The sequence below is a fragment of the Xiphias gladius genome, chromosome 24 (genome assembly GCF_016859285.1).
Source record: "Xiphias gladius isolate SHS-SW01 ecotype Sanya breed wild chromosome 24, ASM1685928v1, whole genome shotgun sequence".
Lineage (NCBI taxonomy): Eukaryota > Metazoa > Chordata > Actinopteri > Istiophoriformes > Xiphiidae > Xiphias > Xiphias gladius.
In genome coordinates this window covers 23,332,665-23,404,187 of record NC_053423.1, presented here as the reverse complement: position 1 = coordinate 23,404,187, position 71,523 = coordinate 23,332,665, and the positions used below count along the sequence as shown (strand labels likewise).

The window sequence follows — 71,523 nt, the reverse complement described above, 5'->3', positions numbered from 1 at the left end:
CTGTAAGTTTCTGTCTCCCAGTGGTTGAAAGCACATGGCGACGAAGGCTCACAGCAGCCCTCCAAGGTGCAGTGCATCAGGTTGATGTGAACATCCTATTTGCTCATGTTTCCCTCCAGGGCGGACCGCAGGAACCGCCTCCCCGCCTCCCCTCCTCTCCTCCACCTCCTCTTAAGGGCGACAGACTAATAGGATTGGTCGGATTTGATGCTATTTAACGAGGGGCTTGGCCGCCGGCTCCTGGTTCTGTGTGAGAAACTCATCACCCCGCCCACAAAGTAAAGCCATTGTTGTCACACGTGTTACTGCAGAAGAAGAACATGTGCGTGAGATGCAGCCAGGGATCAACAGCCGTCAACGGCCAATATGAACAAAAATCACATATTCTAATATGAGGGTTGCATTTTTTCCCCCTCAGGATTGCGTTATGTTTAAATGTACTGCTCAAATTCATTATTACGACGAGTATTTTCCAGTTTCAGGATTTGATTTTGCATGAGAATCATTTGCAGATGAAAAAGTTTGGGCTGGATCCACAGAGCTCATATTTCCCATTCTGTTGATACTGTTGATTTTTGCTCTTAATTTCAATGAGCCCTTATGGCTTGGATGCGTTCTTACTATGATGCACGCTCTAAATGCTCTAAATAAGGAAAATAAACCTTATGGGTTGTAAAAAATACCCACTTTAAGATGTGTATGTACAGTGTACATTCGGTATGTGTGGCATATGTTTCGCTTCTCAAGCCAATTCCAACCCCTCGGTTGGTTCAGTTAACCAGGTTCAGCTGATGCACGTCCCACCGAGTGGCCTTGCCCCCCCCGACCCCTGCAGCTTAAGGACGCTCCTCCCTCTCTCCATGTGCGCTCCCTGGGCTCAACCTCCCTGCCTCACGCAGCACATCGCACGAGCCAACCGTCTCTCCCGCCCTCTCTGTCAGGTGCTCCGGCCGGACGGTGAACTCGTTGCGGAGGTGAGTCGTGTCATGTCTGTCTGAGCATGACCGGCCGCACCACTCTGAGGACTGATGGTGCGCTGGCTGTTCTGACATCGTGTGTCAAGAGAGCTGCGTCGGAGCTAAAAGTCTTCTGCTCTTTAAACACAGTTAGGTGACAGGCTGCGGCAGAGTGTGTACATCGAAACTCGTGGGAGAAAACTCAGAGTCCCGAAGGGCACTGCAGCGCAAAACATCCACTCCCAGAGCTTAAAATTCTGTTTCCCGAGCCACTGATGAAAGAGCCACATTTTGCAGAGCCTGTCGAAGGACATTTTGAATCACATTTCTATCAATCGATTCCGCAGGTAAAACGTCATGATTTATCCCTTGTTGTATCAATCGGGAAACGCCAGGACGTTAAAGTGAACTTTAAAATGAAGATTCCGAGTGGGAATTGTTTAGAAACAACTGCTCCTCCGGTATTTCTTCCACATGGAAAAATGTAAAAGATACAGAATTTTCAGAAAAAAAAGTCAAATATTCCGTTCTTACGAAGTAACTACTCTATGTCTCCTTCTTGTTATCTGGCATTTCACACATCACTTAGTTACTGAGTTTGTTTTTGGTGCCTAAAACATAAAAAAAGACACAAAAGGGATCATCTGCAGTAACGTTTTGAGAAGCGCGGCCAAAACAGACAAAAAGAAAAGAGTTTTGTCCTCAGAAACGACATCTTCATCGGTTGAGTAACTATCTGTTATTCAAGAGTGTGCTGGCCAAGGGAAATAGGTAGGCGATAACTGACTGCCCTAAGTTAAATAACAAATTACTTCAAATTTACTTAAAGTAATTAGAGACACCAAAACAACCACAATGTGTAGCCGCTATTAGCATAAAACCTTTGCCCAAAGTGTGATTTTCATCTAAAGTGCCTTCTTATTAATATCCAGACTTTTTTTCCCAGTGTGCATCAGTGTGCATTAAGGAGCAGGTCTGAGACACGAAAGCAACAGAAAGCCTCCTGTCAGTCTGTCTGTATGTCCTGATAAAAAGCTGCCATCATGAGCGAGCTCTCTGAGTGCTGAAGCCCTTGTTAATTCAAACAAAGTCTGAGCCCTTTTCCTCACAGTGACGTCTACACTTAGAAACGTTTGCATTCTAGTTTTTGTATCTCCAGAGAGGCTGAGGACAAAAAGGGCTCAGCGTCTGGTGTAGTCGTCACTTTTGTCAACACGTTGCGTTGCGAGGACTTTCAGTGGCGAAAGTCTTCACAGTGGGAGAACGTGAGGACCTTTCACTGGGAGGACCGTTTTTTGGAGGGACTTTTTAGCAGTAGGGACGTTTAGTCGTTGGGACTTTTAAATTGTAAGAACTTTGATCACAAAGTACTTTTTGCGAGGGCTTTTCTCAGAGAACCGGCGTTGCTGCGTGAGAACGTCTCGTTGTGAGGGCAATTAACTGGGAGAACTTTTTGTGATGTGAAGTTGTAGCCATGAGGACGTTATAAAACTTTGAGTTTTATAATGAGGACTTTTAGTTGTGAGGACTACGTTTTGTTGTGACTTCTACGGCGACTTTTCTGTTTCGGGATGCTCTAAGCCCCACTGTCAGCTTTGTTAATTTGACGTTTTCATGCATACTGCGTTAGAAATAATGTGTTATCTTTGGCCAGGCCTTTGCTCATGTAGAAAAATGACCCATCAAAAATTCTCATTCCCTTGTCCCCTTGATTCCCATAATTACTCCCAGGCCCTCTGCAGTCAATCAACCATGGGCGGGTGATGAAATATGGCCTCATTTAAAAAGTCTCTATGCACCAATTCGGTGTGCAGATTTATGTCCCGGTGTCAGAGTTCTGGTTCTACGTGGGTGTCCTCGACATTTCTGTAATATAGCAAGAGCTAAAAGAAATGTTCATAATTTATTAATGTGACAAAGCTACTTTTCATTTGCTTTAATCATATTCTTACAGTGGATCCGACGCTGTAATCAAGGATATTGTCACAGCAGATAATACCCCTGCTTTTTAAACTTTGACCTAATTTCTCAATCTATGTCATCGTCCCATCATTAATCACTATCGCCCAATAAACCGTACTGCTGGTTATAGTCACTGATAAAATCTGAAAAGTTGGTAAAACTCACTCCTTTTGTAGAAATATCCAAACTAAAATGTGGAAAAATAATTCTAAAATAACCCTGGATTTAACCTGGCTATCACACCAGATATGTCCACCACTGCTACTGCTCTGTCGGTTCAAGTTGGAGTTAAACTGACCTCTGGACCCTGCAAACATACTGTAACATGTCTACATGATATATCCGCGTCCGGGAGAGTATATCCAGCTGACAGACGGATGAGACACAAAAAACAAAAACAAACCACTCACACAATGACACTGTGGATGGGAAACAAAGACCTGCCTTCCTGTCGCTGCAGAACAGGCGCCGGTCCGACTAAAACCACCTGAAAAAGGGCTCAAGACGAGTTCCACAGCTACATGTAATTACAGTTTAGAGCTGCCAGGGTCAACGGGCTTCTACTGTGGAGCCACTAAGTTCGACGTGTGCGGAGTGGCTTTGCTGCAGCCTTGCACTTTTTTATTTTAGTTCATTTTTCTATGTCAGTATTTTACGCTTTGATAATTTTCACAAAAAGCTGGTCCTTTGCTACAGGCTAAGCTGTAGCACAGATGCATTAGGCAGCAGCCATACATCCACAACATGAAATTTGTGAACGCATCCTCTAATCTGCTCTGTGCACCGTGTTTTCATTGGCCTAAACGTAGACGTCACCAAAACAATTTTATGGGATAAACCAAAGAAAATAAAGTGCCCTGTTCGTGTCACACTGACAGTGGAGGAACCTGTTTGAATAATTCATTTCCACAGGTCAGAATCAGCATTTCTGAGACCGTGCTCAAGAAAAATAATCGGCAATGTGGTCATTTTAAATGAGACAGTTACACGTTTATTCAATTTTGGTCAATTAAGTTACTTAAGGTGATTTTTACAACAACACTTTAACTTATTCTTAAGAAATACTTAATTAAAATAGCCAGTGCCACCTCGTGTTTTGAAAAACTGGCTGCACGACGAGAAAAGTGGCTTTTCACAAAGCGATACGGCCAGAAGACTTCTGAGGAGAACAGAACGTTATAAACCTTAAGCGTTCAACATTAGGAGGCGTCCAGATTTCCCGAGAAGCGTGTTTTCCTCAGCCAAGCAACCACAAAGACTGATGCGGCGGGATTAAGGATACAACGACAAGTAAGCTGGGAAAAAGCCGCTGGAAAACCCCGGGGTCAAAATAACTTTACACCCATGATGGCGGCTCTAAAGTAAATGTCGCCCCTAAATGAACTGTACTAGTTCCCTCTCCCCGTTTGGGTGAGTCAGAGGTCGGCGCCCTGCCCTCACCCCCACCTCAGGTCAACGCGCCGCCTGAGTTCACACAGGGACAGCTTCATCAGAGACCTCGCCTCCTGGGGTTGCCCTCGCCGGGCCTGCTGGGAATACCCGCGATGCTGCGAAAAGCTCTCGGGCTCGAGTGTCAAGAGAGAACACCCCAACCAACTAATGCGACAATACGCTGGCTTAGTGGAAGAGCTCAGGTTTCTAACCAGAGGTCTGGACTGTCCGGTGTCACACACTGGCTTTGAATCACAAGCTACCACCAAGTCCAAAGTAACAACAGCTTGGTAACAGAGATTTTTCTGTTGGACTCTGTCCAATAACCAGGGACCAGCTTGTCCTCGGACTTTCCAGCGTATCATTCCGTGAAGCACCCCGTAACTTTGGTTTAACGGGCCCTTCATGTTAGGTTGAGACCGATTCTGTGCCATTTTATTTTGGTTTTGCTTCATCTGTGAATCACTCTCCCAGAGCGTCCCCTCAAAAACAGTGCAGTTATAAAAACTGCCTAATGTGAAGACCACGACTGAACCGGTTTCCTCTGCAGAACCAGACTGAGAAAAAAAAAAAAAAAAAAAAACTTACTGCGAAGGCAAAATGTTTCCAGCGTTATGACCAACACATCTGTAACTTCTCTCTAAAAGTGAAGACAGACACATTGAATAATGAACTTCAGGTAATAATTCTTCCAGTTTAAGGTTTATGTGATTTCCAGGATCCGCTCTGTAAAGTTGGACTATCTTCTGATCGCTAGAAGGTTTCAGTGGCAGTCCAGTCTTTAGAGTAATACCCTCATTTATCTTCATTCTCGGCCGTCAGTCTTTTAGCGAGAGCAGGCGTCACGCTTGTCTAGAGGTGGATTTCTGATCTGAAGGGTGATGGATCACCTCACATTTTGCCTGGCCTCTGTGAGCTCTCTCTGGCCTCGCTGCGGCTAATACAGAGGAGTCAAACCAAGGTCTCAGTGCCGCACGTGGCCTCAAGCCCATCAGTGCTGCTCTGATCGGGCCAAAGGGTCAGAGGGAGACGCTGAGAGGGGCCTGGAAAAGATGCTAAAGCTAATGCGACGACAGACCCCCGTCGTAATTCTATTAGACGCATATTTCTGATGTTAAAAACCAAACTGGCTTTGAAACAACAATTTATGAACAAAATGTTACAACATTTCGTTTGCTGCACAGATACAATATCAACTATAAGACAAATCTGACATGCTGAACAAAAGCTGTGCTAATGGAATGAAATTACAACACAGTTACAGCTACTGCAGTAAATCCGAGGGCCTTTACTGATACAATAAAAATAAAAACATTAATTAATGTGCCCGTGTGAGCTCCAGCACTTCAAACAGACAAGGCTGAAGACGAGGTCTCAAACACATCAGGATCTTAGCCGCACGTGATCTAAAGCTCTGAATATTAGATGAGGCTGAAGTTGTGGCGCCTGCAGAGGTGGAGACGGGGGGGGCAAAGCATTTCTGGTATACAAAGAAGTGTGTGTTAACAAAATCTCTAATGGGTCGATTTAAAACAACTGTCTCCCATCTGGGTACTACAAAAGGGACAAAACAAGCACTTAAAAAAAAAACAACCTTAAAACAAATCACATTTCAGTCCTACACTTTATACGCTGCCTTTTACTGAGGCTGCCACATTTCAAATCGGCGCCCAGTTCTTTCAAGACTTCAGTCGATCCAACACAAACCAACTCAAGTGCAGTCGACCAAACTCATGTCAACCACACATTCTCTCCGTTCCCCTCAGCACAACTTGACCAAAAAGAAAAGAATAAAATAAACGAGCCGTGGGAACTCAGCAACGCTTCACGTGATTCTGCTCGGCTCAAGTTGTGTTTTCGATTTAGCTAAACCAGCTGCTTCTTATCGACTGACACCAAAGGCCGTTATTTTAATGGCCAGCCTTTTAGTTTCATGACAAAAATACTCGCAGACTTTTACAGAGGACCGTAGAGATAAACGGGGTTCCTCCTTTTTCCAGTGCTCGTGACGACGTGGCGGTCCCTTGGTTAAATCTGTGTTGTCATTAATGACAGTGACTTTAAGAGCAAGCTTTTAGTAAGTTCAGATTTATATTTTCAGGAGAAGTGTTACTGCTGCAGTGCTGTTCTGTGTTCGCAGAACGGACAATACAGCCCATAAGCTGTAAGCTTAAGGTAGCTGGTCAGTATACTTATATTTGCAGCATGAAACAAATATCTAAAAAAAAAAAGTGAATATAAATAATAATAAGGATAAAAATAATATAATCATCTCCTTCAGTCTGCAGCAGCATTATTCACATCATCTGCATCACTGTAAACGAACGACCTGAGAAGTTCAGCTCTACCTTTGGGGTCCAGCAACACTCGATCGAGTAGCTCACACGAGGGGATGTTCAGCAGTTCCTAGCAGAACGTTTAATGTCCCGCTGCTTTGACTTAGAGAAAACGACTGGAATCATTTTGTGAGAAGGAAACTGAAGTTTTCTTACCTGCCCGCAAGTTTGGAGTCCTCGAGCTGGTTAGTCCATTCAGCTCACTGATCAGCTTGAGGAGGATTGGCTTTAGGTGGATAATTTTAACTCTCTCTCTCTCTCTCTCGCTCTCTCTCTCTCTCTCTCTCTCAGACACACACACACACCTCTCTATTGTATGCTCAGTCAGACAAGCTAATAACTGTGGTTTTGTTTCAGGCTTACTCCGGACTCGTAGGAGACGTTTGGAGACGGTACTTGGGCGACAAATTAAGTTTTACTCAACCAATTCGGAGAAAAGCCGAAGATGTCTGCCTTCTCAGCAGAACGGTGATGCAACAGTGATTTACATTCATCTCACGAGTGAATTCGAAAACCCAGAGATGCAAGAAAACCAACAAAATGAACCAAGAAATTACTATAACTAGACCGTTACTTTCGATTACCAGGCCATCGTCGGTTTTCTTCATCATACAATAGCTGCTATGCATAATGTACCGACATAGATCACCTTATTTTAAAAAAATCATTTTATCTTTCTTTTTTCTTTAACTATCCTTTAAAACCGTACTTTTCTAAACTGTAAACACATTTCTGTGTCTTAGATCGACTGTAATCGCTCGCTGTGAAACGCCAGAGCTGGGTCAAACCGCATTTGAGTTCGCTCCAATCACTTTGGCATCCGAAGTATTTTTAATTGAGGATTTGGTTGAGCCTTTAGTCTTGATCCAGCCCCCGTGGATCTCGACCACACCCACCTGTTAGCAATATTTAGCGCTCCGCAGGAGCCGGACCTGCCCTCCCTCCTGGCCGAGGATTCAGACAGGTAAAGCCCCACATTCCTCTTTGGCTGGTTGACAGACCTACTAATGAAGCCACCAGAGCACAAAGCAACAAGCAACAGAATGTGATCTTTCTTTGGGTTTTTCAGCAATGTAATGACATAATGTCAGGACAGATAAGTTGGAAATGTAGAAGGATATTTGTACCTACGTCTCCTTCCAGAATTCAATGGCACATACTCCGAGTTAAACACATGAGAGCGGTCCGATACGATCCCGTTGTCCTGCCAAATAGCAGACTGCTCAACAATGTCCTGGGGGGGAGGGGTGAGGCCGCTCCCATAATCTCCCCTCCCGACTTGACCAGATTAAAGATTTGAGCCTTAAGTGTAACCGCCAGGTTTTCCAAAACAACTAGTAACGTAAAATCGTCTCTATGGTAACTCTATAAAAGAATGAACACATTATTCCTGAGGACGTGAAAGAACAGGAAGACGTGATCTGTCTTATGTCGTAACCATGTATGGCAACAGAGCTATGATCTCCAATTGATCAGTCGTCAGGGGGCTGGTCGTAGTAAAGGAGGCTGGCAGGGCGGAGCTAATCAGGTGGGCAGCCTAGACAGCGGAGACTGGTAGGTTAGAACGGCTCGGACAGGAAGCGTGGGTACGCCGAAAGCAAACCGCACTGCTCCAGAAGGCTGCAGGTACTCAGAAGAGACCGTCTGGAAGGTGGCTGAGATGCTGGGGAAACAGGAGAGGCTGCCGCAGATGATGACCAGGAGGGAGTAGAGGTGGCCTGGAATGACGGCACAGGGAAAACAGCACCGCTGTCAGCAAAGCGACCACAGAGCTGCACCAAAACCACTGGGAGAAACTGGATGCTGCACAACTGGGCTCAGAGAGGCTGGAAGAAGCACGGAAAACTGGGCGTGGGGATGAGAAGAGCTGACTTTGACTGAAGACCACAGGCTTTGTGCTGCATTCAGTTATAGGTTTTACAGTTCATGTAGGTGGAGAGTGACAGGGGCAGAAAGAACAAATGTGTGAAGGTTTAGTGAGTTTCAAACGTGACCAAAACAGGTCTTGTACCTGCACTGAATTCTGGTTTGCTTTCTGCTATTGAGTGTGGGTGTATAAAATGCTTTCTTTGTTTTCCTCTTCTCCCTGTACGTTAACATTGGCCGTAGAAGGAAGCCGTCGTTTTGTCTTTGAGCTCGAGAAACTTTCTCCAACACCTGTCACCTGACACCTGACAGTGTACTTTTGATTTACGTCACAAAAGTAGTGAGTTTCACATTGAAATTAAACTCCGTTGTAACAAACTGGAAATACGGATGCATCAACAGTAACATCAATTTTTCAGCTTTCAGGCAGAAACCGTGTGAGTCCATGCTGGAAACGTTCAGCCCCAATTTATCAGCATTTCTACACAAAGTATAACTCACTGTCTTTTTTTTAAACTGGTAAATGTACACAGCTCTGCTTGAGATCTTTATATACTCCATGAGTCATGAATAGGTGACACAGTGGTCAGCAGTAAATGTTACAGCTTATATGCAGGTCTTGTCCTCAGCCTAAGCATGTTTCATAAGCCTGTTGCTGACTGACCTCCTAACCCCGGAGCAGGCTAAATCAGGGTCTTTTTGCAGCGCAGTGACGGCCAGCCATCCCCTTAACTGATATTATTGTAACCGTCAGATTAGGTAAACATTGACAATTATTTAACAGAAATTAATCCCTCAAAATACAAAACAGTAGTTGCTGAAATATTTGAAATATTTATCCTGCAATAAATGTGGGCACCTTAATAGAAGCTTCAACACGTTTTATTTTTTAGTTTGAAAGTTTTTCTTACACACTTACTCCTGGTTACCTTTCCTAAAACACTGTAAAAAGTTGCTGGATTACATTGCTCAGGTGAACTTTTTTTTTTTTTTTTGATAGCGGAAATAATCTTCTAAGTCTCTTAGACCTGAAAGTCATCAACCCTTACCCCCAACAAACCCGCTGCAAATTACCATCTTAGCAGGCTTTAAATGAAGCAAACCGTAAGTCGGGGTCTGGAAAGCCTCTTAGAAGTGATAATGTACTTACTGGAAAAAGGCAAAATTGTGTAGTTTCTTTATATAACCTTCTAAAAGGATTTGAGAGGGCTCGCAGTTTCCTTGTAGTTCAGCATCCTGGCTGCCGCAGTAATCAAATCTAGGACCAAATCCAATGACACGTCACCAGTGATGTGTCCTTGGGTGTTTTGGATCTTTCAACATCATACATGTTCCACCAGGTGGAACGTCCATGTCCAAATTGCTGAAGGCTCCGCCTAAAGAACGGGCTGCAAATACCCTACAACCGACCTCCACTGGTAGTCACCTCGTCCTCCATCCATCCATCCTGTTGACAGTTGTTGACCAGCTTCTGACAGCTGTTGACTTGCATGGTGGACTCAGACACAAGGACAATGTTTGGTCGCAGGGTGGTGGCTGCAATATGGCTGGGGAACTTCAGTTGTGTCCGAGGTCCACCAACAGCTGCCAGTCCCTTGCTGAGGTCAGGATGCCTGCAGATGTTCTTTTGGCAGGTTTTGCCTGCTGCCCAGTTCTGACAAAGGCAATATCTTCTGCTTCCTGAACAGCTTCCTCTGTCCTCCACTTCCTGCCAGTCCTCACTTGGACCCCTGTACTGTACCACTCATCTGGCTCTTGTTACCTTGGATTGCTCCTCCAAGGATTTTGCATGGCAGTTGCTGTTTGTTGTGTCGTCCATAGAGTGCGATGCTGCTCAGACTCCTTGGCCGGCCCAGCCATCTGCTGGGGCGGTTGCTGACCCTCCTCTCTAAGGTCCCGTCTGTTGATATTGTGAGAAGAATGCCATGCTGATACACCCAGGCTTTGAACTTCCCAGGTAGGCCAGACTTGTCAACGGATTTCAGCCAGCCATCCGACTCATTGAAGGTTGACTGGATGGATGTGGTGTCCTCCAGAGAGCTGTCAAACACCTTCCCTAAGATCTTGTGTTACCAACCCGGTGTGCACCGAACAGCGTGGCATCCCTGAAATGCCACCCTCCTGGACTGATGCATCGATGTAGCTGTCTTCCCTCTGCTCCAGAAGACTCACTGGATCTTCCACAGACGCAGCAGGAGTTTGGGACAGTTCTTGTACACTTTACAGGTTGTTGCTTGGTCCTGGAGCAGAGCCACCTCTCTGACTTCCTTTTGCTGCATGTCGAAGTACACATCTGGTTCTGGGGCGTCTACTACGATGTTGAACTCACCCAACTCGTGCTGTCTTTTAGGGTCACCGTATGTCTTCCTCAGAACTTATCTCTAGCCACTGGAGGCTTTGGGACTAATACAGTCAGACAGTCCAAAATAAGATAATAGATGCAAAGCCTTGACATAGCTGAAGAAGAAGTCATAGAAGAAAAAAAAGTCTACTCACACATCCAACAGACATGCAACATGATCAAGCCCTTCAGGCTTGTCTCCCTTCAAATTTGTTTTGATAGTTACATTTTGGGGGAAAAGAAATCGCTGCCTGGATTATGTTCATGGGAGTTTATTTTCAGGGAATGAAGTGCTCCGTTCTGTTACTGTGTGGAAGTAATGGGGAGGTAGTTGGGGGGTTAATGGTCCCTGTACAAACCACAGGACTTGGCACCAGGATATTGTATCGCAAGAGTGTTAAAAAAAAAAAGAAAAAAGAAAAAACTCCATAGAGATGAACAGTGAAAATTCATTGTGTGATGGTCATTATGCAGGGCCCCTTTCAAGTTACACGCACACACTGCGTTTGATTCAGTGGTAATCTAAAAATATTCATTAATAAAACCGAAAGGAAATGAATGAAGCCATACATTTAACATAAATACATATACATTAAATAACTTCACCATGATAGTCTCACTTTTCTGTAGCTATATGCAAATTGAGTTAATCTTGAGGACGATAGATTCTCCGTGTAGAATTTTAGTCCTAATAATTTTACCAGTTTTCCATTAGACGACAGGTATGTTGAGAGCCTGTCTGAAAAACTATGCTATTTTTTTACAGACTGGCTGCCTCTTTCTAGCGCCACAGAATGATACATGTCAGGAAATTAATATATCCCCAAATGTATTCATGCCAGAATGAAACAAAGCTCCTCATGTGGCAAAAGCATTTCAATCACTGAAGGACTGACTGATACATAATAGAGATAAGCACACATTAAACACAACCACACCGGAATGAAGGTCTGAATAAATGAGGACGTCTCTGTTCCAACTGTGGGTTAGAAAACTTTGTCTGATAAAACATGTGATTGACAGCTCAGGAGGTGCAGTGCCGTTACTAACGGCCTTATGCAACCTCTAAAAGTTGTGCCTTTAGAGGTGAGAGAGAGAGGGTGTGTGAGCGAGGACAAGACTGAGAGTTTTTGAATACAGATGTGACTGAATTTAGCTGTTTGATGGCAAACGAAAACGTGTTGTTACCACATACGAAGGATTTCACCAAGTTGCTGCTCTTCGCAATTTTTGCGTCTGCTTTACAAAGCGGACCGAACCTCACACGTTCAGATCATTTACTGAGTTAATAAGATATATTCTAAAACCGGGCTGAACTCAGCAGGCGTCCATTTGTAACTGCTCATGATATTACAGTAATTACTTTAACTATTAAATGACCTCTCTAGCTGCGTCTTGTTAATATTCATTTTAAATAAGAACAATTTTATTTGCTGCATTCTGCTGGAGCAGCAGCATCAGAGCCAGTGGCACCACCAAACCGAACAAACAGATCAGGAAGGCTGGCTCTTTGCTGGGGACTTCTCTGGAGCTGGTCGTGGGCAGGAGGAGGCTGCAAAACCCCGTTGAACACCTGGCATCCCCTCGACGACCCGCCGGTGAAACAGCTGGAGCGCTTTCGGCCGGAGACTGCTTCAGCTCTGCTACAGGGATGAAGAAGCCCTGTGGCGTGATTCAAGTTTAATCGGGAACGGTCAGAAGAAATTTGATTGAAAATCAAAAGTACAAAGACCAACAAGAGAACGGTGGATGGTACGTTTGTCCAATCGGAAACACCACGGATTCGATCGGGACAGGAACATGTGAAGACAAACAATAAAAGTAGAATAAAATAAAACAAACCACGAACAGCCCGCAAGACATACAAGGTGTTATACATAAAACTGATCCAGGACAGGAAAAGGTACCCTGTGGTGTTTTGGACCACAAGTAGCCCTGGGGAGCAATGTTTTCACAAGCGGGTCCCCGTTTTGTTTGTATCATGCACGTGTGAGAGGACGCAGGTGACACGAAACGCAGTTTTCATGCTGGTTTCATACGAGCTGGTGGCGGTGACACGCAAAGACACCGCGCAATCTGCCGACAGGGGCACTGAAGAAGAAGCCTGCTAGCTGGTAAACACGCATGTAAACAATGAATTTGAAATAGTTACAAACAATCTGCTTTGCAAATGTTTATGAGGAAGGAAACATGTCGCACATTTTGGGTTTTACCCTGCGTTTTGGTGAGTAACGATGAATGTAAACATCACTTTTGTTTGCTTTACGAGAAAACTACATTCTGCTTAATGAATTTCCGCTCATGGAGAGAACTGTTATCATCTTTTGAAAAAAGATGTCTGCTCTAAACACATGCCTGCTGAAAAACAACAAAATTTTGCTACGCTAATGTTTTGACGGACACCATAAATGCATTGCATCCAACTGGACTTATTTCCTTAAATAAAGCAGCAATGAAATGTCATCATTCCTGTTCTGTTAACACGAAATGTGGACTATATCACAAAAGACTCTGAGCCTCAGACGTTCAGCATGACAATGACAACGCCATGTCCTCTGCTCTGGTTCGTGCAGGAGCTGCTGCTGCTTTTCGCTCCATCGTTCGTGCTGTGGCCAGCAGACCAGAAATCAGCTGGGGAGTCAACGCGCAGTCGGGTTTACCTGCGGATTCCTTTGTAGAATCCTGATCATTTGATGCCGTAAAAAAAATAAAAATAAAATACAGTAAGGCTTTGAAGAGCTGGTATTCACAATAAAAGCGGGTATGGCGAGGCTCTGTGTTCCCCAAGCTGTAGCAATAATTCGAGGATGTAACACACGTTCAAAACTTTATCTCTGGTTTGTGTTTAGCGAGACTTCAGTTGAGGAAAAAACAGAAAAAAAAAAAAGGATGGCACTCACAGAAAAACACGACGATCCCATTGTTCTGAGCTTCGTTCTGCCATAATTACCATAACACATCATCGCGGAGCTGCGACAGGATTTTGCATATGATGATTTGGTCTGTGACCCGCAGGTCAGCGCTGACGCAGATGGATGATTATGTGTAATTGTCTATTACGCAATAACGGCTGGAGATGGAAGGGAGCTGCTGATGGATGGCGTGAGCGGACGGATAACGAGGTCACAAAGGGAGAACTAGGAACAAAAGGAACGCAGCTTGTTCACAAACGTTTGTCTCTGCGCTTGTGTGCATCTACCTACATCAGTACATTATGAGTCACACACTGAGAGGAGGACTTAGGAAGAGGAGTCGGGCTTGTCTAGACACACCGACAGGCTGCCGCCACCTCTGTTTCTTCAAAACCCCTCTCCTCTGCTTCCAAAACTTTTTTTTCATAGCTTTCCTCTTTTCTCCCACTCTGTCTTTTGACGGTCATCTCCTCTTCTCTCTCTGCACCGGCCACTGCCGTCACTCAGTCGTAGAGACGTACATACATCCCTGCATGACACATTTGTGTCCCGCCTACACCAAACTAACCGAGCTGAGCTGACCTGGCTTTTGACAGCGGTGCAAACTTTTCTAGGTGAAGCACCGGTGCTAGAACTATGATAGTTATGGTTAGATTTGAGTCACAGTGTCAAGCGAGAGAAATTCCCGGTCATACCCAGAAGGTTTTAAAACACTCAACCACTTTCATATTTCTTTGTTGGGCCATCACACACTTTTCTCTGCCTATGAACATTTTTTCATTGTAAGAATTTCAGTACGATCTTTAGTAGCAGTGCCTCCAGTCGGGACCAGATACACTGAGGCTGCATTTAGCTACACTGCTGCACATTGCACTGCAGGTTGAACCAGCCTCTTGCAAGCAGCCATCTTTAGCCATTTTCAAATCTAAAATAAACCCCCCCCCTTTTTTTTTTACCTTGCTTTTGACAGGTTGATTTTACTTCCGCACTTTTATCAGATTTGGAGAAACCGATTACTGCAGAGGAACTGCACTGAAACTCTTTAGTCTGTAACTTTAGCTGATGTATTTTCCTCTCCGTTGTGTTTTGAAATGTTATTCTAATGCGTTTCTTCGCCTTATGTAAAACACTTTGAATCGCAAGCTTTGTGCCAAACTCCCTTCCCGGCCTGACCTTTGCAGCACTGCTGATCTGACTGTGCATCTTCCGCGCTGTGTGTTTGACAAGATGTGACAGGAATTGCAACGGTGTAGTTTTGCAGTCTGTAAACATGAACCTGGTCGTGTTCATCGGCCTCAGCAGGCCGTGCATCCTAATGAATCCTATTACCCCTTTGTGTTGTTGTAATCTCATCAGACCTCACTGCAACACACAAGTTCAGAGTTCAGGGACCTAACTCTCTGCGTGGCTGAGGGATCAGAGGGGCCCGGTATCACACCCCCTACCCCTCCCTCCCTGCATGCCTCCCTGCCAGGTAGTGCCATCTTATGGTCAGGGCTCACTACTGCACCGGGGACAGATACTGCAGCTTTCCATTGAAGATACATGACTGCATTTACTTAACACCTACGTTTATTGGAAACTAAGATCATGCTGATAAGGAGTCGGCGCACCAGAAGGTCGCTGGTACGTATCCCCCCGATTGGCTGGCTGAACTGGGAGCAGGAAGGGATCGAGTAATACTCTCGTTTCCCTGAGCGCTTAACCTCAAAGTGTCCTCGAACAAAGCACCCAACCCTGGAGTCGCTCCGGGCGGCCAGTAGCAGAGCACTGGGAAGTCTGGTGTGGAGTCACCTTTTCCTGTATAAACGGAGGCTCCAATGCAAAAGTGAGGCAACTGAAGCCTTTTTGGTTTAAACGTTAGGAGGTGAAGTGAAGTAGCAAAATAACACCACTCTAGCAGGGAAACGCCAATAAATGAATAGATCTGTACCTTTTTCTTGCTTTCACATCACAGAAACTTTTTTTAAAAATTGCTTCATTGCTGTTTAGTGCATTAAAATAGATCTCAGCATCGATAAAATCATCAAATTGATACATATAAGTAATTTATATTAAAAATCTGCTGTATTGCTTTATACAGAAGGAAGAAGGTACAAAATGCCAAAGAATAACTAACTTCCATCATGTAAAACCTCTTAAGTAAAGACAAAGAGAAACCATCCAGCTTTGGATTCACCAGTCTCAATCAAACACCTGTTGAGTGAGTGTAAACGTGCGTCAAAGCAGTTTTTTCCGGTGGCTCCAGGGCTCACTTCTGCCAACAAGCCTCATGTGATCAGCTGATAACTCTGAACCGTCCCCCTCGGCACGCTGCGCATTTTAATTTGGCCGCTCTGGCTCAGCGGTGAGGTAACCGTCTGCGGCCGTCCTGTCTCCCCCCCCCCGTCCATCATTCATCCACCCGCTCCTCTCTTTCCTCTCGGTTCTCCTCGCCTTTTACTTAATCTTTCGCTCCCTTGCATCCGGTCCCCCGTCCCTGTCCGCCTGACCTTGCTTGCACACGCACCGTTTATCACAATGCAAGGCACATCTGACTGCAGTATTCTCCCCCTCTCTCTCAGGCAGCAGGAGGACCAGACAGTAGCTGACCCTCTGATAAGGTGGATGGAAAAATTATTGAATCGATATAATTTTACTGATGCGGTCCCTCCAGCGAAACGGAAAGGATCTGGTTGTTGGACATGACTGTTAAGAGCAGTAGTGCATCAGTTCAGCTCTTAAACGTGAACACAGACGGTGTTAAATTGGACAGTTTAATGGTGTTTTGTTTGTGGATAGAGTCACTGAATTACTAGAGCCAAACTAACGCTAGACCTGACCGTCACTAATACGGGTATTTGAGAGCTGGAGAAAAAAAATAAAAAAATCTGCAGACAAACATAAGCAAATATTTGTATCTTAACATAAAACCATGGCGTAAACAAAATATTCGAAAGAGGTCCCTTGAAATCCTTTATGAAAGAACTGCGACCCAGATGAGCACCAAGCAGGACACTTTGAAGTTGTCACTGGTCTCTGATGAACAAACTACAGTATTTAATGCTGACATTGTTTATAAAAAGCACACAGCATTAAAACCACCTGCCTAATATTGTGTAGTTCCCCCCTTGGTCTGCACTGATGTTTGGGTAGGTGGTAATCCCCAAGCCTGACAGGACCCAAGCTTTCCAAGCAGAGCATGGCCCAGCGCCTCACACTGCCTCCGCTGGCCTCCGCTGGCCTCCCTTCTTCCCATAGTGCATCCTGCTGCCGTCATTGTCCCTTTCCATCCGATCCTCCTCTGACGGGCAGCTCACATTGACGTATTCAACAAGAACCTGCTTTGTTTTTTGTACCATCCAGCCCAATTTTTGTTTTTTTGCAATGCAGCATCTTTGAGTGTTGATTACTGTTTGTCCAATGTCCAGGGGCCGAAACACTTTCATTTATTTTGAATCGGAGTCATTTCAAGACTTTTAACAGCCTTTGAAGAGCTAAAGATGTGTCGGCAGGCAGTGGGGTGTCGCGTTTTCGCCGTCCGCTTGGAATCGACCTCGCGGCCCCCACGTCTGACCACGTGAGCTGAACGACAGCCAGCCGGCAGCGCTGCTTGTTTTCGAGGTGTCGAATCTACAATTCCCTCTTCAATCAGCAGACATGAGCCTCGCAGCCAGGGCGGAGCTGACACGAGCCCCCCCCCCCCCCGCACGGCAGCCCTTTTCCCCGGCTCAGCTTTAATGTCATTAACAGGTGGGGGGCAAAAATAGACAGAGGAGGCGCGACGTGCACATACGCACACACAGTCAAGGAGACGGGGGGGGGGGTGTACGTGCGTGTGCTGTGTGTTACACTTCCACCCAGGAACATTTTGAAGCTGAGACACTCGTCCAGCACAACTGTCCATGCTATCGTAAACAAACAGATTCACTTACAGAGGCTACAGTGTAACTGGATACCTCTCTCTCTCTCTCTCTCTCACACACACACACAATTTAGGCATTTGGCCCATGAAGCACACACATACACAGGGGCCTGCAAGCTAACACGCAGGCCTGTATATGCATTATCACAAGCAAACACACACTCTCACACACAGCTATGTAACCTGCAACCCTCTGTGCACAGGTACACACACGCAGACGTGGGCATTTAGCTGATGCTCTTTTTCGCCCCCCCACCTCCAGACACACGCCCTCAAAACCGCCATCCTCCCTCAGACGGAGCACTGAGCCGCTGCGGCCTCCACCCCCCCCTCTCCTCCCTCCCTCCCTCCCTCACCCACCCACCCACCCACCCACCCATCCACCTCTCTCTCCCTCGCTCGCTCCCTCTCCTCGCCTCGCCTCGCCCTCCGTCACTCCGAGCAGAACCACACACACAAAAACCAGGTCAGCAACTTGTTAATACCATTGTTGTGATATTTGTGAAGCGGCGGCGAAGCGCTGTGAAGCAGGCGTGCAGCACGTGCTCAGGAGTGGAACAATAAAACTAATGCGTCTAATTTCAGCAGGACATTTTTTGGCCGCTGAGCTGTTTTGGGGGAGGTCGGCCTGGTGGTGGTGGTGGGGTAAATCTGGACCGGCCTCTTCTTCAAACGTTGCCTGTACAGAGTGTTTATGGAGTCGCGTATGCTGCGTGTGTGTGTGATATAACAGGAGCTTTCTTCTCGGCGCTGGTTCCACGACGGCTTATTTTTGGAGACAGTAGAAAGGGTATTTTAAGAGAGTGAACTTGTCACTGGTCACAGCTGCTGTAATGAGTTTCTTCCTCGTGCTTCGGTGCCACTTTTCCAGCGTGTCCAATTGGATGCCTTATAAGGAGAGCCGTGATCGGTTCCGATGAGTAAGAACTGCAGACTTTCCTTTATTTATTGCTCTTGAAAGTTACCCTGACACTTTATAATCGCTGATTTTTCTTGACCGCTAATATGCTATTTTAAACCAGCTAATTTCTTCTGGTATAACAGGTTTGGTTGTTGTAGTTTTTTTTTCTGCTGCCGTTGGATCTGTGCAAGCCCAGTTTTCCATTACTGCCGTTTTGACAGATTGCATGGCCTCTACATTTAGGTTCAAATATACTTTTTTGCTCGACGTTGTTTAATCACAGGAGTGTTACTAACAACAAGCTACACGACAATAAAAGCATAACAGTGAAAAATGCGCTCAGTATTAATACGTGATTACTATAGCATCTGCATTGCACTTGTCTGATTTCACTTTCCCTGGAATGTAACAGAAAGGCTGCAGGTTTGATGCCGACATCTGATGCGCGCACCTGCCAAAGAGCCTTCGAGCAAGACACGGCATGCCTGCCCGCCCTTCCGTTACGCGTCTGTCTGGATCAGAGCACTACTGCTATTGTAACCACGACCGACTAAAATAACTATCGGCAACTATCCGAAGCGTCGGTCTCGGCAAAGGCCAAGTGCTCACGCCTTTGATGACACTCGGACTTTTGCCGTGCTCGGTATCTGAAGCGACATGTGCTCCGAGGCACCTCCAGAAAGACGGATGTGGTGCGATGAGTCAATACCGGTCGATCAGGGACGGATACAGTATGTCGTCAATTGTTAAAATGGGAAATCTTTCCTCAAACCTCATCCATTTGAAACATGATCTTTCTTCATATTTGTTCAGATATTTTGAAATCATAAACCTTAGCGGTTCGAGAAACCGCCGAGCGGAGACACTGTCTCCCTCCAAACATGATTTTGTTCTCAAGAATTGACTAGTTCAAAAGCAAATATATCTAAAAATGACAGATCCATCAGAAAATACAGACTGTGCTGGGCCTAATTCACAACTGTTCATAAAATTGATGACTGAAGTTCCATCTTTTACACTTGCTGCGTTTGGGAACCATTGGGAACCAGTTTGCTTCTCTACACGTGTACTGCCGCAGCAAAATAATGTACCGTTGAATAGGTTCTTGCATTAGAGCTTTTCTCTTCGATCCCAATGAGGTACTCGACAATGCTTTTAGATTCAGGTACCGAGTGTTTAAATTTACCAATGAGATGTGAATTGATAACATGTGAGGTGAATGTACGTGTAAAAGTTCATGTGTGTGCTAAAATGTGTTGTGCATGTAACTCACTTATACAGTGCCGTTTCCCATTGTTAAGGCCCCTGAAAGAAGGCCCCAAGCCTGCGCTCTCTAGCGGGTCAGCCTGTTCCCCCCGGGGGATGGGTTTTCGTTTTTGCTAACCATGGGGAGGGCTCCGTGTCACGTCTGTTGTCACCACATCCCGGTGGAACGTGGCCGGACAGCTGCCTCATTCACCCTGCAGACACAAAGGGTCCGAGATTCAATTCGTCGGCAGCGTATCGGCGCTGCCCCCCCCCCCTTTGACAGAGCTTCTAGGAATAGATAATTGGTTAAGGCTTGAACATGATGAGTGTTTTTGTGCCACTGACGTACCACAGAGCGTCTCAGAATAGATAGCAGGTTAGGATTTCAGCATGCTGGCTGTTTGCTGTCACACAACACCTCAAAATAGATAACTGATTGTGATTCTACTATGCTAAGTGCTTTTGTGTTTCTCCTCTGTCCCGATGACGGGAGTAGAACAGACAGCACAAGTCATTATTTGCGATGGGAGGAAGTTCTCTCCATTTCTGTGCTTTTCTTATATCCTACACTAAGCTCACACCGACGAAGGTTCTGAACGCTGGATGAAAAATACGCTTAATTTTCTGATTCGATTTGTTTTTTGTTCACGCTGCATAATGACAGAGGAACTACTGCTTTTAATCTAAAGTGACTGGGAGTTGTGGTAACCTGTCATTCTTTTACATTGAGGATTCTGGCAGGTCCCATTTATAGCCGGTATTTACATGCTTTATACTGCATTTATTTGGCAGATGCTTTTGTCTGAAGACATGTATGATAAGTGTATTTAACCTCCGCTGAAACAAGACATAGATATCATCAAACATATACGATATTCCTCCCAAACAGAAAAACTAAAGGGCCTTTGAGGGGTTTTTGGAATCTGTATCCGGTTACGTTATCTGGATATGAATAACTGCTGTTGCTCAATCCAGATTTTTGCCCACGTTGTGATCATATCTCATTACGCTAATTATGTAGTGGGGCTGGCCGGCTTGTCCACGAACATGACAGGTCCTGGCTCAAGGAGACAATGATGCCGTGTGGGATGTACTTATTTTTCCTTTTGCAGAGGACAGGGGTCATCTCTGTTTTGCTTTTTTGAAAAACGAGGCCAGTTCTTTACAGACTGCAACCGGCTGAGATCGGATCGCACTGCGAGCCGGATCCCCTCCAGACATCGCGTGGCCGGTTTGAGAGCGATGCGTTCTGCAGCACACTTGCATGAACATGCCTTCCCTTACCGAGATAAGATGTCCAGATGCATCTTGCACGTTACCACCAGGTGTAAATGCGATTTAAATCCCTGGTGCTGGATCCGGTAACTTTAGCTTGTCTGTAATATGTTCAGTGACTGACCCTCGCTGGCGTTGGCATCAGTAGAAAAAGCCGAGTAAAGCATCAGTGCAGACTTCGGTTTATTCTCTTTGGCTTTCTAAGCATGAAGAACTGCATCTGCAACTAACTGTGTGTTTTGGTTGTTTTGTTTTTTTTTTCTCCTCACGCTCAATACTCTCTGGGATCTTGACACTTTAACTTTATTTAAATTGTCATGCATGATGTTCAGAAATGAATATTACATCTCTCACCTAACCAAACAAAATGCTGCACTAATAAATATTCTTTTAAATTATATATCGTATCTTATACTGAATAGCTCAGAGTGATGAGTCCACGTGAAATTGTCACCCATGTCTGTTGGCTCCATTAGCTCTGCTGAACCTTTCAGCCTATTTGGGCTCGTTGTTTTGTTTTTCTGGCCCAGAAACTACTCTCTCATCCACAAAGTTTCCAGAAGTAGAAAGCCGTTTTCAATGAAAAAGCTCCGATATCCAACTGAACGCCACCTTTCCGGCACCAAAGGGCAAACAGCGAAAGTTAGTGACTAGTTCTCAAACACCGTGGAGCATTTGACAGCTAAGATAGCCAACAATTTTTCTCAAAAGACCTTTTCTGTGACTGAATTTAGGTAAAGTTATGCAAGACCAGAACCTTTTTTTCAAAACATTATCAGTAATACACAATACTAATTACTTGTACTTTCTCTTCCTTCCTTTCCTCTCTCTACTCTCATCTCTAGGAAACATCCCTTCTTTCACTCCTGACCTCTACCTCTACTGACCTTCAGCGGATACACTTTTCTAAACATCTACTTTTCTCTGTGATTTTCTTTTTTTCACGATGATTCATTTATCCGTTTCGCAGCTTTCGTCATCCAAGCCACCATTTTTATCAAGCTTTTTCTCGAGAGGAGGCTGACTCCTGCCGTTTCCCGATAAAGTTTTCAGAGACATTGTATGTTTAGTTGCTGGAACCGAGGAGACTGCTTGGGCTTCCATTTTTTCCGCTATTTTTCTATCGCGCTTTTTTCTGTTAGTTCTTATTATACAGTCGTTTTCTTTTCTCAGTTTCTATCTTTCTACCTCTTTGCTGCGCTCCTTCCTTTCTGTCAGATACACCGGTGCAACATTATTTTACTTCAGCTGCTTTTCATTGTTTTCTTTTTGGGCACCAACTGAGAATACACAGCAATTTCCCTGCTTTTGTTCCCATCTTTAATTTTTTATTGCTGGAGTTTTACCATCCCCGTAGAAGGCAGAGCTCATAGCAAGCTTGGTTACCAAAGTGAATCCCAATTGGCTGTCTTAGTTGTTTTCCGTTTTGGACAAAATGTGGTCTACTTTTTTTGTGACCGATGAGGAGGGCCACACGGTGGCCCCGGTGGCACCGGGAGCAGTGGTAGGGGCTTCACCAGGAGCAGCGGCCCAGGGTGCGGGGGGCCTGGCCAGCCTGATGAGCGGACGCAGTACGTTTGGGGGGAACAAGCGCCGCAGGACAACGACAGCGGGACACACCATGAGTGAGGCCCAGGAAGGAAAGGTGACTGGTTTCTTATTGTGTGAGTGCGTGTTCTCCCTCAGGCTGTACGAAAGTACTCCGGAGCTAATGGAACCAATCAGTCATACAGCTGCCTTTCGGCTGAAATCTGGTCCACATGGCAGGCAACAAGCCGCTAGGGCAGACGAAGGACTCCTAATGTTAGAAAATGTTGCTTTTTGACATTAAAAAGACAAAATTTAAGCTTAAGAGGATTCTGCAGGTGTTCGGTAGGGTTGTAAAGACTTTTTTTCAGCCGGCTGAGACTTCAGACTCCTGAATTTTAACACCTTCTCACATGAAACTGCACATACAAAGATTTTACTTCTATACATCAGAGGACTGCCACAATTCATGCCCTGTCGTCACACTCTAACCGTAATTCTCTTCTTAAAACCAAGTCTGTCAAGCAACCCTATCAGGGGGTGAGGACCAGACAAATGTCCTCAACCTCATCATCTAAAAACTGGTCCGCACAAAGCTAGAAGTACAAGCGCCCACCCACACATCTCAACTGCTCGTTGAAGGGTTAATATTTTTATCTGTCGAGGACTTGTCACTGTTACTTCCTCACTGCACATCACCGTAGGATATCTGCTCTCAGCTCATCTTAATCACAGCTCTCTTGTTCTCTTTGAGACCGTGCATATCACGACACATTGTGGCCCACTTCCAGTGCTCAGCCCCTAAGCAATGAACCCCCAGAGACGTCACAGGCATGATTAGTATAAGTGCCCGGAAAGAAGAGGTTTCCAGGGCACCGAGGACTTGGACATAACTTTGTTTAATCATTTTATCTGGGACGGAGGCGTTTCTATGGCTGGTAAAGTGCAAAGTAAATTCACGTGGGCAGGATTGCAGACTTACAGAAAAACACGCAGAAAGCGCTCAAGCACCTGCCTACGTAACTTCATGCAACTGAGCTCAGCAGGACAGGCTAGTGATGCCAAGCGACCCCCTTGACTCTGCCTTGTGTTGTGTTGGGTAAATGATGGACGGGAGGCTTGGGTCTGTCGCTACGCTGCCATTTCTTTGTCTCGACAGGAACAGATTTTATTCTGTCCTGGTCCGTCCCACAGATATACGAGGCATCTTAGCACCACTGCTAGCTTGTTACCCGCGTGCACTGTTTCAAGTTGTATAACAAAATTAGCACAGTGCAGTGCGTCACATCCACTCGTTACACTTTGTCGTAGCGTTTCACAGCACTAACATCTTCATACGGAGGATCTGAGTTTGCTATCCAGTTGTGTGGCAACGCTGGGCTAAACAACATAACATGAGAATATCTGTCATGAACTGGCAAAGCTACGCAGCTGCCAGCGGCGTTCACCTACCGAGAGAGGAAACCCGTGAGCCACTAATCCTGCACCGCTGGAATCATGAGCTGTACAGATTTTCATGAGTCCGGGCGGACTCACTGGGACTGCATCCTCAGGCCGATGAGGTTATGGCCAAAGTGAGTAAGGGAGGAGGTTGTAACTGGGTTCACACCTGAAAGGGCTGAATGCAGGACAAAACAGGCTGCTGATAGAAGCAAAAGTTTTTATATAACTCTTTAATTCAGTATTGCAAACTTTTAAAAAGCTTTTCAAGTCACGATTTGATACTGAAATATCTTTGCATTGTGTTCCGTCACCAGATCAAGTTGGCGTTCTTTGTGGCCATCGTGGGTGTAGTCCTGACAGTGCTCGGGGTGGGGACAGAGTTCTGGGTGGAGCTGGCCCCCCCGAAGAGTTTCTATAACAATCAGGTGAAACATCAACTTTAGCCAAAACCAGAAACGTCTGTTCATGACAAAACCCACCTGAAGAGTAATTTCCTGTTAGAAATGAAATCCCTGGTGTCTAAAGCTAAACCTCGTGATGGATGGAAGAAGAATATTACTGCTGATCTCGCCTCTTTGTAATCTTGGTTTTGCAGACATGCCTGACAGCTCACTACGGCCTGTGGAAGGGCTGCACCAAGACCCTATGGGTGGCTGATATCGACCCAGAGAGAGCGAGCTGTGGCCCCGCCGAACTGCCCGGAGGTGACTCAAAAGATTTACTGGCCGGTTTGTGGCGGATGGACGGATGAACTTTCATGCTGTATCGTGTTTCATATCATATCATGTCGTATTTTTCCGAGCACGCTGTGGGTAACCGTGCCCGTCCTGCTGTCAGCACATTCAGTTTGCAAACACGGCAGAGTAGTCGACGTCGCTGAATGCAGCCATGCACCAGAAGTCACGCTTATGAGCAACAGTGAGCTTAGGACGCCGTCGGCCGTCGTCTGACGAAAACCGAAACTACAAAGCCATCGCAGAATGATAAGGGGTTTTATGAAACCTTTCTATTTAGGCACAGTTCAAACATGCAACAGTACTGCTAGCCTCAGAATAAACACCAGCTAATCTATAAATATTAATGCCGAGTCAAATGAAATGTCACCCAAAATCTGAAAATCCCAATGAGCCCGCTGGCAATTTTTAGTAACTGACAAAGTGTCAGGGTAGATTTATTTCTGAAGCACATTCTGAAACACCACGAGTTGATTGAAGTGCCAAGTCTTAAGCATGGTGACATAAAAGTAAACAAAAAGGTAAAAATAGGTTTTAAATGCCAGCTTCTGTGCACAGATCCAAGATCTACAAAGTGGTGGTCCTGTTCAGGGTCTTGAAAATAAACCCTGACTTTTTCAGTGCACACACGCAATCACTGAACTTATGACGATTGTAGCGCAGCCTGGTGGTCGAGTGCGACACCCGCGCGTAAGGAGTAAATTATTATCCGCAACAGGTTGTTGACGCATGGACACATGTTCTTTGGTCAGTGAGAGTAAAGTCCAATTACGTCTGACCCCCCCCCCCACCCACACACACTTGTAGATTGATTGGTTTTGAATTTCGTCGATGGGATTTGAGCGCAGCAGCCTCTGCCATGACGCTGGTAACTGCTGTTTGGGGGGGGGGACAACCCAGAACTCCGAGCGTGCAGCTTTGATCACACTGATTGAGAGTGATGCTAGCGCCGGCTCTGCTTGCTCGTGTGCTCCGGCGTGCGAGGGAACAGATAGAGGTGTCTCATTCGATTTGACGGCCGAACTCTAATTACCGTAGCACATGGTCAGGGAGGCAGAATACTAATTGTGCAGGAAGCACTGGATTGTCACCTTGAGCTTGTCACTGACGATCGCGGCCGATTGCGTTTGATGGAGAATAATTGAAACTCAAGCGTACGGGGGCTGAGAGAGAAGCGGCCGCTTGAATTTCAATATGACGTTCATCGAGATCGTCTGCAGCCAGAGCAGATTACCTGTCAGTGTTTGCGTCATTTACAGCAGCTGTCTCTCTCCGTCCATCTTTCTTCCTCTTTGCAGAATCAAACTGCACCTACTTCAAGTTCTTCACCACGGGGGAAAATGCTGTGATGTTTCAGAAGACAACGCAGAAGAGTGAGTCATGCACCTGGCTGGTCTCTCTTGGCCTCCCTCAGCCGCTGTCCTGCCTCATCCACCCACTCCCTCCTTTCTTTCTTTGCCCCCTCACCTTCTCCTGCTCTCTCTCTCTTTACTCTGCAGTCATCTCTCCCACCTCTCCTCCTCTCACCCATGTCTCCCACGATCCGCCCTGGTCTTTTTCTGTCCCGTCTCCCTTCACCTCCTCGCCGTGCTCTGTCGGGTTGGCCACTGTCTGCTCTGTGGGTGTCTGGGAGAAAAAAAAAAAAGCTATCCCGCCTACGCTACGTTCAGGCGTACCCGCGCAGCCGTCTAACCTCGCATCCCACTGGCGGCTCCATAACGTGCGACGACCACGCAGTGCCGCACGTTGAATGAAGAAAGCCAGACGTACATTAAACTGCCACTGCTCGCCGATGCCACGTTTTCGTCTCGCTGCAGGCGCCAGTGTGGCGATTTCATAAATACAGTCATGATTCTATTAAATAATGGTATTGGGATTGCTTGCTTTTGCACAGTTGAGATCACATACTTTATGTCTTGCATTAATAATTAATCTTCTTTACTGACTGAAGATAATTTTATCATTGGAATAAAACACTCCAAACAACTTTTAACACAGAAACGGGGGAATGACCTTCTCACAAAACCTTAAGTTGCGGCCAGCAATCTATGCACTGAACCTTGTGTGTGTGTGTGTGTGTGTGTGCCACATTCAAAGCGGCTGCGAATCTGTGACTCCACATTTTTTGAATTTTATGGGCCCGTTTCATGAAAGCTGTGATGCTCAGCATGAGACCGTTTGCCCTCGCTCGCTTTGACACGACACTGATCAAAACGATCGGCGTATGAAAACTCCTGCGTCGTTCCTGCTGGAATTTATCTGCATTTTATTTTATTTGAGAACCGTGTCACTGCCACCGTTTGGGATCTGCATGTGATCAGTGCTCGCAAATCACTTTTGTTAAACGCATGAATAATCAAAAAAAAAATGGATGAAACAGCACTGTCCTCCTTACCTATGCAGATCTGAATGTAGCGGCTGCCATGTTGGCCATGTTCAGCCTGTTCCTCATGGTGATGGGGGCCATATGCATCACCATGTCTCTCAGTAAAGAAATCCTGTTCTTCCTCAAGCCGGCATCAGTCTGCTTCATTCTGTCAGGTGGGTAGAGGCGGCAACTCGGCGACAAACTTTTCTCCCAATCTCGAGATAAATGTGGAAACACAAAAGCGCCGTTAACCTCTGTGACCTGTCCCCGCTGTCTCCTTCCCAGGCGTCCTGGTGCTTCTCTCTCTCCTGGTTTTCCACCAGTCAGTCCTGGCCTTCCTGGCCAGCGACCACACGGTTCCCCTCCACCACGAGCTCTCCTGGTCAGTGTCGTGCATCGGCTGTGCGGGGGCCGTCCTCATCGTGGGCGGGATCCTCTTCCTGCTGCTAGTGCTGCCCTACAGCCTCTGGCAGAGGTGTCTCCCTCAGAAGGACAGCAGCAGCTAGTGGCCCGGCGGTGGTGTTGCACTTTATGTTTCCCAAAGACGTCTTAGCAAACGGATTTTTCTGAATATCTATGGGCATGTGCAAAATTTGCAATCGACTTACCCACCAATGAGAACTGTCACGAGAAGGATCAAATATCTACTTCTTAAATGGGTCACTGTTAAAGGATTCACTCATAGATCCCATGATCCAAATCTGTTCTTTTCACAACAATATTATTGGTTAGAGTAAAAAAAACCCTCTATATTTTGTTAAATTTGCAACCAAGCAGGTGATTTCGATCCCTGAGCTGCACAGTATATACGGGTAAAAGTCAATATCAGATCTTCTTTGTTCTGTGATTCCTGACCCCACAATCGTAACACAAACTTGTTGAAGTTCATCCTGTTAGCCAAGGGGAGCTAACTTGGTGCTAAAAGCTGTAATGCCACATTAAAGCGAAATGCCCCTTTTTAGTTTTACCAACTACGCTAATCTTAATGCTCAGGCATGTTTGGGAAACTGTCCTGTATTGTCTTACTAATCATCCTGCAGGGTTTGGAGGCAATTTACTGTTTACTGTTCGTTCAATAAAGTCACAAGTCCTTTGCATAATGCTAACTTTTTTTTTTTTTAATATACTAGCAATTCCACCCCTTTGATATGAAGTCATTGTCAGCTTACTTAACAAAAAAAAAAATCACTGTGTAGAAGCTAGAAAAAGCGACTAAAGTCAAAAGTTTTAATGTTACATCATTGGTCTAGTCTAGATAGCATGTTAGCATATTAAAATGTTATCTAGTCGATGTTTCTACCCTTACTGAAAGAGTACATTCGTTATTTAGGCAGGAAATTTAAACCATTAGCTAATTAACCTCTCTTTTCCTTGGATGTCTGTGGGCTGAATGTGCAAACAGTAGTAGGTTAAAGAACCATTAAAAGTTTTACATTTTCAGATGAGATATTTGATGTGTCTGTTCATTGTGGGAAAATTTCCAGCTCGCACACGGTCGACGTCACCGGCGAATATATTTGAATTGAGCGCATTGTCGAATTGTCGTCTTGCCCAAAGACGGCCGCGCGCCCCGCTCACGTAACAAGACGACCGTCAACACCTTCAGGGACAAAAAAGAAAAAAACTACAGCGAATGAACTGATCACTTTATTGATCTCTAATCTGAGAGCCACATTTAAAAAAAACAAAACCCAAAAAAACTGTTCATTCTCAGTGATGTGTGAAAAGAAGCAATATTATGTCTGTCCGCTGCCTTTTTGCCGCGTTTGGTGGATGTTTTGTTGTTGTTTTGTTGTTCAGTTAACATTGAGGTAGACGTTAATCAGCAACACTTGAAAAATACATTAAAAATGATTTTTCGTCTGTCATCTATTCCCATTTATTTCTCGCTATATATGTACTATCTGTGTCTGCTCACAGGCATAACTGTGAGGACAACCTGTCGTTGTATTGTACGACCTACACACGTCGCTGGCCAATCCAGAGCAGAACTGTTATCGCTCTTGGCTTGTCAGGATCCTGATCTCTTCTGAGGGGTTCTGAAATCTTTGGACGGTCCTGTCACAATGTCAGAATTGGCCAAAGTGATAAGGAACCCGCTTTAAAACTTTCTGATTTGTGCTCTAGTTTCTACAAAATAGGCAAATGTTGTTGCAGCGCTATTTCGATTTTAAAATGCAGCGCTTCCGGATAGAATTGACACGTTCGCACTACTTCTTCTAAACCAGATGCCGTCTTAAGCGCAGTTATAAAACCCACCTCTCAGCCCGTATTCATGTTGCCGCTTGTTAAGGGGCTATTAAACAGAGGGCAGGTGGCAGGTGTGACATTTATCCGCGGATAAAGATTCAACAACAGCAGCAGGTGGTGGAGATGCTGAGATAAACTCTGATGTCGTCTTTACGACGACATTTTACGTGTTGGCACGGACCGGACAAGCGCCTTCTCCATTCGGATGTAGCCCCTACAAGCTGTGTAAAATAAGTCCTAGTTTTTATGAAGAAAATGAAACGGGTGTGAGCACACTCTATGTTCTATACCAGACTGGTGTAAGACTAGATCTAATATACTACTACCGCTGCTTATTGTATAGAAATAGATCATGAATTTCATGTAGCAACATATAATCTTAATATGATGATTTTTACACAGAGTTTGTAAATTATAAATCCATGTGAATTGAAACGATGATGAAAAATATGCAGTTCTCATTCGTTTTCATTGGTTTTATACTATCTGCCCATAATAAAAAAATCTCAATATCTCAACTACTTCATGATCATAAGAATATTTCAACTTTCCTCCTATATTAACTGCCTTTTTGATATTATATTGTAGCATTTAAGAGTCAGTAAGCAGAAAAGAGCAGCAGGGAATAAGTGGGGGAGCTGCGACGGAGAACAAAGGTCCTGGCTAAATTTGAACTGAGGATCTTGCAAGATGGCGATACATGATACAGCGCGTGCCTCGACTGCCGGCGTGGCCCTTCTACCTTCCACTTTATATCCGACAGCATCTGCAGGCAGCGTGGAAAGCACGGGCACGTGGCCACACCATCGCATCGCGGCCCGGTGAACTCGGCAGAGTCGAGTCAACTTGCATCGGTACTTTCAAATCAACCAACCATCCTATTGTCCTCCGTGAACTTTTGCAATGGGGGGGGTTTCACTGCAGCTCACTGAGCTAAACGGGTGAGAGCTACGGACAGTGATTAGAGCGCTCTCTGAGCGTCTTCTCTCATGCAGAGTGCTTGGATCGCTCTGCCTCGTGGCTTCGGCCCTTCCTCGTCACCCTGCTCACAGCGCATCCCGGTCGCCACGCCGACCTCGCTTCCCGGCTCACGTCTCTCTCTGAAGCGCCTCCCACGCCGCTCGGCTGCGACCTCCCGGCTAAATATAGGCCGTGGCCAATAGGACTGACGTCGCGGCAGAAACACAAACCTGGAGACAAACTGTGCATACGAACACCTTCTCGATATTCACTCGTTCAAGACGCACGTGTTCATCCGTGCAAACTGGCGCAGAGGCTCTTTGCCCAGCGTGATCAGGGACGCGCACATGTAATGATACAGGTGAGTCAGAATCTGCTTTAAACTAAAGTCACACTTTCCCAACGTCATCCAGTCCAAATCCAACTGTCTTCCTCAAACTGATACGAGTTATCACGGAGGGATGCGAACACGGATCCCGAGCTGTTAAAGTCACAACTTTTCTCTTTGAGTCAGCAAAGTGTGCGACCTCCCCCTGTGTTAGGTCACTCATGATGTGCCGTCCGAGAACTCTGGGGATAATCAGAAAGTAGAAAACCAAGCTAACGGGCTAACGTCCCAGTGGTCTATCAGTAAACAATCCGTCACTGCGTCAGCCTTTTTTGGTTTTTTAACAGTGTTTACAGTACTTTTCTTTTTTCCTGCTGCCTCTCAAACTTTGCGCAATTTGTTTTTTCTTAGTGCATATTTTAAAAAATTTTTTTTTTAACCTCTTGGCCAAAGTCCTTGACTTTGTAGCCCACAAACTACCTCACAGGTATCCACACCTACAGCGACCGGCGGCCTCTCGATGCGTCTCAACATCACAGAAAAATTTTGGGTTAACTGTGGAAACTGTGGCAAAAAAAAAAAAAACAATAAATAAAATAAAAGGATCAGTTCAGTTTTGTTTTTTTAAAGATTCTTTCCGAAGGCAGGTGATTTGCAGCAGATAAAACAGGACAAAGCGGCCTTTGGAATTATGCTCATATTGTACAAATCTTGGGCACTGGAGTTTGCATCCTGTTACAGACTAGAAATTTAGTGCTCTCTTGCAAAATTTTCCAGTATCAATGAACTTTTCCGACGACAGCGTTGGGACAGGGAAGAGAATAGGGGGGAAAAAAAAAAATCTTTACGGTGGTCACAATCCAAAGAAATATTTTTTGACTAACGCACCTGCATTTGAGCACGTATGGCTTGGGCGACGGGACAGACGATCTCTTTGAAGCTCTGGAAACTGTCTCGTGTTGCTCTTACAACTCACATATCAAGGTGCTGAGTGCCAGGCCTCTGCCGTAGCTGACCATCGCTGCTAACTGACGTTCAGCAGAATCTGACCCTGCCCCTCTGCGCTGTAACAGTGTTCGAAATGATGATTCGGTTGCTGGAGAGTTACTGGGTTTTTGTTTTTTTCTTGCATGTTGTAGCTTTAAAAACGCTGCAATGCTGGACAGAGCTTGCAGACTTAGAATCCGATTTAAGCCACACCCGCAGAAGTTATCCACTCTCAACGGCATCTAATCCACTGGAAAGCGAGCACACTCCTCCGATAAATACGAGAACTTGACAAGTGAAGAGTGCACTCGACGTAAACGATATTACGCCCTTAAATATTTGCAGCTTTATTGGCTAAACTTGGCTTAAACCATGAACAGAAGTGCGTGGGAGAAGTTAGCCGGACATTCCTAGCTGATCTCTATACCATTACACCAGTGAACACACACACACACACACACACACACACACACACACACACACACACACACACACACACACACACACCCCCAGAGGGACGTGTAAACGTCCCAACTTTAACGGAGCAGGGTCCAGCTCTAACACCGTACTGTATATGTCTGCAGTATCAGATACATTGAATTAAGACCTCCTGAATGTCACACATGTCTAGACAGGCATCATAAATGTGAAGCACAATGAGTAACGAGCTAAAAAAAGAATTAATTGCACCTTGAAATGCTCCGTCTGTTAGTCCATACGTGAATATCAGATGTCTTCACAAAGAAATATTCCCCTGCATGTGTTCAAACACTCAGAGACGAGGCGAAGCTTAACCATAATCCCACAGAACATAAATCATACATTCACACGGGTCCTTGTGGACCGCTGAGCAGCACAAGCTTTCGCTCTACTGAGCGTTTGAGGCTGATTTTTCAGCCTCTGAGTGATTCACAACACCTGCTGTGACTTGAGCGATCTCAGCCTGCACTAACACTGATCACTACAGTAGCTCTACCCCCAACACGAACCCCGAGTCTTAGCGTTCAGCCTCGTGGCTCCAACTCTTCGTCCCCAAAGTGACAACTTGAACATGTTGTGAACAGATTTTTGTATTTCTCGTGATTAAAACATGCAGACACAAACACACCAAACCAAAGCCTTCTAACCACTCAAGTTAGATGGGGGACCAACTTCTATCATTCTCAAATAATTCATGGAAAGAGACAAACCAAAGTGAGACGCTTTCAGCGGCTCTGAAAATAAAGCTTATTGTTACACATTTCTGGCCTTTAAATTGTGATATTTAGACAACATTTAAAACATTTACTAATGTTGAGTGAAGTGACACCCCCCAAAAAAAGGAGAAAACATCTCAAAATGTATATAATATATATGAAATGTAACATTTATATATATATATATATATATATATATATACACATATACATACATATATACACATACATATATACAAAGGTAAATAAAACTGGAATATGATGTACACTGATTGAAAACCTCAAATCCTGCTGAAATGGTCGTTTGTTTTGCTTGGTTAGAAAATTTCATCTTTTTTTCGACTCCACCCACGGATTTTTACTTTGACCAATGAAATTATTTCTGCCTCTGTTACACATTTTTTACAAACGTCCCTTGACCTACCTCAAAAGAAAACACACAACCGTAACGTGAACTATGGCCTCCAGACGCTCTGCAACCCCCCCCCCCCCAACCTCAGCTGCTAGGACCACGCTGTAAATATATAGCTAATCATGTTAGCACCAAGACACAGCGAGAGAGAGAGACTTTGAACTGACAAGACTGAGCTCCATCCTCATAATTTTGTAGTGTCTGAAATGTTATATAAGTTCTTGTCAATAAAATGTTTATTTTACATATTTGAACTTGTATTGAGAGAAATGAGGGGAAAATAAATAGACTCAAAATGGGAGCGTTTGTATAGTACTTGTATTTAAGTCCCTGTAAATCAGAAATCCAATAGTATTTCACTTTCAAACATAAAACTTACAATATTTGAATATCTGAGCTTTTCAAGATGCCTTTAACATTACTTAATGCGACACTTGCATTGGATTCCGCACATGAATGAGTGTTTCCTATAACTGATCTTGTTTGTTTCAATGGAAATGTTTGTTTTAATCCAAGAGACTAAAATCCCCGCGATAAACCAACTATCTCATACTAGAATGTATTGAGTTAATCCTGTAATGAATTTACGAGATGACCTGTGTCAGTGAAATGTCCTGTCCTGGTAGAAATGCCTGTAATTTGCAGTTTAAAATTTAAAAAGATGAGTGTTGACGGTTTTCGTTTACAGTCCCGAGAAATTCGAATCCCGATATGGACATAAATATTTGTGTGCGTGTGAATATGTATTAGGTAGAGTATGAACTTTGTCTGTGTAGTATGGTGTGTGTGCGCTTCAGTTTTCATAAGAGACAGTGCTGCTCAGAAAGCCCAGGTTTGCTATCTTGGGATCTCCCTCTGTGGGAGGGAGGAAGGATTTGAGGAATAAGAGGAAATGAGAGCGTAATCTTGACTGACAGACCTTCCCGCCGGCATATGGGCGTCTGTCAGCCAGCCCGGAGCCGTTATCAGCGACCGCAGGCTCGCACTCCTCGCCGCCAAAGAGCCCTGGGAGGACAGACGGCCGGGCGGCGAGCTCAAGGCTGAACATTTAAATGCAGGGCGTCCTCACAGGTGGCAGAATCCTGTTGACTCACGAAAGCTGACTCGAGGCGGCCGCTGTTATCACTCTCTACTATACGTGAGACAACGCTGCAGCGAGCTGCAGACGCAGTGATGCGGGAGAGCCAGGTGAACCGTGGGAGAACCCCAGTGTAGACACGGTCTGCTGTGGAGGGTCACACACATTGAGCTGTTATTGAATGCTGGACCGCTGGTTTGGAGGTTCCTGTTTGGCTACACCTAAAGGAAGACCGCCTGTCTGGGGAAACGAGCTATTGCGTGTCCTGCCTTCCCCACGTGTCCACCGAGCCGTTCTGCGTCGGCGTTGAGAGACGTGGATTAAGAGAACGCCGAGGTGGTGCATAGTAATCCATCAGAAGTAGCTCACCTAGTGCATGTACCAAACATTTGTCTCTCTTCCTCGTGTTTGTGCTCATTAGTATAATAGAACACAACAGTTGACCAGTGTTACGGACAGAATTTGAGTTTCCAGTTCACCTAAGCCGCACGTCTTTGCACTGTGGGAGGAAACTGCAGCAAACACAAGGTGAACTCACAAACTCTCTGCAGAAAGATCCGTTTGTCTCGATTTCATTTCCAAGTGTCATAATGTTTCATCCCACGCTCATTCTTCGGTCTAAGGAAGCGTCATTTTCCCCTACACCGACACAACGAGCTGTTTGCCCACGTTAAAATCGTTTCGTTAGTCTCAGCAGGAAACATATGGTGGAATCTGAAGATAATAAATGCTGCTATTCCATTAAGAGTCCGGTATATGATAACGTAACACTCGCCAGACTTTATCGTCCTCTATTTAATGGGCTGTGAGTTCGTAAGTCCGGCTGTCTGAAGGTATCTAAAAAAAGACAGCTGCTGAACTGGATAAACTCAGACCTGAATACACAGCGAAACGCCACTCGACCTTTTTTGTCATTGCTCAGGACTGTCTTGTTTTGCCCCCCCATCTCACACGTGACTGATTCTCAAACGAGCTAAATTGGCATTTTAATGGAGGCAGAGCTAATGGTCACTAATCCCAACTCTAACCCTAAACCACATGACCGAACAGGTCAGTCTGACCTCATCCAACTCAATCTTTCCCTTCAGTTTCCGCGCATTGCTAAGATGGAACCTTTCAGCTCGTGGGGTCAACGAGCCTTTGACTCTGAATCCAAACTGATGAGTTGGCAAAGCATCAAGAGTCATGAAAACCTATTAAACCCAAACCCAACCCGAACTCTGGCTCGAAAACCACAGATGTTCCACCCTCAGGTGACGATCAACACATCAGTAATGTCCCCACAGAAACCGGTTCCGTGTATCTAAACTGTGCTGGTTTCTGTCTGGGAGATGACCTGTGTTTCAACGTGCGTGGCGTGAAACACACGGCCCGTAGCTCTCTGAGCGGACGTACTTGGGAAAAGCGGTAGGCGAGCTAGAAAATAGTCCGATGTCAGGGACCGAGCAGCGCGACACAGGACAGAGGCCTCGGTGGGAAAAGGCAAAGCAGCCGTAATGAAAAAGAACTGAACTTAACTGAGAGAAAGGGCAGTGAATCCAGCTGTAACAGAACTGAACAACTTCACTGACTTGGACAAAATGAACTAACTAATGACAGGAGGCGAGCATATATACTGACTGGCCAAACCATTTAACAGACAATAACTGAACTGAACTACATATATACAATAAATGGACAGTCTGCTTCTAGCTCAGTATTAACTAAGCACAACATAAAACAATAACTCTGGATCAAACTTTCAAAATTAAGTAAAAAAACACACAAGAATAAGGCTCTCTCCCCAAACTCCCCCTTGCTGGGGCAGGAGTTTGGTATGGTCCAGGCCCCAGGTGTAGGCATTTAACGCCTCTCGTCGATCTTTTACAGGGTGGAGGCCAGGCATCCCCAGACCGGTAGCATAGTCACTCAGAAGAAAAGAGAAGAAGTCCATATCAACAGGACTGAAGCGTTGGCTTAATGTGCGCGCTCTCTCTAGAAATGACGCACGTCAAAGAGAAGCTAGTAAAACCCAAATTCAAACTAAATCCAAAACTGTGTTGGTTGTTTAATAGAATGAACGTTGCCTGTAACTGGATGTAAACCTTAAAGTGAAAGTGAGCGTGAGTGGACAGGATGTCACCAAATGTTTTAGAAGTACTTAGATCTTCTACTTAAGTAAAATAGTAGCAATAATGTGTACATTGGTTGTGGGAGTGGCTTATCGTTTTTATCTATATGTTCTTCTTGCTGGCCTGTGAATTTTCCCCCAGGATCAATAAAGTTTTAAATATATCCACGATAACACGTCATTATTTATTTGTTGATCGTGTTTTGCACCATCAATCTCTGTCTGCAAAGTAACTGGTGAATGACGGTATTAGATTAATGCAGTGGAGTAGAGGAATGAAGTAGTAAAAAGGGAAAGTGAAGGCATTTGTGCTCCACCAACCTTCCCTGTGAGCAAAACAGTCTACAAAGCGATTGACTGCAGTGAGCCGCAGATCTGCTTGGCTTCCCATGTCCTCCCATGTCTTTGCACGGTCACAAAGACGCGGTAGGAGCGAACGCTCCACTTTGCAGAAGCTGCCGGTGCAGAGCTGCTGCGCGTGTTCCCGCTGCACAAAGAGGCGAAGACGGCCCCGTAGCGTCAGGAGGATTCTAGACAGCGGGGCCAACTAATTAAAACTTTGACACCGAATCTCATTCCTCGCTGCCTCAACCAAACGCATCTCAGTCTCCAGCGCGCTCTGCCAGCAGATCTATTGTCAGCGGGATTAAAAACTGCCACATTTCCCCTGGGCTGACAGTCCCTGCCTGTTTTGTTCTCCGGAGAAGACGTGTCAGCGTTATTAAGGTCTTAATTACTGCCTGTCATGGTCTGTACTGTTTCCTTTTTTCCATAAGATTCGTGAAATTACTCTCTTCTATCTATCTATCCACCTATCTATCTATATTTGCTGAAGACTAAACTTCTTGGCACCCCACTGCACGAAGTTTTTTCCAAACAATTTCACCCTAATTTATATAAAGTTGCAGCCTAAAATTTTCTTCTCTTTTCTCAGTCGGTCAGTCCGGCCACTATCCCGCGGAGCTTTGAATCCCCCGCGAATTACTCTCATTCTATAGAAAACGGATGGACCGACCTTTCTCTCCGTGTACCACCACATTCAGGGTCTCCACACTTAAAATGCGACACACACATGCTGCACCACACGGCAGCACCGCATCGTTCGATGCATGTCCGCAGCAAGCGGTCCAGCAGCCGGGATGATTTGAAACTGGGGTACGAATGTGATAGAAGTGCTGCCTTTCTAAAAAAAAAAAGGTGACGTGTCTAAGCTGGGAAATAGGACATTGTCAGGATATGACGTCGGTGCTTCTTGACACACGCACCGATGCGTGTCGAGATGCAGCTGCTGTGTGGGGTTATATGGAAAACAATAGGTCCCGGTATTTTGACATGTCTCCTGAGCCCCTGGTATGTGCTGGTAGCCTGAATGGTTACAGATACAACCCCCCCCCTCCTCATAAAAATCATGAGCCCAAGTAGCATCAGTTTTAAGTTTAGCTGCCTACACGGGAACCAGTCCTTAACCAAATGTGGCAGATCTGTATAGAAAACTAGTTTTTGTAATGATCACGTAGGATCATTTGAAAAGACATGTAACCTGCAGCATGTTATTATGTCATTTGTACTAAATAAAGCACAACACAACATTTTCATATAGAACTTTATTGAATATATCTATATACTTATGTATGTATGTGTATATACCATATATTTTTTGTCTTTTCCGGTGAGGATCAGTATATTGCATTGCTTCCCCTTTCCCTTGTTGTCCTTTACATGTATCGGTCTGCTGAGGGGAAATATACCAGTTTTCCATTTGAAGAGTGTCAGGTTTGACTCGTGTCAGTAGCCTAAGTGTTGGGAGAAGCGGCTGGTGACTCACGCTGGCTGTAAAAAGGGCTTTCACGTCGGGATGCGAACCGGAACAAACAGATTGCAAACGGTAAAATGCAAGTTTAGGGCACGTGCCAGTATTTCTTCAGAGATCCCCAAACATTTCTCACATTTTCAGATGCACGAGGGCTGATGTATTGGTGTTGTACTTATTGTTTGCCATATAAAACCCACTGACAACACAGACTACATTTAGCTCACTTTCCCAGCACCTAGGCTATTGACCTTGTTTCACGGGCAGGCATGAAGCCTTTATAGCCCAAAGATACAGGCGTAGGAACTCTGAAACTATATAACATTAAGAATATCTATACATACCACCACGGAAATAAATAGATTAATATAAATTCTATCGCCTACAGTTATACACTAGTCAGAACATTAAAAAACACTGATTATTAGGCTACGTTGGTAATGATTAGAAAAAAAAAAAAACGAGCCTTCAAGAAAATGAAGACAAAATGATAACGGAAGAGTGACACTGTGAAAAAAAAATGAGAAAAGACAAAAATAAAGAGCAACTACACATAAAATAGAGAAGATTACAAAAGTCATGAACAACAGGCCAAGAAAAAAGATTAGTAAAAAAAGAAGTAGGAGAATAATTATATACGAAAAACAGCTGAAGAAAAACATTTACAGTAAAAATAATGTACACAGTGAAACTCATTGAAAAAGTTGCCCATTAGTATATAATGCCTAGAACAATGTCGATGGAGGAAACGAACTGAGGAACAAGCTCACCTCCTTCAGCACCGATCATTGTTCCACAGGAAAGTCGCTCAGCAGCCAGCGGCAGACTGGTTTTACTGGGCTGCTGCCAGCGCGAACGTGCGCGTGAAGGTGAAACAGGGCGTTGCTGAAAACGAGCATGCAAGCTCAGTCAACTCTCCCCGATAAATAAATGTAATGGCACAACGAAGATGGTAAACATCCCGAGACGGGTTTACACATTGACACCCTCTGACTTCTGTGCACATGCTTTCCACGTGACACCACTGACTTCAGTGTATATAAGCAAGAGAAAAGAAATTAAAAAGTCCTCGAAAGGAATATAAAAAAATTACAAAAAGAAAAGAAAAAAAAAATTTCAAAATGTATAAATACCCTGCAATAACCATTACGATCATAGAAACACCAGCAACATGATATTAATACTCAAGGAGTTACAATCTCATGTAACCTAGAGATGATAATCAATCACTCAGAATGAAAAGACAACCCAAAGATTACCATTTACAGACATTATGTGCTTTTGTTGAAGTGAATGGACAGATAATATACTCAATAATACATTTATTATTCTAGTTTGTGAAATAGTATATAGTTATAGCTAAAAGAGAGACGGAGGGAAGGTGAATAGAAGTCGACCGTTGTGTTCTTTTCTCTTTCCCTCCTCCTCCAACCTGTTGTTGTCAGCCAGGGTCGGGTTGAATCCTCTTTCAGACGCAGCCGATTCAGAAGTGCATTCAGAGTTTCAATATATTAGTCCAAGGATCAGATTTAGAACACGTGACGTTTCAGTCCAAAATGTTACGCAGTACGGCCGACGTGGATTTTTTTCTTCCCCCTCTGAAATATCGGACATTTCAAAAGCATCCTCAAAAATACATCGTGCTCAAATTCTGATCGGTTTGTTGGAAACTCTTCCAAGGTAATTTACAAGTTCTTTTTAAGGATAAGTGATGCACTTGGTTTGATAAACTGGTTGCTATTTCAAATTGGGGTAACACATGATTTGAACTTTTAGCTTTTGAATCTACATACTAACTTAATCTCCACCCCCCTGAGTGTAAACTGAATTGACCCCCACCCTGTTGCCTGTGGTTGCAGCCCTTTGCAGGAACACTCAACGGAAGCTGCCTTGTAGCCTTCAGTAGTCAATCACCACCATAAACAGTCATACGAGCCCTGAAATCAATTTCAGGCAATTAAACATCCCACGGAGTGCAAAAATGTCCATCTTTACAAGTGCTTCCATCAACTTTGAAGGTGCATCTAGCAACTTTTCTACCGTCTGACGACACACAATGATCACAATTCATCAGCAGGGACTTGAAAGTGCGCTTGATTAATGCCAGTGATTATTAACATTATTTGGTCAGCCACTGGCATTTTTGGGGTTTAAACCATTTATTTTTTCCCAGAAAGCTGCTTACGAATGGAGATCGGTGATATCTACGAGAAAACTGGCTACGGGACAAATTCAGTTTTCGAAGTGTTTACAGCTCTTATCTAAGTACTAGTGTCAACCTTCCTAATGTGAAGTCTTAGCCTCTGTTCTATTGGCGTCCATTACAGGCAACAAGCCCTCGAACCTGATCCACCATATGTATCGTCTGTCCCGACCCTCTGACACAATCCATAGGAGTGTCTCCTGAAATGGTGCCCGTACGGCAGCAGGCATACCAGACCTCCATCGTCTTATCTAAAATAATAAACACGTGGTTAAGCCTGCGGGACGGTCACAGTTTGGTTAGGTTTAGGCACAACTACTTGGTTAAGTGTAGGAAAAGACCAAGCTTTGGATCTTTCTCTTACGTTAACCAAGTGTTTTAGTTGCCTAGCCATAATCTTAACCATAGTTTATCGGCGGCAACAGCCAACGTTCCCTAGACTGCTAACTATACCAAGGTTGCCATGTGCAGATAGTGAGAACGTGACAATTGTAACGATGGCACTGGACATAAAAAGTGTCACGGATTATAGTCAGAGGTTTTACAGAATCGTCCTACGCTGACGCTCTCGTCTGGTGATAGGTTTGGGATCAAAATAAGTTTGCTCAATAGACGTCTCAATTCAAGTCCGTCTGCACATTGAAATACTCGCCGTTTTTTTTAACGCAATTCCTAAGTGTCGTCTTGAAACTAGAGTAACAGTCTATGTCCACTTGACCACAATTCAGCAAATATTTCACACATTTATGGAAAGACTCCGGGCCTGTAACATTAGATGAAGTTACTTGGTCAGATGGGCATTTGTTGCAGCGTTTAACCCAACTGTGACAACTGGCAGTGGTGTAATGGAGGCGTTCAGGGGGAAGCTTAAAGTCCACGGCTGCTCCTTTCTCTAAGACTGTGGAGAATGCCCATCTGTCACCGTAATTACCTTTGACGCAGTGAAAAATAGATAGGCTCACAGTGTGTCAGCCTCCTCGGGTGTGCGGTGTGTATGTGTGTCAGTAGGGTTAGGTATGGCTGAGGTCACTCTTTTGGGATCAGAGGTTAAGTAGCTACTGTTGACCTTGAATTGGCAGTCAACTCATCACAGAGCAGCTTGTTACTTGGCTGAACGTACCCGTCTCTGGCTTTCTGTTCCTTTTAATTCAGAAATGTAACAGAATGTGGCTTATGCCATCTGGCCACTTTTAAAAAAAAACGTTTTATGGTGCTGTGGTGTAAAAAAAAGAACGGTGTGGTTTATAATAGCTGGTTTGCAGGTAAGAAGATGCTTCAATGTCTAAATTCTAACTGGATCTGTCTTGTGACTAACAAATCACCAAATCAAAGCTTCCTGTTTTTATCTATTTATTTATTTTTTGAAGACAAGTTGAAGACTTGAGAACTCGTAGCAGCTGAAAAAAAAAAAAATCAAGACGGGGAAACTAAATAACTAGTGAGATCCCCTGCCTCCCCAGCAAGGCACTTAACCCCCAACTGCTGCACCGGGAGACTGGTTTCACTGGGCAGCTCCCAGTTGTGCCTGTGTGTGACTCTGTCTAACATGTGAAACTGACGAGAAGGAAAACGGAAGATTACCCGAAGCCTCCATTGCTCCATTGCTGTACAATTGACAATCAAGCTTTCGGAGTAAAAGTCATGACCGTTTTAAGGGAGGTGCCGTGAACTTGCAGATAATGTCGGATATTTTATGACTGTTTATGATATTGGTAAGTAATTATGGCAGCTCTACCTCAGGCTCAAGAACAGAAACGTTACCATTGAGGTGTCACCCACACATTTTCAGCCTTACTCTTCCTCACTCTCAACTCAGATATCTCTAACATCTGTATAAATTCAATATCATCTCGCTTCTTATATTTTAAGGCGCGCCCTCCCTGTGCCCTCTCTCCCTCCTCTCTGAGGTTTACTTTTAAACTGGCGTAGTTTTCCTGTTAAGTGTATCTGAGTTGCTATCCCTGTCCCTTTTGGCTGTCAGGCGGTCCAGGGTTCCAACGTTGCCCCTGTCCCTCTCCATGGTGGCTGTGGATATCTGGGCCGGCTGGGCCGGTGTGGCGGCTGACGTGGAGCTATTCAGCGGTGCTGCGTTCTGGGCTACAGCTGCCGCTGCTGCCAAGTTGGACTTGGAGTGAGATGGGAGAGTACCGCTGCTTATCACGGCTCCTCCTCCTCCACCGCCTCCGCTGGAATCTTTCGGAAAGTAGTTGTGGAGCTGGTAGAGCGTGGCACGGTCCACCGTGCCGTAGAGAGGTGGGGCGCCGCCTCCGAGACTGCCCAGCTTGGAGTCCCTTGACAGGGTGTACATAGAGATGTCGCCGCCTCCGCCGCTTCCACCGCCGCTGGTGTGGTGCGGGTTGGGCAGGGTGGCCACAGAGAATGGCGGGGCAGAGGGCGGCAGGCTGAAGGTTTTGGAGGTGCCGATGGGCGAGGTCTCCTGCGAGTGTGGCGGGTCAGTGGAGCGAGAGCTGGAGCGAGAGCGCCGCCTGAAGCGGTAGCTGGGCAGCCTTAGCATGGCGTGCGTGGTGCTCTTAAAGAGGTCGGTGCGGGAGCGGCAGCGCAGCTCCTTGTTCTTCTCAATGTAGATGTTGACGGCGAGGACACCTACCATCTCGGCCAGGATGAAGGACAGGCCGCCGAAGTAGAAGGACCAGCCGTAAGAGTAGTGCCACTTCTTGTCCTCGTCCTTCTTGGGGGAAATGTCACTCAGTGCTGCTGAGATGTACACGATCACTCCGATGATATTGCTGAGGCCTGAGGAAACACACAAGACTTCTAAATGCTCCTCTGAGACAAATTAATCTGCGGCTTCATTAAACTGTTTTGCAGGGAAGGATACGGGAACCGTTTCCTTTCGGTTACACAGCAATTAGACAGGCACAAATTGAAAAGCCATCTGCATATCAAACATCACAACAGCTCTTGCGAAACAGCAGATCTACATGCTATTTCAGGTCTACCAAGGCTAAAACCGAAAACAGATAGAACATTTTGAGTTTGTGTTTTGATCAAATCCAAACCCACATTTGCTCTTAATGGTAAGAATACCCTGGAGAAATTTTTTTCTCAAAACTGTGAGCGGAAGGACAGACGTCTCTGCCCAGCGGTTGTCTTACCTGCAGCTACGAAGAGAATTCCTCCACCTAGTATAATGTTCCTTTTGCTCTTGTAGAAGCTGCTAGAAGCAACACACACGCCACCCAGCAGGAGCAGTATGGCACTGAGGATTGGGAAGATGCTGGAGGCTCGCACCACACCTGCCGGTGACAACATCCAGCAAAGATACATCATTCTTTTGGCTGCAATGTGATTGTTTCTCAACCTTTTGTGGACTTTGTTGTGTCTGATAAGTACGACTCATTCTGTGCTCTGAGTTTTTTTTTTTTTTTTTTTTTGAGGTTCAACACTATTTGATGGTGCAAAGTCAACAGCCTCGTGACACTCCTGGGAGAAGAAAGTGTTACCAAGACTTGCTATGGCTGACACTACGACTTGGCTCTGGTGCAGCAGCTATCTATTTATATGGATTCTCTACATAATATTTAGTACATAATGTCTTTTGTGGCTCTGGAGGAGCTTTGTTAAAATAAAAGGAAATCAGTCAAATAATATACCCCGAGTACAGCTCGGAGACAACACATTTTTAACAGAAAGGTACAAACTGGTATGGAGTTCTGAAGATGTTGGGGTTTATCGGGTTAGCAGGGTCCAACGAAAGTACCCCACTGAGTTGCATTATGGGAAGCGTTTTCCAAGACTACTTGGTTTTGACCATTTAGAAAAAAAAATTCTCCTATACCACTTGAAAGTACAATACTAAATTACTTGGCTACACTTTAAACGATGTTTGAGTCTATGTAGGATACAGCCAACGGTCGTCCCTACTCTCTGATACATCCCATAGGAGCATAACAGTGGCCGGCATACTGGACCTTCGTCGTCACAGTAACCATATGCTAACGGTTTGGTTAGGTGTAGGCACAAAAACTACAAGGTCAGGTTTAGGAAAAGATCGTGGTTTGGGTTAAATAACTTAACAAGAAACCGACAGTGGTCTCCCGCGTGGAAGTCCCAACCCTTCCCATAAGGTGGACTTTGTCACTCTGAATACTATGTCACCTGATCTTCTCCTCTGCTTCTGTCGTACCTGCTATAGCCGCCAGGGGTCGCCTGACAATAAAACGTACAGTAACTACGGGTGGCAATAAGCTGCTTTCACAGACGACCTCTGGGGTAGTTTTTTTTATTTTTACAGGAGGACAGCCTCGATACAGTAGTAGTATGACATGTGTAAAACAGTCAGCGCCACTACAACAGGCTCCAGGAGGAATTTGCCAAAGTTTATGCCAAGGAAGAGGAGAGGAGGAGAACCTGCCAAAATGGAGGCTGAGCCTTCAGGCCTATGTAATGATCTGTTTTGAAGATCTACAGTCTATTCAAGAATGGAAAACTCAAACAAAATGATCAGTTCTCTGTCAAAGATAACTAGTTAGTTACAGCAGGACCTCCGATACGGCTGCAAAATGTTGCACTGCTTCACCCATAACCCCTCCCTATGCAGACACCTCCAGCTTAAAAGCAGCTGCGATAACATATGGCAGAGAGACATTATAGAAGATTATAACGCCCAAAGGCTCCATCTCAGGCAAGAACACACAGAATAGCAAAGCCTTCAAGTTTTGAAGGTGACTTTTCAAGCTGCATTAGCTTCTGTTTGCCACTGAAGGGAAAAGATAATGCTGTGATAAGCATTTATTCATAGAAGCTTCTGTCAGACATGTCAAACAGTTGCAGCAGACGATTCTCTGAATTTGTTTTTTACTAGAAATGGGACTATGTGGGTGGTGTTCGGCTCTTGAGCACTATTTATTGATTATCTGATAAGTGGCTGATAAGACAAGAATGTTGAGCTGACTTTAAGTAGGCGTTTGCCTACTGGTTTATTTGTTAGCGGTACAGCTGAAATGATTATTCAATTAAAATATTAGGCACTTGACATGGAAATAATCAGCAACTATTTTGATGATTGCTTAATCATTTCATGTTGCCGGCAAAAATAACAAACATATGCTGGTTCTAGCTTCTCAAATGTCAAAATTTGCCACTTTTCCTTGTTATGTATAATTGTTAATTGAATATCTTTGAGTTTGGACTATTGTTTGCTTCACTCGACATTTCAACAAACCAGTTCATCTACTTATACTAATCCAAAAAAAAAAAAAAAACCAACTAAATCGGCAGTTGAATCATCAGGGAAAATGGTTGATAGTTGCATCTTGAAACGATAATTCCACCCTCGCGGTTGTATGCCTCCGCCAACCGGTCAATCTCCGCTTCTGCTCCTGAGTTAAGGGTTTGAATAAGAGTGTTTTTGCAGAACGTAATGATGTCACAGTGAAGTTCACCTTTGACCTTTTGGATCACTACCTCAGCGTATCCTGCTAGACATTTGTGTGAAATTCTTTCATAATCAGCGTACGGATTCTTGAGTTATGGCTAAAAATGGGTTTTGTGGGGTCACAGTGACCTTGACCTTTGACCTCTGACCACCAAATTCTAACGAGTTCATCCTTGAGTCCAAGCGAACGCCTGTGCCAAAATGGAAGCCATTCCCTCGAGGCATTCACGTTAATGGGACGGACGGACGGAAAACGCGAAACGGCCGTTGCGCTGAGACATAACAGTGTTGATGGATTTCAGAGGAATTCGGTGGAAATTTCAAAGATTTCCTGCCTATTGCTCTAAACTCTCAACATTTTCTATTGCTGAAACAAATCGTGAGGATCGTGCAGTATTTGGAGAAGTAGTGGAGCTTACTGGTTCAGTCAGTGTTACACAGCAAAGCAGACGTGAGAATTTGAGACAGCGTCACAGCCTCCTTCACAGAAATAGATACATTTATATAATATACGGATGGAGCATATACTTCTGAAACCAAAAAGGTTCAGGGCCGTTCGAACAGAATCTGCTATCACGATGGAGGCTCAGTCCTGAGCTGAAAATAATCCATTAGTGAAGGCTGTTCGTTCAATCCATCTGCGGAAAAAAAAAAAAAAAAAAAAAAAAGAAAGCTTTCTGTACACCCCCAGACTCCAAACCCCATGCACCTGGGCATTTAGACACACACACACACACACACAAATACACTGTGCAGACACACACACACACACACACACCTCCAGGAACGCTTTGCTTGAATCTGACATCCGTGCATTGATGTCCGCCCACCATCCCCTTCTGTCCTTTCTGTATCCGTGTGTGATGGAGACTGCAGTGTGTGTATGTGCGTTCTCTGTTGAGATGTGTGTGTATGCCAGTGTACACTTATCTAATGCTTCTATGCATGCCTGTGTGCATTTGTCGTTTATTTGTCAATGTGTGTGTGTGTGTGTGTGTGTGTGTGTGTGTGTGTGTGTCACTCACGCAGCAAATACTCTGCAGCATCTTGGTCGTAATCTGCGTCCTCTGGGAAATGATTGATCTGGGAACACACACCTCGCTTCAAGCCTGACAAAAAAAAAAGACAGAGGGGAAGGAGAGGGGAGAGTCAGGAAGACGGTTAAAAAAAAAAGGAGAGATCACAAGGAAGGGAGGAAGATGGGAAGATGGGAAAAAAGACAGGATGGCAGAAATGGTGAAGGGAAGAGGTGGAAACAATGGAAAAGCTGAGGTATACAGTATGATTGAGTGATCGAGGGGAAACTGACAGAAGCAGAGACAAAGATATTAATAGAAAGATGCAGAGGAGGAAGAGACAGAAGAAGTAAACAAGGTAAACGACGGACGGTGAAGACAGACGAATCGAGGATGACCAGACAGAAACAACAGAAAACAAAAAGAGGAGGATGAGAGCGACGGAAGACCCGAGCTCTAAGCGTCTGTAAGGAACTGACTAAACAAAACAAGTCATCGTTGAGTTCATTATGATACGCTGGCATTGTTACCATGAGCCAATGGGACATAAGCCTTTACATTATAATCATCAACATTTCAGTCCAAGTTGATTGGGCGACACTTGCGGTCACTGGTGGTAACAGTGACTGCGGTTTTAGTAATACTGGTCCCAGAGAGCGGGTTGAAATTCCACGTGTTTCGACCACCGGGGGCAGCAAACATGCCTCCGAGAGGAACTGGCGTATCCGCTTACAGCGCAGCCAAACGAACCGTCCCAAAGATACAAAAAAAACGCAAAGGAGGTCAATTGACAGCTTAACTGACCGTTGGTGGGAGACGGCGTTGCAGTCAAACCCAGGCCAGTCCATGTTAGAGTCCGAGGCTTTGACCCCCGCAGCCTGCCTCCTCCCTGACAGGTTTTCGGCGCCATAACATCAAACAAGAGTCATTACTATGTAAAAAGTGTAAGGGCCGTCTTCAGCATTTGAACAAACTAATGCTGTCGCGTTTCCTCACGTTGACAGTCTCATCTAACACTACAGTACATTCCCACCTCTCCCGCCTGTCTAAGACAAGACCGGGTTGCTGTAAGTAAAGTTGGCTTTTCACTCTGAAAGCTTTTACTTCAGAAGAACAGCAACCTGCCCCCGTTTTGTGTCGTAAATCTCAAGAGTAACCGGTTTCTGTGCGCTCAGTTTGTTGTTGACAGCCACTATTTGTTTATCTTGGCAGCTATTTGTGCATCCAATGGACAAAAATTAATATCAAGAGGAAAAGGGGGGTACAATGTCTCTCTTGCAATAAAATAGCGTATCTGAGAGACGGAGAAAAAAGAATGCGAAAGGGACGCTTTGGGCACACACAGTTGTGCAAAGAAACCGAAGTCAGCCAAGAAAAGGAGGAACCCTTTGAAGCTAGAAATCCAACAAATGTCCTGCCATGTCGGATCTGACTGCACACAGCTGGAAACGCAGAGAGAAGGCCGCTGTTCTCCGTGAATGCCTCTAAAATGAACGCGCCAATTTTCGGACGTTGAATGCCAGGCGTCACACGTTTATCTAAAATGCAGGAAACTTAATAATGAACAGCTGTGGAGCTGCAGACCATGTCCTTTGTATGCCTGAGTGTTAATAGTGTATATGTATATTTTTGTGCCCTGTTCTATTAAACCGGTCTGTGGCAGCTGCAGCAAAACAGGAATTCACTACTGTATCAGTCACTGAATGAGTCACCACTCATATCTGAGACTCTGGGGCATTATGATGAGCTTCATGTTGAAGGTAGGGTGTGTGTGAGTGTGTGTGTGTGTGTGTGTGTGTGTGTGTGTGTACTGTATCTGTAAATATTTGTGTTTGTCTGTGCCTGGATTTAAAAGAGCGAGAGCAGCGGGAGAAGAAAAATGACGCAAAGCTTAGATCTCCACATCTTGAAATCCTCTGGTCTGAATTGTGCAACAATACCATGACGCTCTAAAAAAAGTGAACACAAGGGGCCACATTAGCTTGTAGAACATCTCATTATCAGGTCTACAGCATGTCATGATATTATCATAATGCATAGCGGGTGTAGCCAGTACCACAGATGTGGTGTATATGGACTTTAGATGCGCCTGTAGCCAAGGGATTTCTGCGCAGTAGGTTCCAAGGTGCTTTCGGCACCGCTAACCGCGACCGCCGCGTCTGCTGCTCGGCGACACTGGGGTTCTGCGTTTGAACGGGCATCAGCCGGGTGCACCGTGGCCACCGGTGCAGCCCGTACCGTAGGCTCCAGGTTGCTGCTGTCAGCCTGCTTTAATCTCATCGTGTCGTTTAGCAGAGTGGGTTGTAGCTCAAAGTAGATGTACTGTTTAGCATTTTGACGTGATTTATATATTTTACCGATAGATTTATTTAATTAATATCACTAACATTGTTTGCTTTATCAGTTTGGTTTCTCACTGCTAGTGAGGAGGTGTATAATTCAGGGTACTCAGACACGCAGCCCCTGTCTCCTAGAAATTACGTTTATATACAACTAATTTGCAAAGACTGTGTCTCGAAGGAAAGATAATGCCGACCAGATTACATTTCCTATGAGAGCATTGGGGAAATGATGGTAATTAACGTATCTGGCAAGTGACAAAAATGTTGATACTGGATGCATCATATTCACTGACAACATATGTCAACATCCACTTGTGACTACAGCATTATTACATTTTCATGGTTATGTTTTGGCGCTGGCAACACTTGGTAAAGGTTGGGGAAAGACTGTGGTCTGGTTTAATACACGAAAGGTCTTTGTCGTCTTAACTTAACCACAACGAGGGGTCTGTGTTAGATAAATGTAGCACTTCATTCACTGAAAGAAAAAAAACAAAATCGGAACATAATCCGGGCAGCGATGATGTTTGCCAGCACAACGTGAATGGGAAAACGATCAATAAATGGAATTTCCTGGAGACAGGGTTGAGACACGGGTGAAATTAGGTCCTGCATTGTTTTCCTTGGTGTGGTTCTCATGGTTGTCATGGTCACAAGGCTGGAAAAGTTCGACCCGGCATCAAGTAATGATCAATAAATCAGACAAATAAACAGAAGTAAGCAATGTATCATTCTGCTAGTGTTGTGTGTGTGTGTTTGTGTGTGTGTGTGAGTGATTGTGTTTGCGGGTAAAGAGGACACCTATTTATGTCCGTTCCGATTACAGTGATAAGCACACCGACCTCGACAAGACCCTGCAATGACCAGCGAGCACGCACACGGAGCTCGCACAGACGTTCAACCCCCAGCGCATCCAGAGGTTTCCACAGCCTCAAACACACACACATGCGCGCATGCAACCAGCCGTACCTTCCAGGCAGCAGATCCTCCAGAGGCCGGAGTGGGTGAGCGCCCCGGGGTCTTTCTTGTCCTTGTTGTTGGAGTCCTCCTGGGACGAGTTGGCCGTGCTGTTGCAGATGAAGGCCCGGGCGTACAGCCAGTAGTCTGTACCAATAGCCACCGTCATCAGGGCAAAGGCCGCGAACGCCCCCATGGTGGTCAGCAGCACCTGAATGCCCCGCTCGCACCACACCATCGCTGGGCGGGGAAGGAAACTAATATCTGACAAATAAACGGACGCCAGAATCATTTATCGTCAGCAGACAACTCATGACAAACTCTGCCAAGTAACAGTGGGTGACTAGAAATAGAATCATCCCTTAATGAGGCAAGGTTTGTACTGTTTTCTTCCTTTATGGTCTGTAGATTTATCTTTATCTTCATCCTACGAAGTCCCTGAGAATTCGGTGGCGCATGGACTTTTTCCTCAAACTCTGAGAAAGCCGTTAAATACACACACTGTACTGTATATGATCTTTATTGACCTTTACTGATGAGCAGCAGGAGTTGCCTCAGCACTGCCAGAGTCTTTATCCTCCCGTACAATTCCCTGTTTTAGTCTGTAACTATGGATGTACAGCCAACACTTACAACGATTACACTACAGTCAAAGTCTGAATTTGATGATTAGGAAGCAAGAGCTGCAGTTGTGAGGAACACCATTTAATACAATCTTTGATTGGATAAACTGGCCCTTTATTTTTTTGTTGACATCAAATAAGCAACCGGAGAGAGGGAGCTTTGCTGACCCCAGCATTATGTGTAAGATCTCTGTGCGTTTGACACAGTTATACCCGAACTGCGCAGTACGTTCGCCGCGGCATATTTCGTGTCACCTAGGGGCGAACGTCCCTGCTCAATGGCACTGCGGTGGCAGGGAAAGGACACCCTTTCACTTTAATGTCAGTCTGAGGCGTCTACTGCGATGAGTGATCTTCTGGTCACAAGCCTGATTCTTTACCCTGTGTAAGAGGTTATGGTCACCCTACGCTCACATTTATTGTGTCTGTCTACAGTTCACTGCTTGGTATTCAAACTTTTGCTAACATAGCCAAAATATCCGTTTGAACATTCAGGCTAATGTGAACCTAATAGACTCTTGTTTAAATCATTCATTGCTATAACAGGGTGTAGGTTAAAAATGCCCTGGAAGGTTGAGCACCCATGATATTAAAAATGAGAAGCTAAAAAAAACCCCACATGAAACCACTTTTGCATCCCCTCCTGCGCGCAATTTATGCAATGAACTGTCAAATATTTATGCATTAATAGAACTACTGTCCCCCACGGGCCCCCGTAGGTGACTGGTGAGAGCTGCTTATGGGGTTAGAGTCTTTCCATTGCATTCTGGGTGAGGACACTGGAGCGGTTTTTAATCAAAAAAAACAACGTACACAGCCCGGAGCAGTAAAGAAATGTTGGCAGCACACAGCCGGCAGAAGAGGAAGAAAAAAAAAAAAAAACGCTGACCCCACTGCATCAACAAAAATATACAACAACCGATATCATATAACACTGAGCTGTGCAGGCTGGAAGATGGACTGCTGGGAGACAGCAAAGGAAAATGCTCCTGTCCATCAGTGTTTTATCCCCCAAAATGTGGTGAGGAAAATTAAAATTTAAAGTTTGAAAATGCATCATTTCATATATTTCATCAGCGGATTGTTTTCGGCAGGTAGAGACATTTAAATTCTGACCTTGCTGTCAAAACTGGGATTTCAGAGAGATTCACATGAAGAGGCGTTAATCAACACAACTTGCAGGTATGGAAAGGAACTGTCTTTAGAGGTCAATGACAAGATCAATAAAGGCAACCTGCAGGGGAGCAAGAAAAAGGGACAGAGGTTTCTCTACACAATAATAAAAATGGGGGGGTAGAAGAGACAAGAGCAATGGAAAAAGGGAAGAGACAAGAAGAGAGGAGAGGAGAGGAAACAGGAGAGAAGAGACATAAATCGGAGCTGAGAGGGGAACAGTGAGAACGGCGACGAGGAAAAACTGGGATACAACACATCTGTTGTGCTTCAGGAAACACAGTTGAAACATCCAAGGAGCTTCTACGTGGATTTCCACTGAACCATTTAGTTGCTCAGCAAGATGTCAACCTTTTGGACAGAAACGATGGACAAATGCTGGCACGAAAGCTCCTTTGGCGGTCTGGAAAGCCTCGGCCGGGACTCCTGCTCACGCGATCACAAACCGGAGGTCGGAGTAAACAGTCCATCGCACGCAAAGACCATCAATCCCAGTGTGCGCCTTGAAAGTTTGTGGCTGATTCGAGGGGTCGGCCGGGTGTTTCCATGGCAACGCATATCCAAAAATAACAGAGACCAACGGTAGTCTGACCCTGAAAGTGACCTGCCAGTTGGAATATGCATAAGGTCGGTCCCAAAGAGACCGCAGGAAAGGCGTCGCTGCTCTGGGTGGTAAAGTAGCACGGCTCAGAGGGCGGCTGTTCCATGAACAGCTGTACGCCAGGAGGCGTCTCTTTTTACAGAAAGTCTTTGCTTCTTAATCCATTCGAATGCATTCGCTGCAACACGTCTGAGCTACTGTTTCATCTTGAATTTGTGTTGTAACGACCTGTAGCCATCACTGATTTTTCTCTCGTTTTAACTTTTTGTGTAAGTTGATTGGGAGCTCTACTTCTCACTTGCAGAATCTGGATTTCTGCTTGCATATTTTCTTTTTTTCCTTTTTTTTTTGGGGGGGGGGGGTCATTTTGTGAAAAGAGGCGCGCTGAACCTAAATGCCGAGATCCAGAGCCACAGTGTTGCTTGAATCCACTGTGTCTGTTGAAAGGATTCAGCGCCCAGGTTGAATAAAGAAACATCAGCGCAGCATTGGAACTGACAGCGAATGCCTTTGGTTTAACAGAGTAACGGCATGAACGAGATGGTGAGAGAAGACATCAGTAGCAGTGAAACGTTCACTTCTCACGTGCGTTAGTCTCAGACTGTTAAACTGTTTACATCTGTAACAACCTGCCATCCTCAGAACACTCTGAATGGCACTAAACTCTATACAAATAACTTGGCTTGACACTTCTATCCACATTTTTCAAAATAAAACTTTTTTCCAGGCTGTTTCATAGTAGAAACCCGTCCCATGAGCAGCACATTGACACGGCAACATGGCGGCAACAGGCCTCTTCCATGTTCACCCTAGATCGGTTTCCACAAAGCTTTCCTTTTACCGGCGGTCTTTGGCTTTTCGTGCTTTAAAAGAAGCTGTAACACGGATGCTTCGACACTGATGTGCCTAAAATTTTCGGAGCTTTTTACAAAGACGGCCACAGATGGACGCGGTGAATGGTTTCCAAATACCGATTCAAACCCAGGTCAGTTAAACGGCAGATTTACGCTTGTCCAATTTTTACCGGAAGCCGAACTTGTAATAAATGGCACAACTGTGAGGAGAAGCTTCAGGATGCAGCCAGAGCCGATTCAGGCCCTACTGCTGATTTAATATAAGAATTTCTGACGTTTAAAAGCACAACTGTGTTGCATCCGGTGTAGACAGCAAGAGGTCACGCAGCCCCACGTCTCCTAGCCGTACTTGGTCCTGACTGGCTAGTCTCCCCAAAGAATTGATGGGATTCAACCAACTGGTGGCAGCTTTCTATATTTGAAAAAAAAAAAATAAAATAAATAAATCTATTGTCCAGAGCCACGGTGCATGTGAAGAACTGACGTTCCGCGTGTCAGGCAGATCCCTTAAGTACTGCGATTCACTAAATTCATTTTTTGCACCAATGTTCCCTGGATCTCCTGAACTCCTCATATGTCAACACTCCCTCCAGTCATCTCTGATCTAAATAAGAACAAACATTTAGCTTTGTTACACAAATGCCAGCGCAGATTAATCAAAGCCACTTGCCCTCTGAATCCAGACCTCTGTGCACATCTGCACTCCAGTTCGTGTGTGTGTGTGTGTGTGTGTGTCTGTGTGTATGGGTGGTTTCCTGCATGATTGTGTTCGTTCGTTGCCCGTGTGTGTGTTTGAATGTTTAAGCTTTAATGTACATGTATGTACGTGCCACGAATGTGAATACATGTGTGTGTATGCCTACGCAAATCCACATGTACATCTGCTTGTTGTTTGTGTATACAAGAACACATCCACATCTGCGTCTCTGTGTGTGTGTGTGTGTGTGTGTGTGTGTGTGTTGGTGTGTTACCTGGGGGCATGTTTCTGCCTTTTGCCTCCATCTCCTCTCCCTCCCGCTGCTGCTGTTCTTCTTCGTCGGTGAAGAGCGCTCCGTAGCCCCGGTCCGAGCTGCCTCCATCCACCGTTTATCCTTTGCTTTCTCACCCCTTACCCTTCCCTCGCTCTTCTGCCTCTCCCTCTCTTCTTATCCCTTCTTCCTCTTCCTCCTCCTCCTCCTCTTCTTCTACTTCTCCCTCTCTTTACCTTGAGCACTCCTTCTCTCCTTTTCAACGAGCAGGGGATACTTCACTTGGCGTCCTCTCCTCTCATCGAATTGTCACGGCAGTCATCTTAGCTACTGAGAGAAGGAAGAAAGATGCGGAGGGGGGGGGGTAAAGAGCAGATGAGAGAGTGAGAGGAAAGAGAGGGAGAGTAGCAGAGGACAAGGTGAAGATGAGGGAGAGAAAGAGTGAGAGAAGGAGATGAGAAGAGGAGATAGAGTTGGGGGGGTGGATTCGATTAACGAACGTGACATGAGTCTTGAAACCAGGGGATGCTCCTGTACAGACGCATCTCCCGTACAAACATGTTTTCTACGTGAGGGTGACGATACGTCGTTGACAAAGCAAAGCAAAAAAACAACAACTAACAAACAAACAAACATCCGAAACCTGATGCCAACGGCAAAAAAAACGAGCCCCCTGTCGAACAAGAGAAGCTGGTTTTGCCTCCACACACACAGAGAGGGAGAGAGAGGGAGAGAGAGGGAGAGAGAGGGAGAGAGAGAGAGAGAGAGAGAGAGAGAGAGAGAGAGAGAGAGAGAGAGAGAGAGAGAGAGATAAAGCAATAGAAAAGAACAGGCGATGCGAGAGAGCGTGCTCTATTCCATTGCCATGGCAACAGTGAATTCCAAAGTCTATGGTGGAGCCATCGAGTGTGTATGTGTGTGTGTGTGTGTGTGTGTGTGTGTGTGTGTTGAGGGAGTAGAGGGGTGGATGTAACAGCTGAGAGGATTTTGCTGAGATTTAAAAAAAAAAAAAAAAAAAAAAGTGTTTGACTTCCATCAGTTTGCAGATGAGCCTGGATGTCGTACACGACGACTGCAAACACGCACACACACCCGCATGTCCACGCACTAGATACACACGGTTGCATATAGTACATGAGGAATGAACATTCACATGAGAGATGACAGACCTGTGAGTCATTATCGCTGTGGTCACAGTGTCTCGGCACATTTCACCCGTCCAACTTTCTTCCCGTTGGTGCGATGGCTTAATCGCAGGCATTCAGCGCCGCTTCATGCTTCGAAATGCACAATGCAGATTTCAAAAAGCTGAAAGATCCGGAGCGAGTAGGAATCTGTTGCGTTGCCCAAAGGCATTTCAGCAGAGCGCCTGCTTTCTGGCTGGAACTCACTTCCTACATTTCAACAAGCGGAGTCTTCCTGAAGAGAAAATCCCCGTCAGCACTGACACAGGGTCAGGTTTTGCTGGGGTTTTTTTTTTTTTTTTTTTTTTTAAATTCTACATGCTGTTGCTAAAACTGCAGGACATCCAAAATCCACACGGGAGGCATCAGCAGCAACACAGCGAGGGATCCTGAGCTGTTTTACATCAGCAGTACATCTAGAGGCGCTTCTGACCACAAACCCCCATTTGGAGTCTCCAGAGAAAAACAACAGCGTCAGACCTTTCAAACGCCGAGATGTGAAATTTGTTTCATGTTTCACTGACAAAAGGAATCTAGCAGATCTGTGACTTACGACTGTTGTCTGTTGGGCGCAAAGGCAGAACCGGAGAAATGATTTTACACGGCTACAAACCTTCATTAAGATGAAGTTTGCGTGGCCCAATGGGTTGACGGGGTGTGTAACTTTGACTAACTGTGCCATGTCCTATGGACAGTCAGCACACAGTTACCTTTAGCCGTAACCACAAGTCTTAGCCTAACCCTATCCGAATGTATCTATTGAAATTAAAAAATAAAAATCCTCTCTTTATGATAACCACGTGGTTGTTGGACCAAAAGCCTGACCGAACCACGACCCTAGTGCCGTTTGTAACAGCAGAGGTATGGCAAGCAAGGCTGCCTCGCTGATATGGCGTCAGGTCACAAGATGATAATACGTGTTTCTTTGGAATCAGTCAAACAGTGTATTTTGTTGTTTAGTTTGCAGGACTTGTTGCCCATTGGCAGACCGACTTTTTCCCCCCAAAAGCGGCTCTGTACCAGAAGCCGTCACGGTTCCGAAATTTCGTGCGCGGTACAAAACAGATCTGTGGAAAACCTACCCCCAATGCATAGATTAAAACCAGTTCAAAACAGAGCTGAGGAAAATTAGACAAATTTACCTGATCAGAGCTAATAAGCCACATGGGTATTAGACGAATTGACACACATACCAAAGAATGGGGACACAGTGGACCCGTGAAGACCTCTAGCCTGTATTGTTGGCGGAGGATGAACAAGAAGAAAGGTGTAACACCTGGATACATTTTCTCCCAGTGCAGCTGTCTCTCGTTTGATGAAATATTAACGCACAAGAATCAGCTTTTCACTGTCAATGAAGATCGTTCAAAAACATGGACACACTTTGACCTGGTAAACAGAGGAAAATCACCAACGAAGGACTTTACAACCAGACAACGACTTTAACCTTTAATTTCTCTCCCGTTTCTGTAAAAACATCCCGGTTGATTGGTCTAAATGACAAACTGGGAGTTGCGACAGGAAAGATTGTCCCAGCTCATCTACACGAGGCCATGCAGGTCCTGCTGCTGTTTCGTTGTCACTAACAGGAACTGTTCTCAGCGAGCAGAAAGTCACGTATCAGACTTGCAGGCAGACGTTGGAGCTCTTCTGTGGCAGCGAGCGGGCGAGGAATCTACCCGGAGAACACTGCATGCCCTGACCCCGGCTGAAAGTCTTCAACGCGAAAAGACCAAAGTCAACGTCGCCTTGAATTTAAACTTTCAAAGTGGCCAGAGTGTGAAGTTTGCTCATGTAGCATGTAAAATAAAAAAAAATATCCTTTGTTAGGGACCAACAGACGGATCTATCTGACTAGAAGCTGCATTCTCTGGGAAATGACCATCTAGTGTTCATTAGAGGACCCGCGGCTGAAAACAGTTCAGTATTGCAGTCAGCATTGGTCTGATTGCTGCTTTTTTGGGACCCCCCTGAAAGCCCCGCAGGACCTCTGGGAGGCCCTGTAATCAGCAGCAAGAAACAAAACAGAAAGCAGGAACTCAGACATTGTTATTTTGTGCTCAAAACCCCTAAAATAAACCGTGCCATTCAGACCTGACTGTGCAGATTGTGAGTGAGGCTCCTCTCCCGCAGCGCGCCACGGAAACAAACGCATGCTGTAAGGGCTCGCCGGCGGCAGCGCAAACACACAATGCGGAAGAGGACGGAAGTTCAAGGGCAAATCAGCCACGCTCTGCATCATGGACGCAGCGGCGGTGCGAATCCTGCCATGAATTCAGAGCACCAGCAGGACACGGACGTGGTCCGGGAGCTGGTCGGAGCGCTGATGGTCGCGATCACAACAGCGGTGGGGAGCCGACCGGGTCCACAGAGGCCTGATGGGATGGAGGGTCCTGTGTTTGATGCGTGAAAAGGTACACTTGTATACATGTTAGAATTCTGTCAGACATACAGTACCACACTAAAAAACCATAAAGACTTTCTGTTTGCCTGGCGTACCCTTAAAGGGTCTATATGTGAGTCTTCTCTGCCGCCGAACTTGGTTTCTTGCCTTGAGCGGGTGGTGGTGGTGACGGTCGCTCGCCAAGAGCTTCAGCCGTCGCTGCGTTTTACAAGACAAGAGGTTAGAATACGCCCCCCCGAGGGCAGACTGGACGCTACGGTGACTCACGACCCAAAAGTGATGGGAGGGGCCGGCGCTAGCTGGTTAGCATGCTAACTTTCGGTAGAGGGAAAGAAGTGACAGAGATGGAAGCAAAACGAGACTCAACACTGGCGCTGCCTTCCTCCGCTGGAGAAGGCGCCTGGCGAGCAAAGGGATGAAGTTCGATGCTGACCTCACAACGTTTCCTCTAGACTGGGGAGTAAAACAGCTGTTGATGCTAACGTCGGCTATGTAGCGATAGCAAAAAAACTCACATAGAGCACCTTTAAAACTACATGACACAGCAGAGCAGTGACCCATCTTCCCTTTGGATAAAGTCAAGTCACACTTTGCTAAAGGTCTGCGTGAGAATTAAAGTAGAAGGGATGTTGAGAGAGACGAGTTAAAAACTTTTAGTTATTAGTTCTTCAATCAAAGATCCCGATATTGTTCACAGTCTCCAGCTGGAACCAAAGTGAAACTCAATAAGCGGGGACCAGGATCCGTTTGCCTCCTCCAGTGATCTTCAGTAGTCGGACGGAGAAATCTAAATCCAGACTCCCGCACATAGTACACCACAGACTGGTCTAAGACGGAGGACAGCAACAGAAGAAACGAAAAGTAATCCCCCAGGTTCATGGTGTGACAATCTCATCTGCTATAATTAATACCGATTAAACATTTCCTGGGGGGGGGTCACTGTATAGGCTCTTAATCATCTACGCATGGAGGGTCTGTGGTAACAGGTTCACGGTGCCCAGATGTTGATGTGTTTGTCTCCTGTTCATCCTTGCGGCCACTGAACAGTCTCGCTACGACACCGTACCCTTGAATTTCTCACCTGTCTCTCTCTCTCTCCTTCTCTCCGGACCGGCTGTCGTACCTCCCCAGAGGAGCAGCCTTCGCACGGATCCTCTTCCCTCCTCCCGACGATCTGCGCCTCTGCTCGACCGAAGCAGTTTCCAAGTCCGCGCAAGTAAACACGACGGTGGTTTCGCCTTAGCGGTGCGATGCGTACGTGCGCGGGCGCCGCGCTCCTCCGCCGCTCTAAGCACGCGTGCGCCGGCCGGGCCGATGCGTTGGCGGTTCGATAACTGGATCGATCAGTTATAAGCCCGCCTTCGCGAGGGCGACTTTTGCGGCCCGTGCCGATGCGGGTGGCGGCGAGGAGCGCGATTGGAGAGAGAGAGAGAGGGGTGGAAGAGGACTGGACGTATGTGCTTTGTGTGTGTGTGTGCATGTGTGTGTGTGTGTGTGTGTGTGTGTGTGTGTGTGTGGAGGGCAGCTCCAGTAGAACCTCTGCTGTTGCTTTTGTTGATGGCATCGCCGGCTGAACCTGTTCGTGACGCGCTGGAGTTTTCTCTTGAAAGTCCGCCGCGGCTCTCGGGAGCCCGGTCGCTCCGTCCCGCAGGCTCCAGCGCGGTGTCTGCACCCGTGGAGATGTGACGCGGAGGGAACAGGTGCCGTGTTGTTGGCCGCTGGCCGGTCTGCGACCGGACCCTCCCGATGTCCACAGACAGAAAGTCCCACGATCTGACAAGCCCGAGTGTCCGAGGTCTAAATGTGGAAAACCAGGTCAAACCAGAAACACAACAGCAGGGTCGCTGCTGTACATTCTGGGGGGGCCCCTGAGAAACAGCTCACCTGGGGCCCCAAAAGAAATGGCTGTAGTCTCGGTTATGTTTCAGCCTCAATCTGCTCCGGATCCTGAATCATTCAGGTTCGGACCACCACCACTATCTCCTGCACATACAGCACCTCTCGCCAGTTCAGCAGGTGAAACAAAAACTGCCCTCAGCCCTGCGATGCCAGAGATCTCACCGTGCCCCGTTGCTGCTGCTAAAGTTCTGGCGTCATGGAAATATCTTAATATCGAAACATCTATCTGACTGTGGTTTTTGCAGTATTTGCATTTGGTAACTCTTTTAGTTTAGTTTACACACAATACATCCACCAAAAAAAAGAAGTTCATCTTGAGTTTATTCACTCAAGCCGAACTTTTCAGTGCAGCTCCCACTTGCTGCAGAAGTTTACTTTGAAGAACCTTTTTTTCCCCCTCTACAAACGTTGAACCTTTAGCAAATGAAAGGTCTCACATGGGGAAGTACGAGGAAAAAAAAAAAACGTGGCCGTATGTTTTGGGGAAAGAAAACACTGGGAAGAACGGCTCTTTAGACCAACCACGCTGGTGCTGAAGATGCGGGGCTGGGTTCAGTTTTGTGTGTCCTCTTGACAATCAGCATATGGATTAAGCACAGCGGGGTGCAACCCAAGAGTAGGAGAGAGTGTGTGTCTGCGGGGGGTCGATGATCTCTGAGCGACGGCTGGAGGAGGTGCTGGGATTTTGGCCTCTCAAAAGAGGAAAAGAACGAACAAACAAAACACTTTGGGGGCATTTTCTGTCACAAACTTCATTTGGGTTCAGGATATTTCAAACTAATCCGTGTCTGAAATTAGAGAGATTTTCTTTTCCCGGCCTGCAGTCATCTCATTCTCTCTGTTATGACACCAAATGAAATGAATGCTGGTAAATTCTGGTTTCGTCCTGACACTAAAGTCAACATGGTGAACATCTTATCGTTAACCAAATAATACAGCATTAAATATATCAACGTTGTAGTGACTTCAATGTTAAATATAAAGATTCTAGTAATAATATTAAACGTCATCTTAAACCATTGATAGTGTTGTGATGATGGAAATCCTGAGTTCATCTAGAGGATCGAGACTGTGGCAGATTCAGGGTTTTTTTTTAAGGGCCTGGTATCAGCTGATCCAGTTCTGATTCTTTCTTTGTTTCAAGAACAGCAGCTTTACAAAAAAAAAAAAAAAAAAAGTCTCATTGCATATTGACATTGTGTAGGTACAAATAAAAATAGATATGGGATCGGACTCAGCAGATACTAAACACTGAAAGATCAGGATTAGTTGCAGCATACCATGACAAATATGAATGTCCTGGTGGGGTGCTCACTGTTACGATGCTCCCCCTCTGTGTCTGTTGCCTTGCGGCAAAGAAGACGGGAGAAAGGAGGGAGACGAGGAAAGCTGAAAGGAAGGAGAGCAGAATGAGTGTGGAACCGGGAACAGACAGGTAGAACAAGACACCCTTCACAGGTTTAATAAGGAACAGTGAGGGAGCTAAACTACCACGGACAGCCGATATGGATCAGAAGGCTGCCGGGGGGAGGGGGGAGTTGAGATCTGTGTGTGTGTGTGTGGTGAGTATTCATCTAGCGGTGCTAAAAATCAAAGTGATCGCACCGAGCAAAAGGCGAAGGAACAAAGGTAAAAACGTTAGTTTTCAAAGCAAAAGGGGATCATTGCGAGTGATAACTGAATATAACAGTGAAATGCCCCCTTCTGCCTCCCTGCAACTGTACCAGCAGGTTCAAGTAAGACACGCAACCAATGGTGCCACATTCAGACCTCTGTCCTCTCCCGTCTCAGTTCTCCTCTTCTTTTAAAAATATTTTGCAGATTCATAGTGAAGCGAAATATGACACAAACCAAGCACAACACTACACTACAGCAAAACGTTATTTTCAAATCCTAGTTTTATCCCTGAATGTCACCGTTTCAAACAAAACTTATACAGCAACAGGGAGTCAAATGGACCTAAATGCAGTTAGTGTGGTAACAGCTCTCAAGGGTTGGTGATAACCGGTCTACCTCCACTCATCATGTGTCACCACCAGCATGCTCATCCTGATAGCGGGGACTCGCCGCCACGATCATATCAACAGAACACTCTACATGTCGCAGGTTAGCTCTGATGGCCACGCTTGGTGGGGTTTCGTGCCCCTGCACACCTGATTCCTACGGGCTCACCGCCCCCTACAATCCGCTCCCCACCCGCTGAGCTGCCCCAATCGGCTCAACTTTGCGCAGCAGCCACGTGTGTCGTTCGAGCCACTGTAAATAATGGGCCTAAACTGGGTCAGACCAGCTGCCCACGACGGGATCTGTCTCCTCAAGATGCTTGGAACGTCCTCCTCCGATCAGGATCAGGATCAGGAGGGTCTGCTCCCATGGCTGAGACAGACAGCATTACGTCATTCTCACTCCCAGGCAACATCATGTTGGAGAGGAGCTTACCTGCAAACTTAATAATTATCATCTGAAATCACAAAGGGGTACCAAGGTTGTCCAAAATAAAAACCGGACCGGTGAATTTTAGCAACAGCTCTGTTCGCTCCTAAAACCCACGGTGCGCCCGCACAGGTGTGCTCAGTTATTCGAGCTGCTTAGACTCTTCATCAGGGACGTCCAGGCGTGAAAGCAACAGACTTGACTGGCACCTCTCACCTTGGGCAGGACTAGTGATTCTTCTGACCCGAGCTTCTCTGCAGCAAAGACTTGAAAAGAGGTCGAATTAGCTTCAGTGAAAACAGCTGCAACACCTTTCATCATAAACACATCATTTTTATTCCCTTTCCCGCCACAAATGCATTGTGTGTCAGGCAGAGAAAGACTCTGAATACGTTTACTACCTTTTAAAAGACATTTGCAAAGACTCATTTGTGAATATGTTGTTGATATGAATTCAAGACTTCTTATCTTTCCTCTGTGGTTCCGGGACCTTCACGTTCGTTTTCCTGATGTCCAGCGTCGCACGGCAAACCTGCTAACGGTAATTCCCTTATTTCCCCCACTCAAACGTTTGCCTCCCCAACCAACACCTGGAGAAACAGGCATCAAACAGCATGGCCGCCCACCCCCATGTCACGTGATACGCCGTGTCCGTCACCTCCGGTAGCGATCACCGTTCTCCGACGCTCAAATGATTTGGCCCGTTGTGTAACAGAAATCATAATTATCCAGCATCACTCAATATTCCACAAACATACAACCTCAAGCAAATGTGTTATGCAAAGGCTGACTCATACTTTAATAATGCAAAAATAATGCATTTTATTTTAAGGCTTGCAATTGTTACATAAGTGCTGGTATCAGCTTATGCAAATATGTTTTTAACTAATGACAATTTGTGACTCATTTTGCGACGTATTGTTTTTTTTGTCCCTGCCACATTAAAAAAACCCTTCCATGTCCTCCCAAGTTAAGTCGACCAACTGATAATGCAATGCAAAAATATTCAAAACGAATCACCGCCAAACTAATATCAAATGCTCAGTTTCAGTTTGCCGAACTTACTGCAGGACACTCTCGGCGCCGCAACGGAGCAAACCGAGTAATTAGCGGGTGAAAATTAAAACAAATTGAAAACGGTGCTTGAACATCTCTGATGGAGAGCAGCTCTGTGACCCTGATGCATTTCTCTAAGTGCTTAAGCCATGTAGTGAATGCAGATTTACTAAATGAATCGATTTAATCACACTTAATCAAGAGAAAATTAATTTAATAGGTCAAAAGTACCTTATGTCTCCCACAATGCATTCTGTAAAACATGCTGTGTAAACGTGAATCCTAAATATGAACATTTAGAGGCTTAAATCAGCAGCGTTTAGGCTTTTGTTTAAATGAGGTACTGATATACCATCTGAAAAAATGCTGCTGCTCCTTTGTAGAAATATAACTCAAATAAATGAAGTATATTGTGTGAGAAAAAGAAAAGTCAGGAGCCAAACGACTTGGCCGGCAAAATGAAAACTATTTTATTTTTCTTCCCAAACATTAATGAATAGCATTTTGTAACAGGCGATCTTAAATTGATCAAAGCACAGCAGTGCTAAGCGCTAATCTTCACTTGTGCACGAATTTGTTTTCTAACTGCTGCTGTAATTCCCACGAGTGTGGTAATGAGCAAAAATGATTGAAAAAAAATGAAAACAAATACTAGAGTGGTACCAGGCAAGCTTTATTGTTTTAAACTTAACACACACACACTGCTGCAGATAAAAACCTCACGCCTGCAAACTGCACGTTTCCAGGAACGAGGAAAACAAACTGGCGGCTCCTGACAGGCGCGGAGTCTGTCAAATGCCGTGCGACTCAAAACAAAGATGACCATGTAAACTTTAAAATTTTTCTCCACTTTTTATAATGTAAACACATCGGGTGCGGGTATACCGCATACAGTGTGTACAGTGTGAATATTTACACCCAAATCACAGTTTGAAGAAACGTCTGCGCTGAACAAAGTAAAGGTTTCAAAAAGCGGTTCGCTGCATCAGAGCTCTACTCCTCCGCTGTGATGTCTGTCGGTTCAGAAAACCTAAAAAAAACAAAACTTCCTCAGAAGTCAGCTACATGAATATATCTGCGTGTGTCTCCGGCGGTCGTGTGTTTTCTCACTGCACAGCATGAAGGCTCAGCTTTGGCAATTAAAATAAACGTCCCAAAAACACCAGCGAAAAGCTCTCACACTCAACCGCTAAATGATTTTCTATTGGATTCTCACGCAGCAAATGTTCATAAACGATGCTAACGCCGCAGTTAATTTGCTACACTGATTTTTGTTACCACAGGTCGTAAGCATAACATTTTTCCCCGCGGGTCTAAAAATGGCTACAAACGATGCCCTACGCCCGGCACCAGCGTTAACGCGCTAAAAAACAAGCAATCTTTAAGTTGGTCGCTTCAAGTCACTGTGCAACATTAGAGCTTCAAGGGGAGTCGAACTGAAAAACCTGTGCTGCTGACAAAGTTTTCCCTTTGTGTGTATAAAAACAAATGTAATCTATGTGCACAAAAGTGTGTAGACGCCCCTGCATCTTTGATCTGACGCTGTCGTCCATCGTTTAGCCATTGGCCCCTCAGTTCCAGTTTGGCCCCTTGCACAAATCGGATCCATTAAAGAACTGGTTTTCCCAGTTTGGTGTGGAGGGACTTGACTAGCGAGCGCATAGCCCGGACCACCTGACCGGCTCACACCCACGCATTTTGGAAAGAACCGCAATGAACTGCGACGGCGACTGCGAGCCCGGGCCTTAGCTGGCGTTCAGACAGAATACAGCCCCCCGTTTTCACGACAGCGCAAGGGGCTGCGTCGGTGGAGGGTGTGCTGCTTCGAGCTCTGGGGAGACGCGAGATGCGATCGAGGGGGTTCCAGCTTCAGCAACAGATTGGTGAGTTTGAAGGTTTATCTGACTCCTAAGCACTGCACAGTGCTTTGTAACACTCTGTCACGGGAGATCACATCTCTGGAAAATGATCGCAATGGAAATTATTTTGTCCTCCGTCGCAACCATCGTGAGGGGAAGAGTAGAAATACTCAGTCCGCGTTACAAAGTAATCTATCCTTGACTGACCACCACAGTGTTTTGCCAGACGCCGCCGCGCTGCATTTTGGCAAAAGTTGGGCCAGGGTCTCCTTTTTTTCCCCAGACGACGCTGCGTTTTGTCGCTGGATGCGTTGGCATCCCTGCCACTCAACTGGACTGGCCTGATTAAAATGATTCGGGAGCTTTTTTGTTCGTGCAGGACTAGCGTCGGCCCTGTCACCCAACATTACCGCTGAACCCCACTAATGCACTTGTGGTCGAACGGGAGCAAATCCCCGCAGCCACGTTGTGTAATATTGTATAAGTCTTCACAAAAGGCTGGGAGGTGTTAACGCAGCATTTTTATGTCCACGGTTTGGGAGCGACATGCTCAACAGTAACACACACATACTTTTGTATTCATGCAGATAAAAAACAAAATAAGACATAATGGGTCTTTAACACGACCTATTGTGTTATCATTGGAACTCTGACCAGTTTGGATTTTTTTTGTCAGGACTACAACACATCTGTTAAACTGTCTGGATGCAAAAAAAGGTTAAAAAAGAGAAAAAGAAAGTGCAAAAATGCAGATGTAGAATCTTAATTCAGTGAGCGGTAGCTAAGCTAATTACATGAATAATAGATTAAAGCAGGAGGTAAATTGGAATGCGAGGCCATCCGTTAAAGTGCACTCAGGTTTTTCAGTTTGCTCCCCATTTAAGCTTGTGTTCATCAAAGTGCCATGTCTCTACCTCCATCTTTTCTTCATAGAAACCCTCTATTCCTTATATAAAACCAGGACCAGCTAGACTCCATTTCAAATCCGTCAATTCAGGAAGCACAACCTCATTCAACTGGGCGACAACAAACTTTACACTCAGGAACTGGGAATTTTTCGTTCCCAATAAACCTCCGAACCGTCAGGAATAGTGTTGAGATGATGGAGGTTGGTATGAAAAATATTTCCACCGACATTCTACCGGAGTAGAGTTTTATTTTCTGAATTGAATGGATTCAAATGGAATGCAATCAGAACCTGGCTTTCAGAGGTTCTCATGTCTTCATGTATGAATATGTACACACCTAAGAAATCTAAATACACAGTTCCATGGCAACAGCGCCATGAGTCCAAGGCATCCATTTCGATTGTACCATGGGTGGTCGCCGGGGTAACCGACAGTCCCGGTTCAGTCGGGTTATAGAAACTTCCTGAAACTCCCACAGAGGCTCTCCACCTGTGCTCGGTGTTTTAAAAATTCGCTCAGTTTTGTCCCCGGTTTCAAAGGTTCAACATTCATTCCCAAAGCTTCGCCCTCAAAGATACAAACAGTTTAGAAAATTCAATAGCTAAAACACCTAAAACTAACTGTAATATTTACACCCCATGACAGACGTACAGGAATAGGTTTTCCTTCCTTTTGTTTCAGCAAGAATGTGGGAGAGAGGGAGGAAGAGTAACTTCTGTACAGTTGGAGTATAAATCTCTATATGCATATACAGTTTACCTGTGGGTGTGTACATACTAGTTACGGTTGTAGGTAATGGTACATGGGCAAAAGTTGTAAGCAATACTGACAATTCGTTATATAGTCATTCTTTATCGTGGTGGCCTTTTTTTTAACGTTTCTTGCGAAACGCAGATTTCCATGAACAAGGTTGGGAGGTGATGCAACACGCCATTGTTTACAGCACTAGAATCAGGAAATAAACGTGGCAGTTGACGGTATAATCATTGTTCCCCATTAAACTATCGGAGCCTACACTTGAAGAGTGTTGAGTAGCGCCGGCCAACGTGATCTGGAAATAAAATATAGACTATTCGTGATTTCATGTGGATAACGTTTCCTGTACACAAACTAAATACATAAATAAAAAAATAAATATGTAAAATAAATATCTATGTATCCTGTTGTTATAATTATTATTAACTATCAGCACTAACTAGGCCTGTATGGTGGGGGCGCTTACCAATGGCTCGGCAAACTGCTATCGCTCTGGGAGGGTTTGTTGTTCCCTTACTTTCAGTGGTGATACAGAAAATTCCCACAGACTTGTACGGTAACTGAGCCCACGTCGCTCTGAGGAGACATTACTCTTACATACCTCGTACGTCGGCCACGTTTGCCGCCATCGCAATGCCCGTGCCGTGCGATTTTGCGCCTCAACAGTGCCGCGCCTGAGAGAATGTGGCGAAATCTGTGGTCGTCCACTGACATGGACAACCAGTTCAGTGCTGAGGAGACGGAAGCGTCGGAAATTTATAGATTTTCGGACTTTCTACACGGAAGTAGCGATTCGACCCACATCTACTTGTACATACCAGTCAGTCGGAACATACCATTAAACAACACAGGATACACTGGCAGATTCCATTATCATTATTTTATAGTAAAGTAAAAAATTTAGACGGAAACCGACCGAATCCGCATGTGTATGTGTGGTATTACAGTAGAAGGGTATGAACAGAATCACATTTAGATGGTTTTAGTTATCACATTTTTACATCCTGGATAAATCTCCTCATGACGGGATAGAACCTTGTTAAAAAGTGAACTGCTCTCTGTTTTCAAGGTCACGTACATCCTCCGTTGTCTGTGTGACGTGTCACAAATGACAGCCTCAAATGAGCATCGACGTGAACCAGCGCTTCTCTGGCATTTATATGTTTCCGGGCTGTTTGTTTGTAGTTTGTGCTACGCTAGGGTGACCAGACGTCCCTGTTTTATCCGTGGACAGGCCGACAGAAATGGGCTGGAGCTGTCCCCAGAAGCGTGAATTAAAAACAGACCGGAGAGAAGGACCGGCCGGCAGAGCAGACGTCTCGCGTTGTGCTTGTTTTGGCCAACAGAGGGGGCTGGCTGCTCGCCGTGGCAGCTTCACACCACTCTTCCTCTACTACTAACCACTTGCTTGCCTAGTTTTAGAGGAAACCGCTGCGTAAAACTCGATCAGACACTAGCAATCGTCAAGTGAATTCACAACATCACCACAATGGTCTTTTCAAGCCGGGGGCTGGCCCAGGGCTAGGTTCAGGGGTGGGGTTACGGGACTTAGGTATCATACCACCAGGTGATAGGTGGCTGCTTTGTGGCCATACAATATACAGCTGGATGTAGGCTACCATGCAACCCACACGTACAGTGCATCATTTTTAACTGAACACATTTTACATGCTATTTGTTTAGCAGGTGTCGAGGGCCAATGTGCGTCGCCTCTGTGACCTGTTTTACAGATTGTAGATGGGGATTATGACTTGGCCTAAAAAAAAAAAAAAGTAAATAAAGTCAGTCAGAAGTTTTTTTTGGTTTTGTTTTTTTTTTTGCTTTAATCCCTGTAGGGAGACTGGACAGGAAGAAGAGCGAAGGAGATAGAGGAGGAAAGGTAAAGCAATGGTTACAGAACCTGCCAAATACACGGTGGGGTAAGCAATGGGAATCTGTTGACCAAAGTCTTCCATCTACCGGTCTACTATTTCTTATTTTTTGTCTGGTCACCTTACGCTACCTTTATGTTAGCAGGTGTTTTTTGTGAAACCACCACCCACCTGTTCTCTCCCACCTGAACAAATGCCACGGTCTACTTTTGATGTATAGTTCAGTTTTTATAGGGTTCCCTCTCATGGTTTCAACATTTCCTAGAAAGTAATCAAGATGTTACGAAGCAACCTTCCCAACCATGTCCACGGAGTTACAAAATAATGACGTTTTTTTTTTTAATCTAATGTTTTTCGAGGAAAAGCCGGTAATCTTAGTCCTGTTTGATGGAGGGGGGATACATTTGTGATCAGATATACTGTTTGTTTTAAACTCTTTTCCCCCTTTTGGCGAATGGACAGTGTTTTGGAAAGGATTCAGCTTCCTGTTTCCTGTTCTGCCTCACACTGTTGCCTGTGTATCACGGCCCCCCGATGATGAATGTACCCGTCAACATTTTGTTGCTATTAATTATCGTATTCCTCACGCCTCCCCTCCCATGTTCCCTCCCAGCTTGTTAAAAGTTTCGTTAAATGCCTGCCTTCTAGTCGGGCTCGGGCTCGGCCTCGGCGGTGAGTCATCCCTCCGCCCACCTGCCTCTCCTCCCCTCCTCCCCTCTTTTCTTTCCTCTACTCTCCTCTTTATTTGATCTCCTTAAACCTCACTCCTTCATCCCCTCTGCTGCATCTCTCCTCCCACACACTTTGAGGGTACAAGATTTGTGTTTGTGTGTGTGTTTGTGGTGTGTAAGAGCTGTGACAGAGCCGATCTAATCCCCCCCCCCCAGCTGTTTTCCTCCCCCTTCCCCGCATATGTAGCCTAGCATGGCGAGGCGCTCATTCGCATGTGCGTGTGATAGCGGGGAGGAGGAATGGCTGAGGGTGGTGCCGCCATGGGCAGGGACTGGGGCGGGGGCCCGCTCGGGTGGGGGTGGGGCTGAGGGTGACCGTGGGCGTGGGAGGCCCTGGGCAGGGTGGAGGTGGTGACTGGGTGAAGGGGGTGCGGATAGGAGGAGGAGGTGGAGGAGGAGGAGGCTGGCTGGAGCTGGTAGCTGGCTGCCGATGAAGGCCCGGAAGAGGAGGGCGTCGGCTGGGAACTGCTGCCCCCCTTGGGAGGCGGCTGTGGAGGTGGAGTCTGGTTGAGCTGGATGGAGATGTCGGAGGAGACGTCAGAGGCGCTGCGACCACGCTGCGGTGGAGGCCAGGAGTCCGGATGGAGGAACTGGCCGCTGTAGTCGCTGCAGTCGGACATGCGGGGGCGGTAGAGGGCGGGGTGAGGCCTGTACAGCTCCTCCTCAGCGTACCGTTTCATAAAGAGGTAGACGGACATCACTCCTGCACCCTGGGATGGAGACGGATACACACGGATATAACACGGGTACATGTTTTTGTCAACCCCTCCACTGGTGAAGTTATGGTTTTAGTTAATTGGCAACACTTAATTCTGGTGCTGATCAATCCTGGAATTTTCTTTTCTTAAAGAGTGACTGATAATAATCTGGTTTCCCCTGCAAACTAGTGTTGACGCCGCGTGTTTTTCCCCGCATCCTGCGCAACAGAATGTTATGTTGGGTGGGGTCAGACGGTCAAAAGACTGTCAACCCATAGATGCAGGTGCAGCAATGGCCTCCCGCCAGCATCACTAACACCCCGAGGTACACGACTACGTCACCGCAGCACGGTGAGAAGTCAAACCACTCTACAATAAGAAACAAAGCACGTGTGAGTACTTACCTGAACACGGAGGTTTACGTTGGCGCAGATCCGGATCCAAAAGAGTGTAAATGTTTTAATGAGAACATAAACATTTCGAAACGCGAGGGCTGTGAAGCAGTGGAGGAGTTTTTACTACTGATTTGATTAATTGAACAGGCAGGTATTGGGCTGCATCCCTCTAGTATTTTGTTCCTAACTCCTGTAGTTACTTTACTTATTGTGATGCACTTATGTTGTTTTTTGTTATGTTTGCATGTATATTAGTATATTGACAGAATATGGAGAAGCAGCATGGGTGGATGATGAAGACATATTGCCCGCTGGGTATTATGAAGTTATCTTCTTAAAATTTGTAAAAATTATACGTTTTCCAATCAAATAAATAGTTTTTAATAACAGTTTTGGTTGTAAACAGCTCTGGTTATAGTTTCTGATCGACAGTCGAGCAAATGAGGTGGATCTGAAAAATAAATAAATACATCAAACAGTACTGAGAACGTCTGCTGACAAACAGAAATTGAAATGGAGAGAGAAGCCACCCAAGCTACTTCCATGCACGAAAACGCAGCATGAGCATTATCACAGGAATCAAAATGAGCTGCGGAGTTTTCAGCAAATTCTCTGATGCAGGAAAGTTTCCAGGAAACACCGGAATCAGCACAAGGCTTCTCCCTAAACTGCAACACACTGCCATCAGGAGGGGAAAAAGTTGAACAACTTCAGAACGGTTTTGCAGGGAGCTGACAAAAAGGGGCTTGGCGCTCCTCAGTGGAATGAACCGTATGAAAAATGTACTGATGTTTTCAGCCGTGCGTCCGCTGAGCATTCACAGCTCATTCACTATTAATCCACAACATCGTCGCTACAA

General features: G+C 45.4%; 3 protein-coding genes across 7 annotated transcripts in view; 1 reads left to right on the top strand and 2 right to left on the bottom strand.

The window, feature by feature from the left end:
- The first annotated feature begins 18,124 nt into the window (after window positions 1-18,124).
- Window positions 18,125-28,036, top strand: LOC120786501 (voltage-dependent calcium channel gamma-6 subunit-like). Of its 2 annotated transcripts, none has more exons than XM_040121974.1 (7): window positions 18,125-18,174; window positions 21,978-22,777; window positions 24,417-24,527; window positions 24,698-24,806; window positions 26,135-26,209; window positions 27,240-27,377; window positions 27,490-28,036. In XM_040121974.1, the coding sequence occupies exons 2-7, from the start codon at window positions 22,568-22,570 to the stop codon at window positions 27,708-27,710; spliced, it is 864 nt and encodes a 287-aa protein (XP_039977908.1). In that variant the 5' UTR covers window positions 18,125-18,174; window positions 21,978-22,567; the 3' UTR covers window positions 27,711-28,036. The 2 variants fall into 2 exon arrangements, with proteins under 2 accessions (XP_039977908.1, XP_039977909.1); XM_040121975.1 differs by lacking the exon at window positions 18,125-18,174 and adding an exon at window positions 18,566-18,628.
- A 14,417-nt stretch (window positions 28,037-42,453) lies between these two features.
- On the bottom strand, window positions 42,454-54,504 carry cacng8a (calcium channel, voltage-dependent, gamma subunit 8a). Of its 2 annotated transcripts, none has more exons than XM_040122040.1 (5): window positions 54,474-54,504; window positions 50,264-50,515; window positions 46,962-47,045; window positions 43,655-43,795; window positions 42,454-43,292 (listed from the first exon to the last, which is right to left on the bottom strand). In XM_040122040.1, the coding sequence occupies exons 1-5, from the start codon at window positions 54,502-54,504 to the stop codon at window positions 42,454-42,456; spliced, it is 1,347 nt and encodes a 448-aa protein (XP_039977974.1). The 2 variants fall into 2 exon arrangements, with proteins under 2 accessions (XP_039977974.1, XP_039977975.1); XM_040122041.1 differs by having other exon boundaries at window positions 50,264-50,491.
- Window positions 54,505-69,571: 15,067 nt separating this feature from the next.
- The window catches only part of cacng7a (calcium channel, voltage-dependent, gamma subunit 7a), a 19,990-nt gene continuing 18,038 nt past the window's right edge, over window positions 69,572-71,523 (bottom strand). The window contains exons 5-6 of one of the 3 annotated variants that reach the window (XM_040122233.1): window positions 69,928-70,281; window positions 69,572-69,876 (exon numbers count right to left, since the gene is read on the bottom strand). In XM_040122233.1, coding sequence (XP_039978167.1) covers window positions 69,760-69,876; window positions 69,928-70,281 — 471 coding nt within the window. In that variant the 3' untranslated portion in view covers window positions 69,572-69,759. Of the gene's footprint in view, window positions 70,282-71,523 lie in introns of all 3 variants that reach the window. The other 2 variants (XM_040122234.1, XM_040122232.1) reach the window with 2 other exon arrangements.

Coding starts and splice junctions, on each gene's coding strand:
- LOC120786501 (XM_040121974.1), top strand. CDS start 22,568: ATGTGGTCTACTTTTTTTGTGACCGATGAGGAGGGCCACACGGTGGCC. Junction 22,778..24,416: donor GTGAGGCCCAGGAAGGAAAG/GTGACTGGTTTC, acceptor TTCCGTCACCAG/ATCAAGTTGGCGTTCTTTGT. Junction 24,528..24,697: donor AGAGTTTCTATAACAATCAG/GTGAAACATCAA, acceptor TTGGTTTTGCAG/ACATGCCTGACAGCTCACTA.
- cacng8a (XM_040122040.1), bottom strand. CDS start 54,504: ATGGAGGCAAAAGGCAGAAACATGCCCCCAG. Junction 50,516..54,473: donor AGGCAGAAACATGCCCCCAG/GTAACACACCAA, acceptor TTTATTTGTCAG/ATATTAGTTTCCTTCCCCGC. Junction 43,796..46,961: donor TGCTGCAGAGTATTTGCTGC/GTGAGTGACACA, acceptor TGTCACCGGCAG/GTGTGGTGCGAGCCTCCAGC.